General features: G+C 45.3%; 1 protein-coding gene across 1 annotated transcript; it reads left to right on the forward strand.

Moving 5' to 3' along the window:
* The first annotated feature begins 5,540 nt into the window (after positions 1–5,540).
* Positions 5,541–39,204, forward strand: MTHFD2 (methylenetetrahydrofolate dehydrogenase (NADP+ dependent) 2, methenyltetrahydrofolate cyclohydrolase). The gene is made up of 8 exons (XM_078666546.1): positions 5,541–5,708; positions 17,382–17,566; positions 28,517–28,639; positions 31,280–31,432; positions 32,120–32,227; positions 32,307–32,399; positions 33,847–33,972; positions 38,735–39,204. Exons 1-8 carry the CDS (start codon positions 5,620–5,622, stop codon positions 38,872–38,874), a joined length of 1,017 nt encoding a protein of 338 aa, XP_078522672.1. The 5' UTR covers positions 5,541–5,619; the 3' UTR covers positions 38,875–39,204.
* The last annotated feature ends 32,885 nt before the right edge of the window (positions 39,205–72,089 follow it).

Here is a 72,089-nt window from a genome sequence, read left to right on the forward strand (position 1 = left end):
CCGCATGGCTTTACCCCACAATAACTTTTACAACGCAGGGCTTTACACTGCAAAACTGTTATAACGCCATATGGGGCCATCGTAAAAGGAACTGTGCAGAGCGTCAAAACATGTACACTTTAGCAGTGCCCTGTATGCCAGGAGTGACTGAATTGGTATATGGAGATGCACCAGCTGGTCTGAGGCATCCACGAGGGGCTGCTGGTACTGAGTATTGCCAAGTTTGGGGCGTCACCCAGTAAAATTGAAGCTGTGATCTACAGGTCGAAGTGTGCACTGAGATCAGGCCCTAGACCTGGCCTCTGGACTCCGGAGCACACCATGAGGTCTTTCCTCCATCATTGGGACTGGTTCAGAAGCATCAAAAACACCCCCTTCCCCACCATGTGGGGGAAACTGAACTTACTGAGCAAAAAGAAGCCTGGAACACCCAATTGCTGCCGAAGCTGGCCGTGGAGCTCAGGAGAAAGCCTGCACCTGCTGGGTTCTGCCACATGTCTCACGTGTAGGCCAACTCAACTGAACATGACTGAAAGAGTGGAAGTGCCCGCAATCGGAGCACCCGCTGAAAAGCTGAGCGCTTCTGTGCTGCTGGAGTGGATACGAATTCATACAGGCATGTCAGGCACTGGAGAACTTGCTGCTGAAGGTGTTGTGGCACCATAGACACTTCTGACTATTTTATCAGAGTGGACTCTTGAGTAACACCTACTAGTGAGCATTTCCTTGATGCTGACACCAGGGAATGGAGAAATACGAGAGAGAGGGATTTGTCTGATAAACGCTAGCATTAACAAGTGTAAAAATGTCAAAATAATGAAGTAATACTATTATTAATTTGCTGCATTACGCCACATAAATTTCCTTTACTTGCAGTACAATTTAGTCAACCTTGATGCATAATTTGGCACTCCACTGCTGCATAATTCAGGTGGCCCTGGTTATATCAGTACACCCCAGCAGGCAGCACGCTAATGACTACGCTGTCTTAACGATTAAACTACAGGCGTACACACATTCAGTTTCACTGGCTTTGAAAGAGCTTTGTATTTTTCTTCTTCAAGGAAGGCGAACATGATCAAACATTTGATCTCACTGAAAAATAGTAACACTTTCTGTGGGGTTGCTCTTTAACTAAGGTAATTTGAAAGCTGCACTGCAGTGGCACTAAGGCTCTGGAAACTCCCTGCCAAAGGCATCTGCTGACAAAGCCTCTAGGCAGGGGAGTTGCTTTCCGGTTAAATTCTGGGTTTTAGATCGGAAGTTGGTACAGCAGCAAGGATGCCTGGTATGGCCATTCTGAATGGGAGTGTGGCCATCTACTACAAGCACAAAAGCAGAACCCCGTTTACTGTCCACATCACTTCATCTTCTATGGGTAGTGAAGAAATCTGCTGCTCAGAATAGGGTGCCCAGATCTTGAGAACCAAAAATTGGGACATTTTGGAAAAATAGAAAACTCCAAATTTTTATCAACGGAATGGCGCAGAATGACAGCTCTCTTCAACAAAGGATCACAGAAGAGGCACTAAGGAAATAAATAAGATGTAATTTCTACAACCAACATCATACCTATTAATTAAGTTGCTTACTTTTAACAGCTGCTAACTAGCACAGCTTTAGAACACCCCAAAAAAGTGCCTCTCACTGTTTTCATTTGACCCCCTCTAAAAACCGGGACATGACCCAAAATTGACGAAATATGCCTGGACAGCTGGTGAAAAACTGGGACTGTCCGGGCAAATCCAGGCCGTCTGGCGACCCTAGCTCAGAAGCAGCAAGGGGGGGGGGGGGGGCTCACCAGGCGCGCAACACCCATTGGACCCACTTTCACCTGTGGACAACTGGGAAAGCCTGATCACAACATTAATAGAAAGATTTGGCAACAAACCTCGCAGACATCAATTGTACTTGGGCAACGCTAAATTTCGGGCAGAAATAAACAAAATCGTAAATGGAGCTGCTCAGAACTCCAACGCTAACATACTCGAGGGCGACTGGATACAGCACCTAGAACACACACAATCTAATAACACGCTCGCATGGAGTCCAACCCCCCAGACACCAAACTCCAAAAATACCCAAGACGTGGATCCACAGTTCGACGTAAATTGGATAACGCCGTCACAAGTAGAAAAAGTATTAAAAAACCTAAGATCAAAAGGCGCACCTGGACCGAACGGCTTACCGAACGCCTTGTTCAAACAAGATCGTCAGTTCTGGGCGGAACATCTCACCCCACTGTATAACATTGCTTTTCAGTCTGAAAGCATTCCTCAATCATGGAGAGGCAGCATCCTCCATCCAATCTTTAAGGCAGGCTCAAGATCTGATCCATCTAATTATCGCCTCATAGCGCTCATAGATGTCGAGGCCAAAATCTATGCCTCGAATCTGTTGACGGCCTTAGAAGACTGGGTACGTACGGAAAAAATCCTCCCGATCACGCAGACAGGTTTTAGGCCCGGAACCAACACCTTATGCAACATGTTGGCGTTAAACCTTTTGGTCGACAAAGCAAGGGAGAGAACCACCAAGCTGTACACCTGTTTTGTCGACTTAAAAGCAGCGTTCGTCACAGTCCAGAGGGAGGCCTTATGGGAAAAAATGGCCTCCTGGGAAATACCCCCAAAGCTGTTGCGGGCAATTATCAACCTATACTCATCCACCTGGGTAGGAATAAAACTAGGGAACGGAGAAAGAATAACTAGAAAAATACCCACCCATGTTGGCCTCAAGCAGGGTTGCGTATTGGCACCAACGCTGTTTAACATCTTCACAGCGGACCTGGATAAAAGCATCGCGGAGACAGAAAGCGACCCACCAAAGCTAGCCCAGCATAAAATCAGGAGCTTACAGTACGCAGATGATATCGTACTGTGCAGCCAGACCCCGATGTGCCTCCAACGCTCCATCACAAAGCTCCACGATTATATCAGTGCACAGGGCCTGCAAATCAATTATAAGAAAACAAAGATTGTCTGCTTCGCCTCGCGTTCAGGGAAGAAACCTTTCAAATGGCATATTGCAGGCAACACCATAGAGCAGTCTGCCTCGTACAAATATCTGGGCATAGTGGTTGACTCCAGATGGACTCTGAAAGACCACCAATTGTACAGAAAGGCTCAGGCAAACAAATTGCGTTTTGCGTTAAATCTACTGAAAACAAAATTGAATTGCCCCTCCAACTCGCACCTGTTGAAGGTAATAGCTGCCAAGTTTCTACCATCTCTAACTTACGGGTCGGAATTGTACAGGTGTAAGGACGCAAACTTTTTGAACACGCAACAGTCAGAGCTGTTTAAACATATTTTCCATATCCTGAGATTCGTATCCCAATCGCAGATCCGACTGGAATTTGGTCTAACAAATCAGCACCAAGTCAGACAAGCGGCCATTTTAAAAACATGTTGGAAACTAAGAGCAGCTCAAGAAGACACGCTCATGGGTCTGTGTTGGACGGAGATGAATCACCAGAGAAAATCAAAAAATGACTGGAACACAGTATGCGCAAATGCCCTGTCTGAACTCAATCTGGAAAAGGCATGGAATACAAACCAAACCTTCGCGGCTTTTAAAAAAGTGACCAACGGAGCCGCAAAGCAAAGATCATGGCTATTAGATAAAGCAGCAATAGCGAACAAAAAACACGGGTGGACGGTGTTGGCTACGTATGGGAAAATGGAGCCTCAACCTTACTTAGTCAACCACATATCCACGGCTGCCCAAAAGACTCTTTTAAACCTACGGCTGGGCTCTTCCACCTTAAAAGAACATACACCAGCATGGAAGCAATCATGGCCGTCCACTGACTGCAGACTATGCGGACAAAAGGAAGAGTCATTGTTGCACATACTATGCATCTGCCCCTCTCTGAAAAATTTGAGACGTTACTTTCTCCTCCACGTATTCCGTTCTTTTAAAATTAGATCATGCCGCTCGGCTGTCATGCTAGCACTGAATAGCCAACAATTGCAGACAGCTTGTAGAGCCGCAAGATTCTGCCAAAAGTCACTGCAGCTAATACAAACTACTGAGAAACACGATACTAAAGGTCTGAAGTCGGATGCGTGAAGTGTAACGAATTGATCCACTGAACCCCCTCTCTCCTCTCATAAATACCCCAATTACATGGATATTTAGTTTGTTCCCTTTTTTTTTTAACCATTTGAGACTTTGTACTCCTTTTAAATCATGTGTTTTATGTCACAATATTGTAAAGGTTTTAATTAACTAAATACAATAAAAATTTATTTCTTCTTCTTTCTCTTTCCATTGGAATCAAAGGGCTTCAGCCCCCGTCTGTGTGGCAGCGGGGGCTCAGACAGCTCCCGGACACGCACACAGGCGCACCCGAGCACTTCACAGGCATTTAAAAGAGCATGTGCATGTTAATGAGGCGTTGTTGTCCTTCCAAGAGCCCCTGCCGCTCCACTCTGCCTATTGCTTAAAGTTTCAGCACCCCCCCGACATTTTTTCTTCGCCCCCACCCCCCTCCCCCGAAATGTGGCTCTAGTTGCGCCTCTGGGCCTCACCATCATATCCCAAGGCCAGGGTGGGGGCACCCACCATGTGTGTTTGCTGGGGCTGGCCCATTGTCACTCACTCTACATATGACAATGGTCCGCGATAATCACTGGCCGAATACCTGCAGTCCCTGTGCGACCCTGGAGACTGAAGACTGAAGGCGTAGAGTACTGGAGGAAAGCGAGGGGAGGAGGAAAGCGAGGGGAGGCGGAACAGCCCTAGGCAGCCTTAATATTTGCCAACCTAAGCATTTGGAAGAGAGTTCCTAAGAGAAAAAAACACTGAGCCCCTCGCACTTTTCGTATATATTAGTTTTTCTTACAAATTATGTTCTACAAAAACGACTAGGCCCACCCCAATCTTGTACATCTTAGACAGAAACCGCTCCTGGAAGTTATGTCAAATGCAACTGCTATCGCTAAGACTTTGGCACAGCAGCTGGCAGCGACAGACGTGACATACACTTGCTATCAGTAGGAGTTACATGAGGAACACACGACACGCTGCTAGTGACGTAAGCTATCACAGCTGTTCAAACACCGCAGCTTTACCTACTCAGTTGGAGGTTCCTCTTTTTAAGCAAGTGTTGTAGGTATTTTTTTTTGGTATTTTGCAACTTTCTCTCTCTGCCCTCCAGTAAATAGCGGCACAGCAACTTTCCGTTGCAAATCTTCCCGTTGGGCGTTCCCAAGTGTCGGGCCGCAAGGATATCTCTGAGCGACATGGCCTCCTTGCCACGACTACTTCTGTAAGACTAACAGCAGTCACGCGAAGTAAATCTGCTATCATCCAAAATACAGGACAAGCAAAGATGCTACAGGGAGTGATTCTGTGAGATACTGCGGCGGCATACGGGGCAGTCCTTATCAGGGAGTTACATAAGGCACGGCTGCAGCTGGAGGCGTCCTCAAAACCTCCGAGAGGGCGTCCCTTTCCAAATTCTGGGTCTTCCATGACACCCTGTGGGCGTGTCTTTGACGTCACGCACAAAGTTATAAGAGGCCCGCCTGCTGCAGCTCCTCCCAGTCAGATCGTAGGATCGTCTGAGCAGGTCTGCTCCCCTCCCGACGCCGTGCCTTCATCAACATCACTATGGCAACTTTCAAGACCATGGGAGCCCTGCGGAGCATCCTGCGGGCCGCGAGCGCTCACACCTGCCGGCTCCACGTCAGCGCTGCCAGGTAATCAAGACCTACTCCTAGAGCGGGCAGGGGCGCGAGCTCTTCCGGGGATCCGCGAGGGCAGGAACGTGCTGCCAGGGGGGCGGAGGGGAAAGGCACGTTGTTCACGAGGCAATCCATGGGTGACGCTAGGCAAAGGGTGCTGGGTGTGTCGAGTGTCTGGACACTACGCCAGTTGTACACGGTGCACTTTGTATGGACGAGAAGACACTTGCATTGGATATATGGGAGAGTGTGGCATGCATTATTATTGCAGACCCCAAAAGCAATGCTGCGCTGTAGCCTGATAGCCTTTAATAAACACGCTGTCTGTGGGTTGCCTTAATGGTAATGCCCCGCTGGCTGTGCTATAGACCATAATGTTACTGCCCCCGCTAAATTTTGGTTCGTGTAGTGTCCATCCATTCTCGCATAACCCTCTTCGCTCTGTCGAGAGCCCCCTGCCGGTCGCTGAGAGAAGTGCGGCTGATGAAATCGCTCTGCCTGCTTGCGTTGGGTCTCGCCCCGCCTCTCTTGCCGTCAGCTGTGAGCCTGTCAATACTGCTCCCGGCTTGTGTGCAGAGCAAAGCTGCCAGCCAGCATCGCCTGCCTAATCAGGTACTTGCCAATTATCGCAAGTCTCGAGCAAGGGATACACGACGGACAAGCGAGACATTGATTCATCTTCCACGATATATACCAATTTATGAGCACCGAATAATAACGCAAGGCGTGTCCGCGCGTTAAAGTAATGAATGATCCATCCCTTCGACACTTCGTCTTAAATGTGTCCTACTGCCAAGCCTTGCTTTCAGATTGGGGTGTAGTGGAGGCAAAAGCTAGCACAGTGATTATTCCCCGCACAGTCCGATTATGCAACAGATAATATAGTTTTTTTTATTTATAGTTTCTGTGGTGTCATTCCGTTTACAATTGGTATGGTTTGGAAATCTGTCCCGCGTTAATGTTCTTCTTCAACTGGTGACTGCTGTTTTTTTCCATGCCTGACCAGTCCACATTGTGGACAGGTAGGTTAAACGAGCAGCAAATACAGCTTTAGAAAAAGAAGTCGCACTCGAAACCTACTGTAGCATCCGATCTGTGGGGAAACGCATCAGCTGCAGATATGTTACACAAGCTCAGACTTCTAATGCTAAGATTATTAAAATTAATCGAATGCCCCCGAGTTTTCCAAAGCACTCAATGCAAGTACCAGGGTTGCCTATGCCAAGGATCCCCAGGTTCGATGCCAACTCATACCTCATTCGCCACTATACACTTCCTGTTACTTTATCCAAATCTTGAGGGTTCTGTTTTTTCCATGTTCCCATTAGTCTCTGTTTTGTTACTCTTTATTTGTCCTCCTCCTCTGCCTTTCTCTTGCTCTGTCGGTCAAAAATAATTCTATATTTCCAAATTAAGTCCTTGAAGAATTGTTTTACTTACTTTAGTTGAGAAGGGTAATCTACTTGTCTGTCAAGTAAAAGTGGCCTGCTGTGACGCGTGTGACCCTCGGCTTGCTGTTATTTTGTTTGACTGCACTGAGCATGCTGTGGCTTGTAGTCCCTCTTTTGCCTCTTGCAGGTATGGGCGCACGTGTAAAGGCATGCTGGGTGGAAGCCACTCTCTAGACATAGGGCCGACTGGCCAGTATTTCCATGGTTGATGTATGGGATTCATTGTTAGTAAGAATGGCCACTTGTGGACTCTTAAGAAACACACTAAACAGCTGTTGCTCTCCATCTCCAAGCAGATGCTCTATAGAAGCTACGCCTAGACTGAGCCGACAAATTCAACTGCTCACACAAACCCGACGAACCACTAAAAGTCGGAGCACTATCTTCGCATATACAGGAGCGGTCACCACCAATCTAAAGTGATGGGACGGACGGGGGTTAGGGTGGGCTAGAGGAATGCAAGTAAATAAAGATTTACCTGTACTAAAACTGCCTCGCCGCTACTTTCCAGTTCTCCTCTGATCACCCCTCAGGCTATGGACCTCAGCACAAGCTCCCCACCCAATCATGACTGTTTTCTAATGCTAGCATAAGAGAAGCGCCTGGATTGGCTTGAGGGGACTAGCTTGAAACTCGCTCAGGCACAGGGAGACTGTGCTTATTTTCCAACCTGGCTGTGCAACACAGCTGCGTTGGAGAAATAAGTGTGCATGTCTGTTAGGCCGGCCTAAGACGGCTAGCCAAACTGACATGCGCACTTCGAGCGCCCAGTCAGCCACTGCTCCAGTCCTCTGCTGTCAATTGGCAGCAGAGGACCTGCCCTTTTTTTCCTGGCTTAGACAAGCTGGCTGCTACGGCGCTCCATTGTGAAAAATAAAATGTGTATTAAATCATTTCATTGCCATTTTATTTTTAACGTTTAGCGCGGCACAGTTGGTGGGTGCCATGCTCACCACCCTAATGAAGAAACAGCCACTGTGCATATATCTTCACTGGTCGCAAACACAGACTAAACGGCACAACTCACCAGTGTCTCCACTAAATGGGTCTTTAGCTGAGAGCCAGGTAACATATTCTTCACAGTATGTGTGCAGTCACAAGTGCTATGCTAAGCACGTCTTAGTGCAAATCCAATGGCAGGCTGAGCTTGAAAGTGTAGACACTATTTCCAAACCCATACCAGCTTACTCACGAAGCACACTACAGACAAGCTCCATGTGCCAGCTGAGCCTGACAATATGAATTTTCTTCTGCGGCTGGGCACAGAAGTTGTTTTCTTATTACTTCAGCGCAAAGTGATGGCACAATGATTTATGCATGTATATAAGACTGAGGTTGTAAACTTATCACGCGCTACCGTGCATAAGTAATTTAATTTTTGAACACCTTTGTGTGTCTTGCTGGCTCGCTACAGAGATGACTTGTAAGTTCATAAAAGTGCAAAAAAAAGTGTGCATTTAATTTGCATTGGGGACTGACCAGTTCTACTGCTTATAAATTGTCTGCAGGCCTGTCCACTTGTCCTTGTTAAATGACTCTGCTCATTGCTTGCTGTGCGGGATGTAATTTTATTGAGGCTGGTTTTGGCATTTACGGAAACAGTATATATTGCAGCAAACTTTTCCTAATTATCCATACAAACATATACCTCTATTTAGTGCTCAGTTATTGTGTTTTTCCTGCTAATTTTGTGTTCATCCATATTGGTTATGTGAAAGTGAAGCTGATGAATGTGCACACATGGACATTAACAGGTTCCCTTGATATGAACTCTTCCAGATTTCACACTTCTCATTTAAGGTCAGCTAGATCGCCCTGGTCTAGTCCATATGATGCAGACTCATCTGCTAGTTACTACATTGGAACAGTCACACGGGAGAGGACGTTTTGGTGGCATGTAGGTTACTGAAGGGGCACTTTTCCTATTTAGAAAGCAATTGTAGTGTCTGACCCATTGTTCACCACTGCAACATTTTGATTCGTGCCCTTTGGAACATCTTGTTCAGTGCCTGTGACTTGCTAGGGACAGCACTCCCCTGATCTCCAGATGGTTCTGGCCACCCCAAGGGCTCACCTGCCATCTGTTAAGAATTGCCTTATGTCCACTTGCTTAAAACTCCTAAGCTCGTTCTTTCCTATTGCATCCTATGCAGTGGGCTTTTCCTTGCTAAGGCATGCCATATGAGCACATTCTAACCTCTGCTAAGCACCTGACTTTATAAACATAGCCTCTCATTCTGTACCCTGTCCCGGACTGAAGTTTCTAGAACATTCTCGCTGAGGCAGACACCATCTGACCAGTCAGGTACACAAGCAGGAGGTTATTGCCGCCGCAGACAAGCCCAATCCCCCTCTAGCAGCAATCCTTCTCCAGCTTAGTCTTGAATAGCCTATTGGACTGTCAGGATATGTAGTCAATGTATAGTCTCCTCGTAACCCACATGCCAGGAGCCTAGTCCTTGCAGACAACTGATCTCCAGGAGAAACCCAAACTGCTTTATTGCAGTCAGTAATTTTTTTTAAGTTTGAATTTTCTCATATGTCATTGTGAGCACATTGTTGGTTATTTTTAATCAAATTTGCCCTTTGAGACTAACAAATTGTGTAAAAATTAATCAGAATCAATTTTTGTACTTTACGTTTGACATGTTTTTACTAAAGATGGCCCAGAGTCATTTCTGCTATACCATATTCCAAAATAAGTCACTCAACCAATTTTGGGACAGATCGATTCCAATTTGAGAAAAGACTACTGTTTAAGCTGCCAATTTGTTTCAGATCCTACGGTTATTTCCTTGAGGCTATAGAATTCTGGAGGATGTACATATAGTTCACAATATGTACATTTTCCACACAACATGATTTTAAGATACTTTTTTCTTGGAAACCTTATAATGTTTTCTTCCAGCTGGTGAATGTGTTGGGGTGGTACAAATTGAGCTGGTATCAGCATTTTCTCTTGATGCACCCTCCTGTGTTGTAGGAGCAAAACATGTTTAGAAATCGTTTCAGGCAATTCTTACAATTTGAGATTTTGAAGATTGAAAATAGAAGAAACAAATGATGCCAAAGAATTGTAGTTGTAGACGTTTGACCTCATCCTTTTGTTGTAGTGTGTTAATGAAAAGCAGCTTTTTTCCCTAAGTTTAACACTAAACTCATATAATTTTAGACATCAAAGTATTGCCACCTTTTTTTTTATCCCCTCAAAAAACGCTACATTATTAGAACATTGGAATGTTGGGAACTCAATTGAAAACAATGGAGTTCTCCGGGCATCTAATGGCTGGTAGAAGCCCGGAGCTCCAGCATTCTGGTATGTGACTTAAGGTGTTTGTTTTGACTTATTAGGACATTCTGCCTTCTAGGGGCCGAATGTTATGATAGCCTTAGAGCTATCCATACTGGGCACTAAAGACCTGCTTTCTTGTTAAAGGTCTTCAGCTCGGGCATTTAACACTGGAGCAGGCCTTTAATAGCCGGTAGAGCCAGCTACGGCTATATTAGAAAACTGGAATATTGAGTGCTCCATTGAAGATAATGTAGTGGCTCCGGGCTTATAATGGCTGGCATAAGCCCGGAGCTCCAACATTCCAATGCTCGTCTTTCTGTTTCTCCCTTTTAAATTTAGAACATTCTACCCTTACTGGATGGAATGTTCTAATGGCCTTATAGCCCTTTTGCCTCGGGCTACACCTATTGTTAAAGGCCCTTAGCCATGTGAAACTCTAGTTCAGGGCCTTTAACAACCGGTATAGTACTCAGCAGTGCACTATATTAGAACTATTGGAATGTTGAGCGCTCCATTGAAGACAATTGAGTGGCTCCGGGCTGATGTTGGCTGCTATAAGCCTTCTGCTCCAATGTTTGTCTTTCTGTTTCTCCGTTTTTAATTTAGAATATTCTTCCTGTAGTTGGTGATGTTCCAAAGCCTTACAGCCTGAGGTCCTAATTACCGGTTTTGTATTTATTGCGCCTGGTAAATGACACCACTGAGTACATTATTTATCAGGTGTTATAAATAACACCAATTATGAATTTGTGGGAATAATACGCATATTTTGTTTAAAGCACCAAAATCCGCATGGTACTATAAATACAGTATTAGCTACGGAACCCTATATACTCGAGACATGGGATGTTCCGATGCTGAACTGTCGAACCATACGGAGACGGGTGGGAGCTCTGGGGTTGGGGGTAAGGGGGACGAGGGGGGGGGGTTGGTAGGGGAGGTTAGGTTGAGGATGGGGGGAGGTTGTTCCTGGATTTTTCTAGTTTTTGTATCTTCTTGGTTCAGTGCGTTTTCATCCCGACAGGTTGGACATTGCTGTTACTACCAGCATTGAACTGAGCGTCCTGCCTCCACTGAGGATTAATACTTGTCTCTGGTGTAACCACATTGCTTACTGTACTATTTCGCACGGTCTTTCCACTATAAAAAGATTTAAACCTAAAATACCAGCCGTGTAGAAGACAACCCCGGAATTTTAATATAGCCTTGTAGCCTGCTGTCTCAGGATATACCGGTTGTTAAATTCCTTCACCCTCGTTAAAGGCCCTAGTCTGCAGCTTATCCCTATAATTCTGGTTCAGTCTTTAACAACCAGTATACCCCTTGCAGCGGGCTGTAAAGTATATTCGAATTCTGGGGTTGCATTCAACACGGCTGGTATTTTAACCAATCTTCCCATTAACACGCCTAATGCTGTGGTTGCAGCGATATACCAAGCCCTCGAATGCAGGGCTCATCACCCTGACCTCTCAAAGAATGTAATGTTCTCACCTCCGTTTTTGTAAATGAATTGTTGATATCCGTAATCTAACTGCCCTTGAACTACAAATCACCCTGCTTTCTTGGCATTATGGTGGCATCTGGTACTTATTTTTGGGTTAGTCTTTTTAAAAGCTGATAAGTTTGCTGGCTTGGGGGCCTGAGTGGTGCATGTCATTCCTCTCACCCTGTTAGAGTAGGAACTAGTGGGACAAATGGCACAACTAGTTACCGCAAGATCAGATTACCAAACTCTGCCAACAGCACACTAAAGAAAGAGGCTGGCTCTTAGGTGTAATGTACTTTAATCTTCTCTGGTGCACCCACTGGGTAGAAGTTGTTTGCTTAGGGTGTCCCTTGATAAGCAGAAGTTTGGGAATTCAGTGTGTGCTTCAGTTTCATTTTTTGTTGGTCGTGGTAGAGTCTGCTTTTAAACACAGCCACACGGAATTTCCCTTTTCTCACAGTGACTGCAGTGAGGGCTAGGGTGGGGACACAGAGGAAGGGACTATATTCTGATTAATTTGAAGAGGCCATGTATGCTGGGCTGTTTGTTTCTCTTTAGTTTCTTTTTACATGCTGTACTCCTTTTTAGGTTTCGCCTGGCGTTAGCAGTGCGCATGCGTTGCACTCGCCATGCGAGGGCTTCTTGTAATCGATACAGTTTTGGAAGTGGAGTGTAGGCTCCGCCCCCCTGTTTCCATTCGCTAGCGTCATCGTGCATGTTAACCCTGGCTTCCCATTGGTTGTGAGGCTTTTTAGTCCTTCCTGGTTACCACCCTGTCCAGTTTTAGCACCGCCCACCTGGACTGGATGCTTTACTCGCGGCGTGACATTCTTTCATTACTGGGTGTAGGCACTTTTTTTGGGGAGAAAGCACAAACTAAACAAGTGTTTGCTTTCCGTGCGTGTTCCGGACGCACTTCTCTCAGCCTCTGAGACACTGCGTGAGGATCGATCAGCTGCTTGTTTCTTGTCTTAGCACAATAGCAACTTCCTGCAGAGGAGCCCTTCATTGTGTGCTCATGTTTTTTTTTTACTTTAATGAGCACTGCGCACTCTAGGCAGACCACACTCGTTTTGTACTCCGTGTTTCTCGAGAGTGACTTAGGTCATCACCCTTTCAGAAGCGATGCCAGCAGAGGCCTTGATTACACACCCGGAGCCCCAGACTGTGCAGGCTGAACCCTTGGTGGTGCAGACGGTCAGGATTCCATCTCTGTGGTGCCCCGTTACGCTGCGGAGATGCCCCGGGACAGGGCAGTACCAGGCCTTGGTGTCCTATTTGTGCACACTGACGTCTCAGGAGCCCAGAGTTCTGCCTCCTGTGCTCTGGGCTGAGTAGTTCTCAGAATCCAGTCTGTGAAAAAACTCTTTGAGGCGGTACATTAGCTAAGATCTCACGGTCTCCCACGCCGGTTGTGATGGGATGGTCTGGTGCTGCATTTCACTTTGCGATGTTGGCATTTCTTTTAATAACGTCATTATGAGTGCAGGGTTGCAAGGAGGCACGCAACGCCCATTGGGTTCAAAGGGCTGCAGCCCCCTGTTGTGTGAGGCACACATGCAGCAGAGTACTTCACAGGTCTTTAAAACACCATTTACTTGCTAATGAGGCTTTGTGGTGTTTTCATCCCTTCTTAGAGCCCCTGCATCTCCACTCTGCATATTGCTGGAAGAATGAGCTCCGCCCTGAAACTTTTAGCAGCCCCCCCCCCTGAAATTTGGTTCTAGTTGCGCCTCTGATCGCGAGTGTTCTTGAGGGTACCATCACAAGCTTTTTGCAAGCTTGCCTGCTAATGTGCTTAGAGCTTAAGACTCTTAAGGGCAGTTGTCTCTGGCAGCCAGATTCCTGAATCTCTCATGGTGAGCAGTCAGTCTTCGAGGCGCATGGACATGAAGAGTAGACCACTTATACCACAGTTCCTTTATTGTCTTTAAGAGGGCGATGCACACAGCAAGTCATCACTTATTGCTGTCAGTGTACTGAAGCAGTTTGGCTTGCTCTTGTAAAATATAAAATTATGCTCATTTCGTTAAGTAAGGTTTTTGGTGAAAACATGTTTTGCCGAGTCAAGAACTGAATTCTGTAGAAGTGAGGGTTTTTGAAGCTGTGTCTGTATGCCTCAGGTCAAAAAGGGACCCCGGGAGTAGTTTAAATGTTCAGGTTTTGTTTACCTTTAGGGAGGATGCAGATTAAATAAAAGGCAGCGTACAGCTCAGCATTATGCTTCGGTGCTCTCATTAAGTAAATGCACTGTCATGCTTACATGAATAAACTGGGCGGGAGTTACGCAAGGCCTCCCAGTGGACGAAATCCATAATTAATTGGGGTGTCCAGTCTCAACTGGGGAAACTGATTCACAATTGTTACATGTCTAAGATACATTGAGTTTTCAGCCGATTGTTTTTTGTGCAGCAGACCCAGGTAAAACTAGTGTGTTTGGACACCAGTCTTACTGACAATGCCAGAGGAATGCTGTTCAAGTTTTTGCATTTGCCACATTCGTTGTGCTCCAATTTTGAACAGAAGAGGTGACCTCATGTGGAGAGATTAAATCTCACTGCATGAACGTTTAGGCATGTGACTAAAGGACCTTCTCTAGAGGAGTGGACGTGTGAACTTTCATTCAGACATGAACAAGACAACACCAGGGAACATGCATGTTTTCTTTGGGATGTTTGCATGGTCTGGTGAAAAGGTGGTCCATCAGCTGATAGGCCTGCGTCTGAGGCCATCTGGTGGACCAGATTTTTTATTGACCAGGCAGCCGAAACTGGCTAGGCTGTCTCTCTCGGGTGCTCAACCTGAAAGGCTTGTGTAGCCTTATGACCTTGAAAGCCGGTGTCTGTTTAACAAGTAAAGGCACTTACCCCATCAGTGAACACCACATGGACCCTATTTCCACCACCTTCAACAATATCTGAGCCAATGAGTCGACACCGGTTTCCGGTAAAGCTCACGCCCTCATCATGTGTAGCATCCCTTTCTCAGTGCAGCTCACCTGCATCGCCGCCAGACTAGCCTGCTGGAACAGTAACACTGATAAGGACTGGAACTCTGCTCTCAACACCCACTGACATGAACGCAGCAACTGCCCCCCCCCCCCCCCCTTAAAAAAACAGCAGTCCAGTATTTCAACAATTGAATCACTTCCGCTAACTCTCTGCCCCCCCTCAAACACATCAATCCAGCAAGATGTAACCCCAGGCTAATTGGTACATGGAGGACCTAGGACTGATGAAACACCGCTGTAAACAACTGTAGCGCAAATGGAGAACGGGCTAGGACTACGCACAGCAGAACATGTTTCAATCTGTCCTGAAACCCTACCACCAAATGATCCAGACCACCAACTTGCTGCTCTGGCAAACCAGTACATCTTGTGTATAACAGCACTACCAGTGCACCTCTCTTAACCTGCAGGTACACTGCACACACAGGTCTATCAGTGCACCTCAGTCTTATTCACATGTCTACCATTGATATTCAGTCTTCAACACGCAGCTCTGCTCTCGTTTGAGTACGAGTCATGGAAACCTGTGTGTGCAGGACACACAGGAACCTTAGGGTTAGCAGTAGCCTCAAGGAACTCAATTTGAGCAGCAGCCTTGAATGCTTGAACTGAGCATTGGCCTTGCTGGCGACCAGAGACTGGGTAAGGAGCCCATGGGACTTGGGGGCGAGCTGGAGCTTCGAAGTTCTGCTTGTGAGTGGGAGCCTCACGCTTTAGCGTGATCAGAGCTCCAGCGGAGTTGAGCGCTTACAGACGGCTCAGAACCACATGGTGAACATAGTTCTTAATGACCTGGGGATGAGCAGGAGCTTGGACCTTCGAGTCAGCGTGAGCAAGATGTACACGGCCAACAGTTGGACTGAGGACCCGAGGAGGAGAAGGGATTTCAAGGGTACCCGACAGAACAGTAACATGGGAATCACACAGCAAATGGGAGATTCAGAGATTGGAGGCTGAGCATGGGCTAAAGGACATAAGGTTGAACAAGATTCAGGGGCCTCGGGAAGGGAACAAGATTTATAGACTAATCTAAGTGTTAGGAAACCTGTCCATGAGCTGCAGTGAATGTTTCATATCGTGACCATAATTACTGGCCCTACAAGCTTTAAAATACTTTTATTCTCATATATATTTGCCAGCGTTAGCTAAATGGTGCTGACCAATCCCATGTTTGGTGAAAAGATGCGATATGCAAAAGTGACCAACTTTCTGGTTATCCAGGCCTAATTGGGGTCCCAATCCAATCCTGGAGGGTTATAGCTTGAAATCACTTGCCACATGTTGGCCTCTCATAGGGCATCAAAGACCAATAGAGATGTAAAACAGGTGTCCTTTAGTTTGAGTGGCAACGTGACATTTGAAACGTCCTCTAAATTTAGGCCTCCCCTGCTTGTCTCAGCTGTTTTGCCTTCCTTGAATGAACTGAAACGGAAGGGTGTTTAAGAGCAAATTTAGTCCGTGGTGTGGGTGTTTCGATACAGTAGTCTCCAGGTTGTGAACTGTAACTTTAATATGACCATGAATCTGTTCGAATTATCACGCACATTTTTTTTTTGCCTGGTGGACGTTGGGGATTTAGAGCACCTTTGGCACACTTCAGGAAATTATTTTATTTAGTAACTTAAAGAATGCACGAACATTATTTTGATGACACTATTCTGAACAAATTGTCTAGTGGTAGTCGTTGGTGTTAACTGTTCAAAATAATCTTAAAGCAGTCTGCTTTTCGATTTAATGGATGTGCACGCTTTTACACGTTGGCATTGGTTAGACTCTCTTCCCTGTTGGTAAAATAGCTTCACAACACATCCTGTTGTTTCTGCACTTGTGTGGTAAGTTACATTTGTAGACGTTTCACCCACATTTAACATTTTGACCTTCTGCCTGGCCTCAGCAGCTTGTTTTAGGAAGGCCTTCACTTTTTTTTTTATATTTGCTCTTTGTTCCTAAACTTTAGTTTAATTCGGCTACTTAAGTTGTCTATCTAGACACTAGCAGGCATTGTACTAAAAGAACACTATTGTGAGAGGCTTGTATTCTCCACATCCTAGAGATCTGGAGCATCGCAAAGTATTTTCATTTGTCAAATAAAAGCGCACAGTTGATTTTATGAATTTATTCTGTAATGTCATTGTGTTAAAGTTGAATGGAGAACATCTGGACTGTACAATAATGAAGTGCGCTTTTTTTTGTTTTATTTTAGTCTTGCGTTGTTTTTTGGCTATTTTTAGTACTTTTAATTGCGTTCATCCCTTCAGTATTGTTTTTTGATGCATTTGTTAAAGGTTCCAGGGCATATTCCTGTTCTGACATTTGGTTGTTTTCATTTATGATTAACATATTTGCTGTCAAATAACTATTGCCATTTTTGGCCTTTTAGTTCTTTGTATTAATGCTTTATTGACATAACGGCGATTTAACTTGTTAATCTGTATTTCTGTTTTTACAGGAATGAGGCAGTTATCATTTCTGGACGAAAAATGGCGCGGCAGATCAGACTTGAAGCACGACATGACGTAGAACAATGGGTTGGGGCTGGCAATAAGCGGCCTCACCTGAGTGTTCTACTGGTTGGAGACAATCCTGCAAGTCACTCCTACGTACTCAACAAGACCAAAGCAGCTGCTGATGTTGGTATGTGCATAGAAGGCGGCAACTGCAGATCAGCGAAATAGACAGTTAGCTGCAGTTTTTGAACATCCAGGATATAATGGCTAGATCATTAATCACTGCTTAAACAAATATTTTGAATGTCATTTGTTTAAAACATTTGTTTGAATCTCATTTGTCAAGGTGACACCTCATGAACTATTTGCATCTAGTCTTTATGCTGCTACATTCTTATTGATTCACCCTAAAACCCACAAAGATCCCTACCTTGATTTTTTTTATCTGACAATTTTTGTGCGCATGAAATCCGTAAACATTAGACTTTTCTATCATTGTCTATCTGTTATGCAACCTCGCGTGTGTTATGCAAACCCTTCCCTTATTGTAAAAACCTGAGGCGGGTCGGGGACAATCGATATTTGCCCGGCGGTATTGCCTCTGTGACCCTCTAGTTATTTAATCAATGAAGAGGCAGGCGCTGGAGACTGGAAAGCAGGAAACAAGGTTTTTATTCTCTCCGGAGGAGAACACAACGAAACGGACAGAAGGTATCGTTCTGAGGTGCTCTAACTGCATCCCTGAGGCCTGGCCTCTTATACACAAGTTTATGACTTTATTGTACATTACACATTCATGTTAAAGCTTTGATGTATGAAAAAGACATTCCCGGAACTCCCTTTGAGCCCGTTCCCTCACACATTTACAGTCGAAGTCCCCACCCTAGTCACAACAGGTGATGAGTATCACGCAGCTGGATATTCCGCCGATTCACGGAATGTGGGGGGTTTGATCGGATCTCATGGAGTGGGGGCTTTGATCAACCCGGGGATCCTTTGATGGGGGAAGCTTTCTATTGTACGGGGAGGGGCAAGGAATGGTATCGGCAGAGCTGGGTGTCGGCCTGGGAACGGGGAAGACAAAACGGGCACACGGGGAAAAAGGGGGTTTGCATCTAAGGGCCGGAGATCATGAAAGGGAAGCAGGGAGGTGTCGCGCTGGGAACAGGATGAGGGCCTGGGGCAGAGCAGCGCCGAAGAGGGGTTTATGACTCAAGGCAGGTGCAAGCAGGGGGTGGTCAGCGTGCAGGCTTAGTGAAGGCGAAGGGCTATGTCAGGGGCCAGCGGCATGCAAAAGGGTTCGTTCTGATCGGGGCATCTTAAAAATGGCGGGCGCGCACGACAAAAGTGTGGCATCAGGGGAGGAGGCAAGATGGCGCAGATAATGTTCACCAAAACGTACTAATTTTCAACAGTCCTCCCTTTAACATATTCAAGACATCTTACTGGCTCATTTTCTACTCGGTTCTATTGTGGTGGGCATGAGAAAGAAAACGGTAGGAACCCTAGAGGAAAAGAGTTGTAAACAATACATTTTAACATTTCTAGTTTTTAGGAGGTGGGCCTATTTGATAAACTTTGATCAATTTGTCTAGCAGGAAAGTCATAGGAATGTAATACAAAAACGATTCTGTAGCGAGAGCAGCAAGCATATTTCATACTGGCAGGTTATTACATATATATCAGGTTCGGATTGGAGCATGATCAATACAATGGCGGCTGGGAGAGAAATGAGGTCTAGCAGAAACGGCGATTGGGGATGTCAAATGTTCTTTGTTGCCTTTCGTTGGCGCTGTTGAGCACCGGCGGTGGAGCTACAAGTCCAGCTCTGTTCTAAGTTCTGCGTTGCAGGGCATGACCCTTTCCTCGCGTTTCTGGTCGGAAAGGTCCTTTTCGCCCTGTGTCCTTTGAGGTGATTGTCAGAAAGTTCAGATGGAAGAAGAGCGTACGAAACAGTCCATAGGGTAGGTCAGAGGAAAAGGGGGATGGAGCAAGGCCAAATTAGGAACAAACTAGGGGAACGAGAGACTTCCAATAGGCGTGCGTGTGACCGAATTCAGAGAGCGGGGACTTGTCGACAGACACTGGACATCGAGCAGGGGCATCAGGTCGACCCTTTCTTCTCATGTTGTCGAAAACAGTGCCTCGTCCTGCAGCTCTTTTCTGTCGTGGTCTCGCCTTGGCTAATGTCGCAGGTGTTCCTCAGTCTGCAGTCAGGCCTCGTGCTCCCACATCCGGTCCTTCTCTCCTCCAACAGCAGTACCCTTAAACAAGTTTGAAAAGACAGTCTTTAGAGAATTTGCAGATGAAGATAATCAAAAAGTCTATTTCTCTCCCAGCTCCAGGCAAAGAATGAAAATGCCCGTTATATTGGTGTTCACAACTGGCATATGAATGACCGGAGACGGGCTTGTTGGATTTACTATGACTTTCCTTTACAATTATTTACTACGCAGGTATTTTGCCGGGAGACGAACATGGCTAAACATTTCCTTTCTATTGGTGCATCCTGCTTTTCAACTACTACGGGGTTCATTTTGATGATTTCTTTACCTTGGACTAGTCTGTTAACCTTGTAAAACATCATTCTGGATCCTACGTAACCTTTTACAGCCCGATTACTTAATTAGGAAGGACAGGGGTTTTATGGGAAACAACCAGGGACATAGGAAACTTGTGGTAAGGGCATAAATCGACCCATCTCTCACAACCGGAAATGAGGGGTAGTTTCATAATTCCAGTTTTTGGGCGGCTGATACAGGGGAGGTAACAGGGGTGATCATTTTTCCGGTTTTGGGTATTGCGACATTTCGGGGAGGGGAGGGTCGCGTATTCTGAGGTCCTTGTTTTATACCATAGGAGCCGTTGACCTGTAGTTCCCTTATTTCGGGCCAGATTAGGGAACCTCTGTCGCCTTACCTGTCCTTTCCCTTACGGCCCAACCTCGGTTCATTGGCTTCTAGCGGAAAAGGAGAGGTAATGACGCGGTCTCAGGGTGATTGTATTAAAGACAAGTTTTTGTGCAAATACTGACGGTATTTGAAGCCAATTAGGTGGTGTGCTAGGGGTGGCAGTCTGCCAATTTCGGGGCTAATCACTCGGAAGAGTGGGAGAAAAAAAAAAATAGAGGGAGAGAGAGAGAGAGAGAGAGAGAGAGAGAGAGAGAGAGAGAGAGAGAGAGAGAGAGAGAGAGAGAGTAACGGCAGGCTAAATAGTACACGTGCAACAGAGAGGGTGGCAGCGTATTCAAGAAAGGCTATTTAGTGCATTACGCAGTAAAGGGCATTCACGGGTCTGCGTTAGGATCTTGTAATCATGCAGTTTGAGCATTAGACAGGGTAGAGGGGACGTGCTTTGAGAAAAAGGAAAGAAGAAAGGAGGTACCATGTTGTCGCACTTCTCGCATTCTCGGTCCTTCGACCAGTTGGGTCGACGCCTCAGTCACACACACACATTTCCTCATAGTTTCGCATCATACGTGACATGGGTTCATTCGTCCAGTCTGGTTTAAGGGTGATCACTTTTTATCAGGTTGTGCTAATTTTTCGGGTTTGTTCGATACGTGAGTAGTTTGCAGGCGTGCTTAGACACCACCTTGCGGCGCTAGTCCGCTTCGTGTATTAGACATGGCAAGGCTTCGGATCATCGCCACACCTCGGCTGTAATTTCTGATGTAACCTGCAGAGGGAGGAAAAAAGGGGGTGGGGGAGACAGCGTTCGCGCACATTCAAATACATGAATTCATAAGTCCTTTACTTACCTCTTACTCGTCTTTCCTCCTCGGGGCAGGGTCCCCGGGGATATGGTTTCTGGAGTCGGGGGGGGGGGGGTAGTGTGTCCATATAGGTCGTGGGCGGGGAAACGTAAAAAAGGGAAACCAGAGGTGCTTAGTGCGAGGTATCTAGTCAAAGGATGTATCTCACTATCGGGATCCTTAAACCTCTTTCAACGCTGTGGCGTTCTAAGGTTCTTCGGTTCTTGGGTCAGCTCCGTTCCCTGGTACTTTGGAACGTTGTACTTTATAACATTTACATTATTTCATTTCACCCTCCCTTTACATTCCTTCATTTACACCGTTCGTTTTACCCATCCTTGGAAGTCAAGGTCTTCCCCCACGCGAGAGTTCATGGGTCAGTCGCGTACTTTGAAGGCGGAGTGTCGTGTTGTCGATCCGATCCGTCCTCCAGGGCTGGGCAACCATCTTCTTTTAACCTTAAAGAGAGAGCAGAGTAGGGTGCACAGAAAAGAACTTTCCCACCGATCCCACATTTTTAAAATAAAGCATGCAATACCCGTCCATAGTTTCAAAAACTTTATTTTGCAAAATCATTTCAGCATGTGGTTTATGAGGGTGCGGTCGTATTTGGCCGGTCGTGGCAATGGCTAAAGTGCGTACAGTGGGGGGTGTCGTTTGCGGCAATAAAAACATCGGAAAGTTTGACTCATTCATTTGTAAGAAACTAAAACGTCTATTAATTGGCTGGGGGCTCGGGGGCATTTATTTTCATAATTTAGAAGCATAATCATAATGGTTGTAATCAGATTTCCTATATGCATACCGTACGTGTACGTCGTAAATGAGGTTTACATCAGTTATAAAAAATATAATACATTTGTACATTTGTAATCAACATTTGTAACGGGGATCCTTTCATACTGTTCGTCGAGTGAGTTCTCCTTGTCTTTTCTAGCCAAGTGTACAAAGGATCATATAAAATCTCAGAACATCAAGTTTATATCAGTGCGAAGGAACACCACGAGGTGTTCGTAAGTTCCGATTGATACCAGCGCCATTTTGGGCGGGGCCGGCTCAGTCCGGAAGCAGCATCAGGGGGAAATGTTTCCCATTACTGGCAGTTTGGACCAGAGTCCCTTTCGGCAGTTCTAGAATTCATGCTAACAGAAGGAGTGGCAATGTCATGTTTGTTTCGTTGGCGATCAAGGCAGCCGTCCCTTACCGGAAGCCTGCAAAGGCCGAAGGTTCCGCCGGGGACCTTTGTAGGATCTTCAAGGCTGTGGAGATGCTGTCGGAGATGGGGGCTCGTGCTCCAGGGGGCAAATGTTCGAGTTATGTTGCTGGTCAAAGTTACTCTAGTGGCCGGGGCCCGCCTTCCAGCGGACCCAGACGCCATTTTGAGGCCCTACAGGGGCCACTCTCGTCGAGTTTGCAAGAGTGGGAGAGATCCTTCGGAGTGAAAGGAAGAGGCCTCTGTTTTGTGACAGCGGGACGTTCGGCTGGGGTGCAGCTGTGATGCCCCCACCTGGGGGGCGAGGGAGACTGGTTCGCATCGTCTCCTTCTCCCGGTGCACTCCAGGCCGCTCCTTTTCATCGCCCCGCATGAAGGTTTCTCCACATCCGGTGTTCCCCAAGACCTGTGCTCGGTGCTGTGGGAGTATGGCCACCATTGCACGTTCGGTGCTGCGCAAGTACTGGGGTGCCACCATGGTGTGTTCGGTGCTGTGGAAGTATTGGCACCATCGCCTGACTGGGGGTGTTCGGCGTCGGGCCGGGGGCTGGGAAACCTCCTATCGGTGGAGGTGGGAGAGGCTCGTCCGCGTCGCCTCTCCCTCCCAGCCCAACTTGGACAAATTGTTGTGGAGGTACGTGCAGGACATCCCGCCGTCCAGGGCTGCTGCGGCTGTGACGGAAGAGAAAAGGAAGAGGTGCCTCGTTCTTCTCTGGACATGTGGCGGGACTGCTTAAGTCTATCCAGGCCCGTTGCGGCTGGCCGAGGAGACATGTGGCGGAACTACCTACAACTGCCCAGGCTGCTGGCTCCTGCCTCTCCTCCGGCTCCCCCATACGTTAAGATCTCCTGACCAAGAGTTGGCGGCCGGGCCCGCCTTATATGGGTTGCCGTTGGTTGGGCGTAGCCGTAACCCTGCCCTACTTTGGAAGGTTCCAGAATGAGGGGGGGGAGGCGAATGTTCTGTTTGACTTTCATTTTCTACAGTTTACCGTTATTATTCCTTGTTTGTTGTGTTAAATTAAAAGTTCAAGTTCATTAATGGTCTACGGATTTTGTTTTACCATTTCTTTCTTTTCAGGTTGTTTTTATGCTAAGTTTCTGCTAACAGAGGTTGAGTAACACGGAAACACGTGTAGAGGGATGACGCAGATTTGTACATTACATACACAAAAACTCAGACGGGGGACAGTACAAGTACGACATACAAAGACCCAAGACGAATATAAAACAGTTATTGGTCATAATTATCTCTTTCCGTCAGTGAATTTGAAACGAGGCTGGGTTCCCGTCTTGACGTTGCCCGACCTAGGAAAACTTGAGCATGCCGCTGAAATTGTCCTGGCGAAATCTGTGCCATCGGGCATAATCAAACGTGGTGGTTCTGTCTGGTCTGTCTATGTAAGTCGGGTTCTTCTTTGTCTCGCGCTTTTTCTTGTACTGCCGGTCTGTTGTTCCTGTCGGCCCTTTGCCTTTACTCACGCTCAGTAGAGTCGGGCATTGGGCTTTCCAGTGTCCGACATACCTACAAAAAGCGCATTGGGCTGGCCCTAAGTCTGGTCGTCTTTTGCATAGTGTCGGGGGATAAGTTGTGGGTAGCGATGTCCTGGGGTTGTCCTGTCGGTATATTTCTCTACTTGGTTTGTCCTCGTCTTTTCTCTGTCGTTGCATAGCCTCTCTGCGCCACATACCGAAACTGTCGAGCATAATTGGCGTTGTCTTATTATTTCGAAGGGCTATTTCTAACGTTTCTATTTTATCAAGGTCAAAGGATCCTGCCAGTGGCCACTGTTTGTCTTGACTATCTTCGGTATACCTGTGCCACAATTTATTATAGGCTATGGTGACTAATCCATAGTTTATGAACATGTCCTTATTAGGGGTGCCTTCTAGTGGAGCTATATGGTCCACCTCTAATACACGGTCCGGGTTAAACAGGCTATTAATCAGTGGGGAGAAGACAGACATGACGGCTCGTAACGAGGGACTAAAAAGTCAGCACTGCCTATCTTATCACTAGGTGCAAAGACCGGACAGAATATTTCTATTCAACGTTGTTTGCAGGCAGTGAATACCTCATGGATCAAAAATAACAAAAAAGACCAATAAATAACAATGGGGAGAATGAGTAGGTCCGCAAAGATCTGCGTTACCTACCCTTTTCACTATCTGCAAAAAGGGTGGTCTCTTCCCTGTTTGCAGACAGGGAATCTCCAGGAAACAATAGTTTTGCGAACAACAGTTCAGTTTCAAGTAATTATTGAGTGGGGGAGAAAAAATAAGCACAGCTGCTGCCCTACCTATCCTCCACTGCTTGCAAAGAGAGAGCCCGTTGTTTCTCCGTTTGTAGACAGTGAATCTCCAAATAAAATAAAAAGAGCAATACTAGTATTTTTAAACAATCAAGCAAACAAGCAATTATTTCGCAACTTGTCGTGATTACACGACCTTACCCGGACCATGTGGACAGTTTCTTGTCTTCCGAATCCAGCGCCCGATCGTCCTCTTTTTCTCGTATTTCTCACGGCACTCCTGATGGTCCCCAGTCAGGACCGTAGATCACTCGAGAGAGGTCTGTTCGGAACTAGTGAAGTTCGGATGATCGGCTGCCAGACGAGGGTCTATTGGGCAAGAGCTCTCCCGATCGTTGCAGTCGTTCACTCTGTCGTCGGGACCTCTCCCACTGGATCCACGAGTCGCTGATGGGCCCCACGCTTGGGACGCCAATTGTAAAAACCTGAGGCGGGTCGGGGACAATCGATATTTGCCCGGCGGTATTGCCTCTGTGACCCTCTAGTTATTTAATCAATGAAGAGGCAGGCGCTGGAGACTGGAAAGCAGGAAACAAGGTTTTTATTCTCTCCGGAGGAGAACACAACGAAACGGACAGAAGGTATCGTTCTGAGGTGCTCTAACTGCATCCCTGAGGCCTGGCCTCTTATACACAAGTTTATGACTTTATTGTACATTACACATTCATGTTAAAGCTTTGATGTATGAAAAAGACATTCCCGGAACTCCCTTTGAGCCCGTTCCCACACACATTTACAGTCGAAGTCCCCACCCTAGTCACAACAGGTGATGAGTATCACGCAGCTGGATATTCCGCCGATTCACGGAATGTGGGGGGTTTGATCGGATCTCATGGAGTGGGGGCTTTGATCAACCCGGGGATCCTTTGATGGGGGAAGCTTTCTATTGTACGGGGAGGGGCAAGGAATGGTATCGGCAGAGCTGGGTGTCGGCCTGGGAACGGGGAAGACAAAACGGGCACACGGGGAAAAAGGGGGTTTGCATCTAAGGGCCGGAGATCATGAAAGGGAAGCAGGGAGGTGTCGCGCTGGGAACAGGATGAGGGCCTGGGGGAGAGCAGCGCCGAAGAGGGGTTTATGACTCAAGGCAGGTGCAAGCAGGGGGTGGTCAGCGTGCAGGCTTAGTGAAGGCGAAGGGCTATGTCAGGGGCCAGCGGCATGCAAAAGGGTTCGTTCTGATCGGGGCATCTTAAAAATGGCGGGCGCGCACGACAAAAGTGTGGCATCAGGGGAGGAGGCAAGATGGCGCAGATAATGTTCACCAAAACGTACTAATTTTCAACATTATGCTAAACACGAAAACAAGTGAGGCACTGTAGCCATATACCCAATAGAAGCTATGTTTCTGTATCATATTGGTTTCAATTTGATTTCTACTAAATCAGTTAATCTGTTCAAGTTGCTTATTTTTATGACAATAGTAAATTGACATGGCGAATCTAAAGATCAGCTTATCAAATTCACAATTTGCAGCTATAATGGTTTTTTTGCTCTCCACTAAATATCATATGTGGTTTTCAAAAGTTTGGTAACTGCAGTTAAGAGCTATACCAAAATTGCCACTGGAGGCTTTCTTGACTGTATTATGAAGCAACATTCTATTGCATGGGGATCAGGATAAACCCAAGTTTGCATTCTGTAGGCTAGTGTGATAGTGTTTTGAACAGTTGCAAACGTCATTGCATGTGAAAAGCGATTGTTGCATTCTCAATCATGGTTCATTAGGGTTCATATGCACTGAATTTCTTACTTGGACACATATTCAAACATGTCTTCTAATATAATGTTAATGTGCTACTTTGGAAGCAAGTGTTCTATAAAATACATTTGGCTGGGTCCAAACTGGGGTGGCATAGTGAGCAAAAGAACAATAAATTCAACCCAGATCTCTTGACTGGGGAGTGAGTGTTTGAAAAGGTTCAGTACTTCCTCCCTCATTATGTTGTTTGCTATGTTCACCCCAAGTGTTCGGGTATGCCCAAATGTGGATCCTCTGCTCACTGTGCAACTGGACTCAAGCTAACCTGGCTGATGAGGGGTGATACCCCAAAACCGGTCCCAGGATGCTTGTTTCTGGTCCAGGGAGTACATGGCTTGGCAGGCGGGGCTTTTCCCATGGGGAGCAGAATCAAGACTGATTTGCATGTGGCGGGGTCCAAACTGGGGTGGCATAGTGAGCAAAAAGAACAATGGATTCAACCCAGATCTCTGAATGGGTAAGGGGGGGGGGGTGAGTGTTTGAAAAATTTCAGCACTCCATCCATCTTGTAGTGTTTGTCATAAAAGACAGGCAGCTTGTATTGTGTGTGTTATTGAGATATGGCCACCCTGCCCCCCCACCCAGCGAGTGGTTCTTATGTCAATTCGAGAATATCATTTTCTTTTTGCAAAAGTGGAGAATTTTTCACTTTTCCTAAAATATTCCAGTAAAAAAAGTAAGCATGCTGGAATATTTTTGCTGAAAGATTAACTTATCCCTAAATAATCGAAGACTGTAGTTAGAATAGGAGATTGGCCATCTCAATGTCCACAAAACGCGTTCTGCCCTGAAAACGTAAACGAAGGCAAGAAACTCAATTGCCTTCATTTCAGGCAGCTGTTATTCGGAATTTTGACCGATTTTCAAACAATTGTTCCATAGGACCTTGAAGAATAAAGTGCTATGCAAGGTGTCTTCTACACCCTCTTCCTGGACCCCGTTCTTGCTGCAGGACACAAATTTACAATATGAACCACGGTTTGCCCTGCTGCTCTCTGCCAACAATAGACCGTGCTGGGGCCCTATCTTACTATTGAATTTTCATAAAGCATAAGTTGACTGCCGTCTAGCACTTCAAGACTGGCCACACTAGAGGCTTTGATGTTCAGTTTTTCTCATTTTATCATGTCACTTTAGAGAATTTTTCTGAGGATTTGCGGTCAAGGGGTTCTCAGTGTGGCGACTGAAGCCTCTTGTTGACCCAGATCAACCTCTGGGTGCACACTTCTCACAACATGCCACTCCTGCTGGTGGGGTATTCGTTCTCTGTTCCCAGTCAACCTTTAGATGCCCATAAGGATTTACTGTAGGAGGTAACTTCATTCCAAGCAGGCACAAATAAGGCCTTCCTTAAGGAGCGATGCACATTGAGTTTTTAAGGGAACCTGTCAAACTGTCTTCGTTGGACTAGAACAATGTTTTCATTCAAATCATCCATTCCTTATAGGACTTCACTAGTAGGTTGAACAAAAATTAATATAACAAGTACTACTGCTTTAAGAATCGCATCCGTTCACTACCTCGTCTGAAGCTGTAAGTGATATTTGAAACATTTCTCCCTGTAAAACAGATAGTGCATTCATTTTATTTGTAAGGGATATTAAGACTTTTAAAGTGGCTATCATGTTTTTTTCCTAGTATTTTCAGAGGGCGTGCCACGGTGTTGCAGTGTCTAATTCTGCAGTATTTCCATGTGTTAATGCGTCAGTGGTCCCCATAAAGGAGGTGTGACTTGAGACCTAATTCCAACTTTATTCAATGCATCCTCCATCAGCCAGGTTTTCTCCCTTCGTCAATCTAGTTGAATAACACTTTGTAACGCTTGAGGACCATGATTCTCAATTATGCCAATGCTACGAAGTGGCTGTAAGAAAAACAATGAAAAATACTTTTTTTGCTCATTAAAAAATGACAATATTTCCACTTGTGAATTTTATCTGAAGTAGATATGGTAATGTTGCTGGCTTGGCTTTACTGCATTTCCTTTTCTATGGATTCCCTGGGCGTTGGGCTTTTCAGAACCTTCGTTCTATATAGTACAAGAATGCACATTTGTGGAAATGATGAACCCTAAACTTGCATTATTTTTCACCACTTAGGAATCAGCAGTGAAACCATATTAAAACCTGCCTCCATCACAGAAGAGGAACTGTTGGATTTAATAAATGAGTTGAACAACGACAGCAAAGTAGATGGTCTACTGGTGCAACTTCCACTTCCAGGTAGGAATGTTTACAACATCTTTGTGTTCTGTCAAAATGTCATTGTGAAGCATTCAGCATCTAAGTCCTCATTTTATTTTAATCTTTCCTTCTAGGAAGGTATGCAGAGTCCCTTGTTAATGAATTCTGCCATTTCTAGTATTGTCGTTAGAACAATCCCTTGTCTTTCAAAGTTTGGTTTTGTGTGAGAATTTTACAATTTGTGCAAACTGTATTTGCTAGTTCATCACTCCAAGTATGGGGTAGCTAATGAATCGTGCCAATAACTAGGATTATACCTGTGCTTAGAACGCCACCTCTCTCCTCCAGCCACCGTATTGATCAATGTGGTCGAGTACAGATTGTCCGCTTGGATTTTTGTTCTCCTGTTTCATAGGTTGAGCGGCTGTAACCTATCCTGCTTTAAAGGAATTTGGAGGCAAAAAATAACCTTTTGCCACTTGTTGCTTGTAGAAGGCACAACCTCACTAGGGAGGGTATCTTGGTACTTTGAGACATGGTAGGCATTAATGTGTGATATAGATGGTACTTGGCTAATATGTAAATAGTGAGTGTCGATGCTTTCCAGAATTTTGGTGATGCCATTTTACTATGAGGAAGAATCCCAGAGGCAGCGGCCTAGACACTAACCTAAGTGACCGCCAACTGTCACTTTTAATTTAGCACAGAAGGTCAGATGATCCAGAAAGCTTTGTCGACCAGGCATAATGATTTGCATTGTTTGTTTTCAGGCAATGAAATGTAGTAGTTATGCAGTTTGGGCATGCATGCTTTTGTGTTCAGATTACCTAAACAATGGAAAGTAACTTTCTTTATGTGCTTCGCTTGCTTGATGTGTTGATCCAGCAGTATTAGGTGATGGCAGTATTTACATAATCTAATTTAGGCGTGTGGAGATGACCGCATACATGAAACAGTGTGGGAAGGACCAAGACAGGAGCTGAAGTTGTCTACAGTAAAGTGGTGATTCAAGAGCTCAGGCAAAGTGGTCCGGTTTTTGCCTATAACCTTTCACGTGTATGGTTGTTGGCCATCATTGTGCTTTAAGTCGAGAACAGTATTTCCTAGTTAATTGAATTCAGTATGAGAAAATGGTTGGTTCGCGTACAAATGAATAGCAGTAAGACTGAGTATATGCTTCCCTGTTGACTGCATCATGATGTGATCTTAAACACTTGTCTAAGCACGTGAAAATGTAGCTCTGTGTAGAGAAAGTAACCGTCCTAGCAGTTGAATGTTTTGTAATGGTGGGGGGGGGTCCTCCATCACACTTGTTTGACTTAACTCTGAAGATAAAAGAGAAAATATCTCTTGAAATGGAAACAAAGTGATCGGTTCCAGAGTTTTCACATAGATACCATCCTCCATCTTTGAATAGACGTGATCAGCCAACACAGTAGTCCTACAAGAGATTGCCTCCTTGATCACTCAGAAGTTCTGCTCTTCTGGAAGAATAGATTGCACTGATTGGGGGGGGGGTCTTGAACTGGGGGAATCTCATTTCCTTCTACCTATTAGTTTGTTACATGGAGTGTAAGTGCCATAATTGCATCGCCCAATCTATTGCTAATGTTAAAACCACATAAATTGTGGAGGACTGTGGAACTTCCTCTGTCACTGTCCATTAGAACCAGCTTGGCCAGAGGTGATGTATAGCAGCAGCACCAGGAATTATGCAGAAGATAAAGCAGCCATGAGTATCCAAAGGAAGAACCGTATTCCGGCCACCTATTTGTGCACCTGATAATTGTGGAGAAAACCCATCAGCTTCAAGGAAGCGGTTGATTCGAGGGCAAGACAAGTTGGAGAATAAATGGTGAAGCAGGCATAGACTGTTGTTGCTTGGTAAACCCACGGCCAGATAGGAAAGTATGAAAGGCCTAGGAAAGCATCTACACGAGGATGTTATCCACATAAACTACCAACACTAATGAAGAAAATGGTAAAAAAAAAACAGAATAGTTGGTAATGACAGCAGACATAAGAGGGAGTGGAAGGTCAGTTGGGAGGGCTATTAGCTGAGAGCAGCAAGAAAAGAATGGGGTGTTGCCTGGTGCTCTTATTCTTTAACCAAACAAGTTGCCTAGCAAGTTCTATTTTTGCATGCTGCCTAGAAGTGCGGGATTAAAAGGTATAGACTTAAAAAAAATCCTTTTAAAATTGAAAGGTATAAACACATAGAAGTCTCCTGTTTTGACTCTTCTTTGGGCTATACTGAATGGATGGATGCGAGTAGTAGATAGAACTATGGTTACCTTCCTATATGGTATAAGTGAGTGTGGAAAAAGTCACTCCAATAACCGAAAAGGTCATGGCACCTTGTGCATGCAGTTTCACTCTGCCATTTTCTGGAGTATAGAATTTAATTCTACAAACTGAGAAATTCAAAATAGGATGGACTTTAGATGTTGGATGATTTGGGGCAGTTTGAGAAGCCTTTGGCCCTACAGGCGGTTGTATTGTCCACCTTTCGTTGGACCCTGGTTCTTTTTGAATGGGTTGTTGTATTTTGTTGGTTCATACATTGATGGCCGTCCCCCTTCCTCCTATCTTAGCCCACCATGATTTGTTTGCCACTCCCAACAGTTTTGCATGGAAATACATTGCAAGTCACACATGTTGTATCCCTTCTCTTTTTAGACCATATTGATGAAAGAAAGATCTGCAATGCAGTGACACCCTCTAAAGATGTCGATGGCTTCCACGTAGTAAACGTGGGTCGGATGTGCTTGGACCAATATTCTATGCTACCAGCAACACCTTGGGGTGTATGGGAAATAATCAAAAGAACAGGTAAAGTATATTAAAAATCTCGCTATGCAATAGATTTTTCAAAGTAAACAGCTAGTTGAGAAACAAATAAGTTTTGTAATTGAATTATTGCCTCCTTGTTATGAACAGTACATGCTACCTTTCTTTTCACAATTATAAATCTGATACATTCTCTCATGACAGCGTTTTCTGGTGAAACAAATAAATGCTTATGGGTTGGCATGCTGTGCCATTACTCTGTGCCCGTCCTCATAATGCTTCTGCAAACTGCTGAACTCCCAGGGGTAATACAGAATTTTTGTTTGACCATTCCAACTCTTCAGACTTCAGTTACCGCCGAGTTTGACCTCAATTTTCCAATGCCTGACCACAAGAGCTCCTTTTGATAATGTGCTAATATAGAAGTCCCTAAGTAGACCGAATTGTTTTTTTCTACTAAGATATTCCCCCTCCCATCTCTGACTTGCTTGTTGATTACACTTCACCCACTTGCTCCTATTTGTGAACATCTGATTATTTTGGTCCTATAGGTATTTCTTTATTTTTCCATACGTTTTCATCAAATATTGTTATAGAATAATTTTTTTGCCCAGACATATTCCAGTTATTTGCTTTGGATTCTGTGTAAGTACTGTTAGAGTAATTGTCTCATTTCAGCTGCTGACCCCTTCAGCTAAAGTCTTTATGCAATTTTTTTCCACATTTTAGGAATACCCACCATGGGGAAAAATGTAGTTGTGGCCGGCAGATCCAAGAATGTTGGCATGCCCATTGCAATGTTGCTGCATACAGATGGCGGGCATGAACGTCCAGGAGGTTTGTAATATATGTATTGTTGATGAACAGCAGGTGCGTCCATTTTTAACATGCCACTTAAGTATTTTTTATTTTGTAGGTGATGCAACAGTAACTATCTCACACCGCTATACTCCCAAGGAACAGCTCACACAACTCACGAAGAATGCGGACATTGTAGTAGCAGCGGCAGGTATGAGATTATTGCTTATAATAGCATCTCAATTAATTGTGTAGTAATGGTAAATTATGTAGAGAATTGATGTTTGAATATTACATTTCCAATAAAGGATGTTTTCTAGAGTTTCTACTATATCAAATCTCTAAACAAAAGCAGCTTTCTTATGGTATTGCTATTTCATTAGGCAGCAGTACCAGTTTCTGTCACATGGGCAGTGAAGCTCACATTACCCCATGCCTAATTGTTAACCTGAAATCTTTTCTTAGCTTGGAGGGACTGCTGACTCTCTGCACTTTCGGTTTTTCTGTACAGTAGCAGTTGTCAACTCAGCATGTCTCCACCTCTGAGCGGATGAACAGGCAGCCCTTGGCTCTTAACAGTTGCTGCTGGGCGCTGGGATTGGCCCGCCTAACACTAGATTGAGAGCACTTGTTGATTCATCTGGGTCTGCTTTGTGCATACTTTATCCAGCTCACACTGCTCCTTAGCTGATTTACCAGCCTACTGTCTATGGCCCTTCTTTCTTTGAGCTTGCTGGCACATTTCTGTCTTTCCAGTTACTCAGAGCAAGACTCGCTGCATGTTAACACAATCGGTCTTTAAGGTGTCTGAATCTTTCAAAAGACTTAGACCCTCATTTGGAGATTGGTAAATGTGGAACCAAATGGCCGGTTAAAAAGTCTACGGTTCCCTTCTCTCTTTTAGAGACTGGAAACGTAATCTTGCTCTGAGGTCGTAAATGTTCACCAGAGCCCATCTGGCACAGTGCAGCCAGTTTTAAAGCATCAGAAAGCTTGCTACCACATTTGTGGTATGCCTTCCAATCCTCTTTTCCTATGCACACTTTCTATGTAACCCATAGTGGTTTCAAACTGTTAGGCTATTGGGAACATGGAGTATCAACGGGAGAATATTTTTTGTCTTAGACCATGCATTTCAGACAGCTTTAGTATACCTGAACCCACTTAGCTTGTGCTGATTGATTTATCCTCTAGATTATGAAATCCTGGCATTGTTTCCTTAGTTTTTGTGGACATAAGCTCCTTCTTTATTATGCTAGTTGTGCCTTTTGATATCTCAGAATTAATTTTGGGGCGTTGTTGCCTTCGTGGAGATTCTGCAAAACTGTGAGATGGATACGGGGTCTGGTCATGGAAACCCCCTTTCCCAAGGCTGACGTTTTAAAGGCATCCTGTTTAACTAAAGCATTCACTTTATTTCTATGACCATCTTCAAATGTGAGCAGTCCTCAGTGTAGTGAGAGAATTGACTTGGAGTTTATTACTAGGACAAGTAGATTTTTTTTTGTTTACATTTCCAACACCAGAGATGTACACATTTCGTTGTTAATGCTTTCTGATGCCTTGTTCTTAGAAAGTTGAATGTGATGTGGAACTTCTTTGAAAATAAGCCACTTATAAAATGCTTCTATGTTGTAACAATAATTTTCTTTTTATAGGTATCCCAAATCTCATCACTGCTGAAATGATTAAGGAAGGCGCTGTAGTCATTGATGTTGGGATTAATCGTGTGCAGGATCCGATCACTGGAAAACCAAAGTTGGTTGGGGATGTAGACTTTGAAGGTAAATTTTGTCATGGGAGCACTGTGAAAGGCAGTTTTTTTTGCTGCCCATATATTGCCAGATAAGCATTCAACAAAGACGCTTGCAATGTCTCAAAGTATATTATTCCCCTGATTTGTGTAGTGCCCTGGCAATGCAGCAAGAGGTCCTGAACAACTTTAATCTCAATATGATAATTTTTACAAGAGTGGAGCATATGCTGGACCCCAGGCTCTGCACCCTATATGCTTGTTTTCTCCCTGCACGCAAGATACATTTGTCTACAACTAAGAAATAGATTGGTAGGAATTGGGTTATCAGCACGTTTGCCTGGATAAAGTTACCAGTGCCAGCAGTAAGTCCTCAGGGTAACTTACTGTTTCTTTCAGTTCTCCTGCGACCAGATTCTTGGAAAGATTTTGAAACATTTTAATTCAAGAGCTGTCTGAGAAGTACTGCATTTGACTACCACAATGATCTTTGTCAAATAGTGTTTGTATACCTAACATTGTTTACAACAAGCATGTTGCCACCTTCAAAATACTGGTCTGTGTGCCAGAGTAGATGACTGTGTCTGGGACTCTGAAATGCTTTAAATTCCAAGCCATCTTTGACACTTGAACTAAGGATTCAGATTACATTTCTTTGGATCCTTGAAAATGTAGAAATAATTGCTAACGCTAGTGTGCATGGGTAACTGGATCACCTTCATTATGTAACTTAAAAGGGTGGCAAGAGCTTTTGCCAGACACAAAATTACTTTTTAATTTGGTCAAAACCTTAAGTTCTGAAGGAAATTGATTCCCTCTCAGGATATTTGTTTGTGCTGAGCACCCCTTATGAAGTGGGGAGCAAAGTCAACCGAGGGTCTCGCTGCTGATGCCAACACGGCTTCACTTGGTGGCTTCACTTGGTTACTGCTTATTTTTCAGTTGACAAGGTCAGGATGACTTTTGGAATGCTCAGTTTAATCATCACGGTGTGGTGTAAATAGAGGGTTTGGGGCTGTTTAGGAGCCAGCGTCCTACTTGTAGAGTTTTAAAAGGAGAGCACCAATTTGTCCCTCTTCAAGGGTTAAACACCAATGGTATAAATTAGCAGGGCCAAAGAAATACTAATGCCTGTCAACTGCAGAGGCCATTGTAATTTCTAATAGTCTGGTTGCTTCTGTCAATAATGACACCGTTTAGGTGAGATGCTGGGTTGGGTCTCAAGACTATATGTCTGTACATTGACTGAAAGAGTGGCCATGAGAGGGAGAAGATTGATTAGTAAGTTTGTGTTTTTTGAGGTGATCAAGAGGACAAACTTTTAAGCTAGTAGTCCAGGTAGAACTAGATGTAAATCTGCCGTCGCTTTGGAGAAAGCTCAAGGGGCAAGGTTGCATGCAACTGGTTATGGATCTGATGCCCACACCAAGAATTGTTTTTGAGGGTTCTCATGGAATTGCTATGTTTTGTGTTGTATACCTCCAAGTTTTAGCCTTAGCTGTTTTTTGCTAGCAGTAGAAATCTGTGGACTTCAACTCTGCTAACCAGCGTTAAAGTGCTTGTTCTCCTCCTTTCTACATGATGACATTGGTATATGTCTAATTGACATATTTAACTTGCCTATATGTCCTTAGTATATGGCACAAAGTGTACCCAGGGCCACTTTAAAGTAGAATTTCAATAGTGAACTGCAGAACTTATTGTGCCATCAACTACACTCACAGTGTAAAACATGGCTTGTGGTCTGAATGGTAGTAGTGGGAACACTGCAATAAACACTGCCAAAATAAACGTTTGACAGATCAAAACCCCCCTTTTAAATAACAAGTCACCCCTAGGAAGGGGTTATCATCTTTAAAGCAGTTGTGCGTGGTATTGAAAAGTTCGGCATGTAGATATTAAATGTTAACATGTCCTTACAGTAACTAACCCCCCCAAAACTATTTTTCACTGTCTGGCTTAGCTGCCCCATGTAGAAAACCAGGGTAAAGATTACGATCCAAATGCAGTATCTTAGGAATGGGACCAGATAGAAAATGAAAATACTTTTTTTTAATAGGTTTTTAAAATTCAATTCAATGGTTAAGTGAGATTTGTGAGATTTAATAAATATTAAAGGAAATGACTTTTCAGAAAGTTAATTTTCCCTGCTCTGAGAGGTTCTGGAACGTTTTAGAAGCGTACTCCAGTTGTGGATTGAGACTGAAAGGGTCCAGTCAGAAGGTAAAATCTTTGCCCAGGATGAACCTTATTGGTGCATCAGAAATGCACTTAATCGTGGCCAGCCTCAAATTGAGCCTAGGTCCCAGTCTACCCCAACAATTAACTATAATTGGCAATTTGTGCCTATTGGTGCTAGTCCTACTTAAAACTCTAAAAGTTTGTATCTTCCCTTATTGTCTTTTTGCAATTTTGGAGTTTTGTTTATTAAATCTTACTTTAGTTTTCTAATTCGGTTTTGGATTGTTATTGCTTTGCATTTTGACTTCATTACTGTTTTAGTACTGCATACATACTTTACACATTGCCCTAAGTTTAGCCTGTCTCCTCTATGCCATATCTCCCCAATGGTTGAGCTCAGATTATTTTAGTGACTTTAAGGGTTCATCCTAACGAGGGTTGTAATTCATGTTCCTTCACATTCTTTTTTTGCTCTGTCTGCAGCATTGTAAAGTCTCTGTGCACTGTAGCCAAAGTTGTTTGCCAAGAAACTGAGCAATCATGCAACACTTACCTAGGATTCCAGTATAGGCCAAACAAGCTTATGCTCATGTGTTTTAGTAGCATTTGTTACTCTAAGTATTTTTGTAAACCTGCATTGTGCGTTACACCTTCTCTTATGCAGCTTTTCCCTGGCTTTCATTCTGCATGAGTGGTCAAGCTGGAGGAGCTAGGAAATTCATAGGGAGGACTAAGCCAGATCTGACCCATTATATAATCCCACATGAAAGCATACCGCAACTGGTATGCAAAAAATATGACCAAGACTTTATCTAATTAAAAATAGGTTATTTCTCAAACACTTGCATTTTAATTGATTTGTAGTACAATAGATAGCAGCACTTCAAAATGAGGATGGCAGACTTTGACACCAATAAGAATTTACACCAAACTATGAAAATACACCGAGGATACAGCATCATACTGTAACGCCAAAAGCCATTTTTCAAACGGAAACCTCACTCTAGAAACGTGAGACACTGTAATCACACCAGGTTCCGGAGACAAAACTTTCTTTTAAATTCTCACGTTAAGGGTGGAATAGGTGGGCCAAGTACAGCAGAAACCGTCCCTATAGCATCAACCGTCTGCTCGTAAGCATGAATAATGTCCAGAGCACAGACTTGTAAGGAAACATCACTGCTGCTGTAGTCGTGTAGCTACCTCTGCTATCTCCAAAGCTAATGCAGCAACTTGGGACCTTCTGCAGCCCCAGTAGCACGGAAGAGGAATGCTAAACTGCTGCTCCCCTCTTCCATGTGATCTGCTCCGCCACTCGAGTTTCCTTGCCGCTGCCCCCCCAGGCTAATACAAAGGCCAAATTACAGGTATTTTTTGCGCTGCTCGCGTTTCAAAAGCAGCAGCTGCAAAAAGTATCTTGCATCACACGTGAATTGTGCGCGCCTGACAATCACTACTACGTGCTCCGGGGAATTCATGGTGCACGGGCACGCTCACACTTTACTAGTAACGCTGGTAGTGATTATTCCTTGTGCTGGGTAGTCACCCGCCCCAAATCAAATTTCTTCCAGCTTCTACAAGGGCGTAAGAAACTTTGTTCTTGCATTTGAAAGAGCACAACCCATCCCCACTGAGGTAGTTGAGAATGATTCAAGGGGAGTCTATAATTGTGTGATATCCATTTCTCGTGTTCACGTGCTCTTTTGATGGAGAAGGCGGTTTTCCATTCTGCCTAGGTAATTATAGCCCCAGCGTCAGTAGTTCTTGGAATCACTCTGTGCAGTTCAATATTTTTCTATGTATTTATTTATATACTGCTGAGTAATTGCTGTCTTTATTCATGGGGACTCCAGAATGCTCAGAATATTCCAGGAATAACTTTTATGTAATGCAGGAATATATCAGCAGTCCTGTTCTGAAGTGACGCACAATCTATGCGTTTGTGTAATCATAATAGCTTCTGTGACCTAATTACTGGTAAACACTGATCTTGCATAACCTTTATACATTTTTGTGAGCGGGAAAGTTACCAGGTACTTCGCGACATTTTATGTTTTTAAAAAAACGCTTTTCCAAATGGGATGCTGGAAAATGTGTTAAATTCTCCACAAACTGACCCTGCAATACGTCACATTAAAAAAAAGATTCTGTGGAGCCATAGCAAGTGTGGATTCACTTCGCCCTGATTGTATTATGATACCCCCACATGAGTCAGTTTTGAAAAACCCTTTGTAAAATTCACAGTAACAGAACTAAAACATGAAGAACCTACATGGAGGGTAGGCATCGGTGGCATTAAAGAAAAGTAATGAGCTCTATTCGGTCGTTAACCTCCCTGGAGCTCTAAATATGTCTACTGCCTCTCGTGAACTTGTGGTCTGTGATTGTATTGGCATGTGCTATTTTAAGAATGTTTTGACTATTTATGGAGATTACAACAACACTTAACGAAGGTGTGTTGGTTGGTTTGTGTTTTAAAATATCATGGATGTTTCCATGAGACTGTCTTCTCCAAGCCAGTTTTTTTGTATATTAAATAGTGAAAGTAAGAAAATATCTAGTGTAACTGTCTCTTTACAGCCCACTTTTGATTTCAAATTATTCTTTTATAGGTGTGAAGAAAAAAGCTGGTTATATCACTCCAGTTCCCGGCGGCGTTGGACCCATGACAGTGGCTATGCTAATGAAGAACACAGTTATTGCTGCTAAGAAAATGCTAAAACCAACAGAGTTGCATGCTGTGGCACTATAACAACTCTTGACTAAGACTGTGCGACATTCCAAATCCACTCCCAACAGGCCGATAGAAATGCAATATTTTTTTATTTATTGACATTTATTTAAGGATGAATATGGAAATACTTTTATTCCACTGGTGCTTCGACGTCATGAAAAACCCATTGGTTCTCTAATCACAGATGCAAAAGGGAAAGTGGCACTAAGCTGGTGTTGCCAGTTCAAAAGTTGAAAGCTTTTCGCTGTTTGTAAGGGCTAAGGCTATTCATTCTGTGAAGCAGACAACTCTTAAGTGCTGTTACATGCTTTCCATTTGTAAATTGTGAATAAAGTTCTACTTTGGTCACGCTTGACTTTTTTTGTGTTAAATTAATAGTATACTAGACATTGGGATCAGAAACCAAGCATTCTGGCGTCCACCAGATGGCGCTGAGATCTTGTAAACATTATTGCTTGAAATCTTTTATTTCTACATTTGTTGCCTGTGATATGTGCATGTTTCCCACCATAGTGCTTAGTGGACCCATCACTCAAATGATGCTCAGTAGTTCGAGGCAAATGCTAAAGTGTCGCCCCAATGTGCACTTGAACGAAGCTTGCATGATTATGATCTATATGCATAGGGAAAAACATGTAATGCAAATGTCCATTATTAGGCTTCATTTCTCACAATGCTTAAGGGAATACCAAAAAGTAGGTTATTTGAGAAGTGCAAACTTCACCAATCATTGCTGTACAATGGCATCTAGACAACTTCCCCACTAAATGCTTTTCATTTACAACCAGACCATTTTCAAACAATTTTAGGTACACATTGATTAGCTTTGCTATCTTTGTTAAATATTCCGCAGAAATGAAAAATGTCTTTGCAGTGTGCTCAAGCTGTTGTCTTGTCCTCTTCTAGTTGTCTTTTATAGCTCTTCACATATATCTCCCACCAGCTAATAACCATGTGCCAAATGTTTTTTTTAAAGCTAATATAAAGGCAATAGGTATATATTGAGAAAACCTATTATCCTTTTAACAATTTGCGAATTAGTGAATATTTCAATGCTTGCTTGAGGGATGATTTTAAAAGGCGGGAGAAGAGGATTAAAGGCCAGACTATCTATACCGGAAGCAATTTTAGTTAATTCCGCATTGTGTAGCAAGGGAGTATTGCTTGAAAAAACTGCGGTCACTAGGAATGTGGACATTAAATGGTCGCTTCCCAAATTATAGGCCTGCTTGGCTGCTTGCTTTTGGCTGAAACTACTTTTATTGGTTGACACCTCATAGTTTTCATTTTGTTTGGGGTGAAATGTTTAATGCCTCCTTGAATAGATAGTGACTATTCTCCAAAACATATTGAATCAAATGTACTTAATTTTATCTTACCAGCTCCAAAGGAAGTTGTAGATAAATTAATTGTAAACAAATGTAAAATTAAATTACTGTTTGAGATGCTAGATACACAACAGAACGTATTAATTTCTAATATTGCATTAACCCAAACGGTGGGAACTACGGTAGTTTTGCCTGAGGTTGTTTTGTGTCTGTGTCCTCCTTAATGGAGGAAAATATACATTGTAGAACTATTTGATACTGCAATTCTGCTAGGACTTCTCGTAGGTTTTTTTGATGTAGTAGGTGAACCGCCTCCCCACACACGAATGAAAATCTCGAAAAATACAATAATGATCGAAGACTTTATAATCATTTACTTTGAATAAAAGGTAGGCAAAGAAATATCATGGCTATACATAAGGAAGGCAATTCCCGCCAGGGACGATTGGGGATTCTGATTGGTAGTTGAATTAGGAGCATCCTACATCCATCACTTCTCAGGCAGTTAGATCTTGGAAGTAGCACGTAGCACAAGGTGTAGCAGGAGAGACTGCTTTCATTGTTAAAAAAACACCATGGACTACTGTGCCACTTTATTTTTTTGCAGCTTGCAAATTGTTTGAGGCTTATACCCTGTGGCTCCTCTCCCAGACTACTTGAACTTCTCTCTCTCCATGACGTGTTTCTTCACCTCTCCTCTCAGGATGTCCAGTCGGGGATTCCAGTTGAATTGACGAGGTGTTATGGGTGAATTCCTGTGGCTACGTCTGTTTAAGGAGGTTTGGGGCAGATAGGGGATACATTTTCTCACTCCTGCATCTTTACCTGACCCACAAACCCCGCTTACCGGAGTTGAAGGCAATCCAAATAAATACGTTCCGTCTCTTCAAATGTCTCCTCACCCACTCCAAAGGTTTTGGGTAGCCATTCTCCTGGGTGCACCTCTCAGTCCATTTAACACTTCTGATTGCACCATGCCCATCCCTCTATCCTGTTCCTGAACTGACCTCTCAGGGCTTATACTAAGTAACCCTGGGCGTAGTTTGCGTAGTAGCTCTACGCGAAGTGCACTGTGCAAAATGCTGGTCGCACTGACTGCACAGTGCCGGATGCTTGTCCGCACTCTGCAATCCATGCAAATGTCATCTTGCACAGTGCAAGCAGTCGTTTTCTGCCGCTGAAGTCGATTTCGACTCGAGCGGCAGCTTTCCCAATGCGGACTGGTAGTTTCTCATCGCGAGCGGTCACGAGCATATGCGACCACTCGCAATGAGAAACCTGACCTCCCCGCGTTGAGAATCTCGCTGGGAGGTTTATTGTCCATGCTCGCAATCGACAACTTGATGTTGCTGATTGCGAATGAGGAAAAAGTCTCGCCAGGATGTCAATTTGCTAGCTCACAGTCGCCAACTTGATGTTGAGGACCGCGAGCCAGCAAAAAATGACCTCTCCACTACGTGTGTGTGCACTGTGCTACGTGCAATTCGCGTAATGTGAAGTAGCGCAAACTTCGCAAACTGCGCTAGCGTAGTACTTCGCCCAGGGTTAATACTAAGACTGATTGTATAATCACTGCACCTCTGTTGCTTTGGGGTGTAATCAATCTGATGTTTACTGGTGGCTTAACCATGCCTGCAGAGTTTGTGCATATGTCATTCTTGAGTGGCCCTTTGTATGCCCTCTGCTACCTAAACATTTGCAGAGTTGGCAGTCTGTCGCTCCTGGACAAACCCGGTGATAGTATTTTACTTGTGGATTTATTTATTTTATTTATTTATTCAAAGTTTTATATAGCGCGAACAAGATCCTTACAGATATCAAAGCGCTTCAGAGACGGGTAGGGGCAGCAGGAATGAACAGAGATAATGGGAGCAATATAATAGTCACTAACATAGTAGGATAATAATAACGTACAGAAAAACTCTGATCCCCATCTGTGGTGACTGTTGCTTTATGATAGACAGGCCTAGTGATGTTTGCTCAACTGCATCAAGCAGGAATTTGGATTGAGCCAGTGTAACCGCTGTGATCCTTCTTGATGTGTCAGCTGCCTTCGAAACTGTGTCCCTCGCAGTACTGATAGACTGTGTGGGACAGGGATCAGAGGGAAGGCAGTACTGATAGACCGAGTGGGACAGGGATCAGAAGGAAGGGAAGGTATCGTGCTGCACCTCTTCCTTTCAAGTGTATTGCACCCTGACAGTTTCCGTGACAGTTTATCAGAAACCTACTAAACCATTGGTTTGCAGTGGTCCCTCAAGGTTCCTTTCTAAATCTTAGTTTAGTCAATCCTCCTGACCCCTTAAGCCAAGCTCGTCGTTTCTTTTAAAATTACCAGTGTTTTAAGAACTTTATAATAGTTGGTTGTGACTGATCTGGTTCTTGACAACTTTTGCAGATGCATCACTTCTGTTCCCGAGTGAGTCATGATCAGTTGTCTAAAATTAAACTGACCAAGCGGAGATTTTGATATTTAGTGAAAACAACCTACTACATACCCTAGTTAGTTGGCCTTCTTGGTTGGTGAGGTCAATGTCCCTGTTGCAAATACACACATCTGGCAGTGTATTATGACATTTGTTAAAAGCCAGGTGTCTATGGTGGCATCTTTCTGTAAACATTTGAAACCTTCTTCCTATGCCCACTCACTCTAAGATCCTTCAGTCTGTGCACTCACAATAACATCTTTCTGTCTATTCTTGCCTAGATTAGGACAGTGCTCTGTATTTGGGCTACCTTCAAATACAGTACGTTATCTTCAATTGTTCTAAAATGCACCTGCTCGCCTGTTGCTAAACTTCCCCAAGAACCGCTATTTCTGGCTGCATTGGCTATTTCAGACATGCAGTCTTTAAAGGTCTCGGTTTTAAAGCTTTACAGAAAGATGTTACTACTATACTCCAATTTTCACCATGGGCACTCCCACGCCACATTCTGCTACTGCTCCTGGGGATTAGTAAGGCAGACCTTTTAGGAAGTGGCCAACATAGTGAATTCACTGGACCTCTGTTCTGTGCAGTCAACAATGAACATAGTTTTCTTGAAAATTCTCTAGATTGGACTTTCCACTTTCTGATTGGGGGGGGGGGGGTGGTAGCACTTTCTCTGTATTTTGGTCTACGGTACAATAGTGCCAGGACATCTTAACAGGTAATCACACACTTTGGAAATACAAAGAATACAATCCTCCAGGATTTCGCAACTTTGGTTGCTTGATTTTTCAGTCTGAAACCTCTATTTGTGCCATTTTTTGCAGTAGGCAGAAAATGTACCTGAGGGAAAATGCTGCAGGACCTGTGTGGATACTGCTAGCGACTCTGCCGCCTTTTGGGTGGGGGCAGATGAATCATGGGAGACACAGTTGACTGGGAGGGGTGAGGTGGAGGAAGAGTAGTCTCGGGACTGTAAGGCGTGAGTGGGGGCAGAGGAGGAGACGTGAGGGATGACAGGAGAAAGAGGGCAGCTGTGGGAGAAGAGTGACAAAGTGCAGTGGAGGGTGTGGACAAAAGTTTAGGTCCAGGGACCTGCAGATACTGCTGGGGGCTAACTGCACAGGAATGGGTGCTATGCGCAAGGCAGGCGTCAGGGAGGCAAAACTTCTGCTCCGTGTAGGAGTGTGCTCACCCTCCTTTTATTGGCTCAGTGGCATCGCAAAGCCAATAAAAAGGGTTATCCTGTTTCAAACCTCCAATGTTTGCAGGCACTTTTGTAAAAATAATTTTTTATATGGTAGGGTTGGTTGTGTGCACCAAGGCATAGGCCTGTCTCACTGATTGCAGTCTTGTTGGACCAGGAGGGGCACCTGAAGTGCCACCCTCATAGTGGTTGTAAGGAGTTAAACAGCACAAGTACATTGGTGGCAGCATACTGTGCAGGGATCAGTAGGAGTAAACAGGTTCTTTGCATCCTTTGTCACTGGAGTGACACCTGCAGGGTCACTCACTTTTAAAGTTCTGCTGCTGTATGCTTAACACACCGTTGGTATACATTGGTTTGGTGTGAAATGCTGCGCAGCACAGAAGTGGTGTATCTGCACAGGGCATATGTGTGCTTAAAATACAATACAGGAATGCAGTACTGAGCAGTGCGTGCACAATGAATGCATGGGCTGGATGCATATGTGCCTGTAAGTAGTACAGTAGCAGAAGAATGTAGTGCTGTGCAGTATGTGCATGATAAATCTACGTGCTGGGTGTATGTGTACCTGTGAAAGGTACAATAGATGAAGGGTGCAGTGTGTATATGACAAATGCATGCACTGGGTGTATGTGTCTCTGTGAGTAGTACAGTTCCTAAAAGATCTGGTTCTGGGTAGTGCGTTCATGTTAAATGCATGTGCTGGTTATATGTGTGCCTACGAGTGATACAATACATGTTGGATACAGTACTGTGTAGTGCGTGTATGCTTTATACATGTACTGGGTGTATGTGTGCATGTGGATGGTACAATACGTGGAGGGCCACAGTTTTTATTTAGTGAGACCCAGACCTATATGGTGAAGCATGAAGAGGAGGTAGAAAGCTTCTTCTAGACAGATTTGTGTATTGCTGAATTTCTGTAAGCTGAGTGGGGCACACACTGGGGAGGGGAGAGTGAGACTTTCCCAGTACACTTCAAAGGTGCTCTTTTGAGTCAGTGAGCAGTCCCAAGGGATGGGCCTGGGCACATCTCCGCAAAGAGATGGGGCTGATAAAAGAATCGTAAAGAGTAGGGCGTATGTCCGAGGGGATCACAGGGTGATCCAAGGACTGCAACCGGTTCTGCACCTCTTCCAGGGAAGTGAGGACACTGTGGGAGCACTTGCGCACCATCACCCACCAAGGGACCCAACATAGGATTGTGTAAACCAACACCCACCGGGAGACAAACACTTATTTTTCAGGAGGAGTCACAGAAAGCCTCCGATAGCGTCAGGTGCGTGACTGTAAGTAAGACTGCAGCCACCTGGGCTGCATGCAACTGACTTACACGAACTGGGCTGCTGCGAGTGCCTGGGGTACACTCAGGAACTCTGAACTCTTCACACCTGCTGGTGTGGGTAAAACTGGTTTTGTGCCTGTCGGCCTCAGGGGAACATTCTGCTAATTTAGCACAATAGCGCTAGAACACTATTGACTTTGTTAGTCAGTTAAGATTTGGACTATTAATGTGGCATACACTGGATATTACCAATGCTAAATCGGGAAAAACTATAATTGCGAATATTAGGAGTGAGTTAGACACTGCATCACCCCAGAAACATTAGAGCCTCGACCTCCGAGGAGGACTGTGTAATTATTGTGGATGTTGTATTTTTTGTTTGTGTGTGTAGTGATAGAAATAAAATACTTATCTATTTTCAGAAAAGTGGGTACCTGGCTGGGCAATGAGTTATTGCTGCTGCTGTGCACTTTTTGAGTTGGGAGCCTGTGCTCAGTCTCCTTTATCAAACCCCCCTACCCCCAATGGAGCCTTGGACTGCTCGGACCACGCTATCCTGTTAGGCGCAGTTGCCTCTTTTTTGTGCCCCGTGGCCTCTTAAAGGGGTTCGGAGAGGGAGCCAGTAGAGCTTCTTCAAGTGTGATGTGTGTGGCGTAGGAGTTTGAGAGTGATTTCGGTCTTAAAGTTCTGAATGGTCTGCAGCCTTCTTGTGAGTTTTTTGTTGAGCCCGGCTTAGGTGTTCCCGTAGTCTAGCCTGTTTTTGACAAGGGCCTGCGTGACCGTTTTCTGGATGCTGATTGAGAGTCTTTTGAAAATCTTTCTCAGCATCTTCAGGGTATGGAAGCATGAGGCAGTGACAGCATTCACATGGGCAGTCATGTTAAGTTTGCGGTCAATGACCAACTCAAGGTTCTTGGTTTGGGTGGGTGCCAGTTTTAGCTTTGTTGGCCATCAGGTGGAGTCCCACACTGAAGTGCTGTTCCTGAAGATTACAATTTTGGTCTTATTGGTGTTCAGCTTCGGAGAGATGGTCTTCATTCAGTGGGAAATTTCAGTCTTGCAGGCATTGAACTTGATCTGGCTACTGGAAGTCTTGACAATGAGGGAGAAAATGAGTTGCTTACTGTCCGAGTCATGAGAACGGATGATTCTGACTACACGAATAATGTATGCCTTGAAGAGGGTTGGGCTCAGGGAGGATCCATGGACCATTCCGCGGATGAGATCGGAAGGTCCTAGGTGTATTGTGCCAGGCTGACCTTCTGGGTCCTTTCAGCCAGGAAGGAGCATATCCATTGGCGCGCATGTTCTTGGATTCTGGTATTGTCAGGGGCGTAACCGTAGCGCCTATGATGCAGGGAGGTCCCCAGGTTCTAGGGGGCCCCCTCCAGCCCTGTGCACAGGTGGCATTGGGAGGTCCGAACTGTCTGGAGTCGGAAGCCCCTACCATGAATGTTTTGTTGCATCACTGGATATTGTGTAGGCGTTGGATGAAGATGGGATAGGAGATCATGTCAAATGTTGAAGAGGGGCCCAGTAGGTTGAGGGCTTCTGTGTCTCCTTCATCCAGAGTCATGCTGATGTAATCTGTGGCAGTGATGAGGACAGTTTCCATGCTGTGGTTGGGTCTGAAACCAGACTGAGTGGTGTTGAGAAGTTGGTGATTATTGAGGTACTCTGTAAGGCATCTGTTGAGGATTTTTTCTAAGACCTTGGCTGGGAATGGTAGCGGGGAGATTGGTCTATAGTTGGCAAGCGTTGATGGGTCTGTGGATGCTTTCCTCAGCAGAGGGAGGATGTTACATGGTTCCAAATGTTTGTGCAGGTCCTGGAAGAGGGGCAGGCATTCAAATGGGAGCAAGCATCGTGCTGAAGGGTTGCAGTACCCTGGAGTATGCCTGGTGGGGTAAAGGGTCTAGTGGGGTCCCTGAGTGGATGGACTTCATTGTTCAGATGTTTCAACGGGAGTGTCAGCAGGCCACGTAGTTAGCATTGGTTCTTTGAATAAGACTGGGAGGCATTTTACAAGGTCTGTTGGGTCTGGTTGCAGGTTGACGTTGCTGTAAATGGCAGTGATTTAGTTGCTTAAGAATTGAGACAAATTGTTGCAGAGGTCCTCAAATGAGTTTTTGAGTTGGAGGCAGCTGCTGGTGAGATAAAATCCTTCACAGTGATGATTTATTTGCTTCTCTTGAGGCTGCCATCTATGCAGTCCACCAGAGCAGAGCATTTGGTAGTCTGGATTTTTTGTTGGTTGCGTCTCTGGGTGGATTTGAACATGCTCTTGTCTGCATTGATCTGTCTCATTCTCCATTTGCACTCCAGTTGCTTGTGGTGGCATTTCATCAGTCTGACTGGTCTGGAGTCTACAGCTTGTTGTTTTGTTTTGTTTGAGGGGGGGCAGGGAGTTGGTGCAGGAGGCCATCCAATTGTTGAAATTCTTGATGGCTTTAGTGAGGCTGTTGTGTTCACGTTGGTGGGTTCCAGTGTCAGCAGGCTTGTCTGGCAGTGGTGCATATGTGGTGGACTGGGATGGGGATGCTGAATTTGATGAGGGGGTGGTTTCTCCAGGAGACTGTTATGGGCTCACCGGCTCAGATGCAGTCAAAGGTGGTGAAAATAAGGTCCAGGAAGTGTCTGGTGATATGGGTAGGTCCCTTTACTCATTGGGTGAGGCCCAGGGTTCCAAGGTCTTCAATGGGTACTTTTGAGTTGGGGTTGGTATGGTCTTCCCCTGTCTCCAGCCCTTGTAAATACAACCTGTGACCTGAGCACTTAAAGTAGACCCTGGTGTGACCCCCTCCGACTTCAGTCCTTGTAAAAAATACCCCTCCTGTGAACCCATAATAGAGGACCTCTAGTGCGACCCCTTGTGTGTTGTGGGAAGGCAGTAGCATGGGGATCGGTGGCTGGCATTGAGGGCATGGAGGTTCTCAGCAGGATAGCGGCAGAGTGGGTAGTGCAGAGTTCCTTGCGCTGGGGATGATCCAGGCTTAGACAGGCACAGATGAGCTTGCCTTTGGTGTGCCAACGCATCATCCGCCATTAAGCAGGTCCTGGAAGGGGATGTCACTTCCTCTGCAGATGGACGATGGGGAAATCCAATGGTCATTTCCTGTGTAGATGGATGATCAAAATGAAACCTCTTGCTAAAGGTGTTAATATTCCCTGAGGTTTCAAGAATCCTGGGAACTTTCCAGACACTGTAGAACCCCTTGACATAAAAAACATTTTGATAATCTACACTATATGCCTAGTCATGGTCTAGAGGATTGTATGATTTGCAAATCATTTTTTGAAAAGGGCTTGAAGGGAGGCTTTTATTTTGAGGTCTGGCAATAGAGCGTTTAAGCTGTTGGATGATGTAATAACTTTAATAGTACAAAGAGCTTTGGGTCAGCCTCTGTCTTCCATGTGCTCTTCATAGAATGCCATTGCTTGGATGACTACCCTTCAAGGCCATGACAGTTTGTAGATTATTCTATCTTATTTATCTTTCCATTGAGCTGTTGTGATGGGACTAGAGTATTTTGTTGGATTAAAGCAAGTGTGTGTGTTTTCATGTATGGACATAAGTGGCTTTGTTTTTCTTCAGAAAGTGCTTGACCTTTGGATACCATAACTTGATACTGAGAGGCTGTTAATTACTAATCACCCTTGCAGATTCATTTGTTTTACTTTGTTGTCATAATATGTTGTTGAATATACAGCTTTTTGGTCACAAACGGCATATGCACAGATAGTTTTTTTTTTTTATAGATTCTGCAAAAAATACTCACTGCCCCTCTCAAAAGTATCTATTGTGTTGCATTTTGCTGTGTATGCCTTTTAGGGGCACCACTTTAATTACCAACTGACTCTGTTTCCTGACTCTTGTTTGGGATACATCTTATTTCTGTTAGTACAGTCTTTTCAAGAAAGAGGCCCCATTCCTCTCGTCTATATTGTTGCATGCCAGTCGATATGTGGATTTCCTTTATAGTACATTTGGGGGCAACATGTGCAGCTAGCCCGCTATCAGTAGTGGCTTGCACAGGTAAGAGTGGCGGGATGGGGGCTGGAGGTGGTGGAAGTTAACACACGACGTGTTAATTATTATTAAATAAATAAAACCACTTACCTTGCGCTCACCTAATCGGCGACTCAGTGAGCGCAAGGTAAGTCGTTTTATTTATTCAATATTACTTAACCCGTCGTTTGTCAACTACCGCCACCTCCCACCCCGCCCCACTGCTCTTACCAGTGTGAGCGGCTACACAGTTACTGAACACTAATAAAACCCCAGACCTTTTGCTTTTTTCCATTGCTTGTTCTTGACTGAAAATGTCCTTCTGTCTTCAGCAGAGTCCACCAGTAGTGCCACCCAGTGATTTGTGTTGGAAACCACCTTCAGGGCTCAATGCGATGCTAATCATACGTTAGGGTTGTTAGTCAAGTCAAGTCAAATAATTTATATAGCGCGCTACATACCCAGAGGGTCTCAAGGCGCTTGAGGAAGGGTGGGGAATTACTTGTCGAATATCCAAGTTTTAAGTTGCTTTCTGAATGCTAGGTGGTTCTGAGTGAGGCGAAGGTGAATGGGGAGTGAGTTCCAGGTTTTAGCTGCCAGGTAGGAGAAGGATCTACCTCCCATGGTGGTTTTGTTGATGCGCGGTATGGCAGCAAGGGCTTGGTTGGTGGAGCGTAGCTGGCGGGAGGGGGTGTAGAATGAAAGTCGTGTGTTGAGGCATTCGGGTCCGAGTTCGTAAAGTGCTTTGTGTGCGTGGGTTAAGAGGCGGAATGTTATTCTCTTATTGACGGGGAGCCAGTTTGTTGGATCCTTGTTTTAAATTATGATCACATGCCCGCCTTTGGTGAAGGTCAGGGTCTTTGCTACCATCTATCTAGAATCTGACAACATTGCCAACATGCCTCTCACCATTGTATCTATATACATGGTTATAGGCTGTTCCAAATAAACTCTGGGGGCAAGAGAATAGCGTTCACAACTTGATCACAAGTTTCACCTCCTGCATAGGTATATAATGCAAAACTCAAAGTCTACTGAAAGGTTTCTTTAAGGGATGATCTAATATATGTAAACTTAAGTTACTAAAGCATACAATAAAAGTATCTTGTCTGAAAACCCTTTCGGTAGAGGATCCCTATTGCTGTAATACAAGACTGGAAACCACCAGACTGCCATTGTGAGGAGAGCTCTATATTATATGGTGTGAACTCACCGTGTAAGAAAGTCTAAGACCTGTATCAGGTACAGTCGGGTTTGTTTGTAAAACCATAGCTAATTCCTAAGGAGCTGAGGCTCAGAGCAATCCGGCTTTCTCAAAGGAATAAGTGTAAAGCAATTCGATGTATCAAAACGGTTGAATGAAAAGAAAAAGCAACACACTAACATAACAATACAACACCAATTTATAAAAATAGGGTGTATTTTTATCTTTAAATAGACCTCAATGACAAAAATCCACTTGTCACCAGAGATCTAAATAAAAATAAATTTTAAAAAATCACAGCTTTTCACTTAGCACAATTAATCATTGTAGTCTACTGTGACTTGCGGTTTAAGGTTAGCCACAATATGTCACTTGCAAATGGCTATAAGGGTGACTCTTTAGGCAGCAAACTCCATAAGGTAGCCAGTCACAAGGACCAATACGGTCGAGTTGTACAGTTACCTCAAATTAAAGCAGACTTCAGTCCAGTTCCAGGGTCTATGGATGAACTGCCATAGGAATCAATGAAGTGGTCCTGCAAGGGATGCTGAAGATTCTCAAGGATGCTGAGGATACGAAGTCAGTGTTAGGGGTCTTCCTGGGCTACTCTTTCAGTCCCGGAACACGGTGGGTCAAATTTGGCTTCAGGGGTCAAGGTCTCTCGAAGTCCAGCCAAAAACCAGTTATAACTTTTAATCAACCAGATGCTGGTGTAACTTCTCTGTCTGACAATTAGCAAATTGTGGAACCCTTCATAAATGTCTACTTTATTACCTTCATCCAGCCATCCACTGCCTTAACTGAAGCATCAGTGAAGTCTAGCCATTTCTATAGTGCCTGATTCTTTGTTCGTCCTCCTCTGGGGTCAAAACACTCAACAAATGCTGCCCACGTGTGAGCAAGACTCTGCCATTTCACCATCCAGGGTCTGAGGCCCATCTCTCCCTACCTCTGGACCTATATACAAAAGCAAGGTTTCCCATCATTGGGTACCCATTTTTCTCATCCTGAGAGCCCTCTCATAGGATGGCAGCACTTACCTTTGTCATTCTTCTCAACATATTTGGCTCTTTACCTTTGGGCAATCTTCCATCCTGGGCACACCTGTCAGATACCTCATTCACTTCACTGCCACCATCATCTTTGGGCCTCACAGCGAGTTAGACTCCAGTTCTAGTTAAAAAGTTACCTCTGTTAAAGCATTCTCCAGTCAAATTCCAGCTCAATGGGTGAACTGCCTTAGGAATCAATTGAGTGGTCCTGGTGCATGGGATGCAGGATTCTAAAGATGCTCAAGGATGCCGAGTCGGTGTCGGGGTCTTCCTGGAGCCACCCTTCAGTCCTGGAACACAGTGGGGTGACTTTGGCCACAGGGTTTCAAGCTCCTCTGTTGGGATGGAAACATCCTTTGCATGGTGATGGATGTGCACCCCTGCCATTAGTGCCCAACAGTACTGATGTCTGATTCCCTAATGCTGATTTTAGTTTTCTTGGCCGAATGCGGACCATGAGTGTACACCATGACACAGGTCTATCTCAGGAATTGTGACCTTTTGGACCAGCAAGGGTGCCCAAAGAGCCACCCTCATAGTGGTGAAAGGCTACTGTCTTTGTCAGGAGTTAAGCAGCATGAGTGTGATGGTGGGTGGATGCCTTATAGTGATCAATAGGAATGAACAGGTCCTTTTTTTGTTAAGCCTGGGCAGCGCATGTGCACGAGCAATCCTGTATTGGAGTATGGACTTTAAGCCCCATCCACTCTCCGTCCACATTTGTCATTGGCTTGTGTCATTGTCCTTCATAAATGCTGGCTTCTGATTCATAAATAGGCTTGTTAGCCCCGCCTTAGTACCACCTTGTCTGCATTTGTAACCTCCCATGGCGACTAGCCCTTTAACTTCGGCTATTACACAGTACGTGTTATTTAGTCTGTAAGCACTACCTTCTTTAATGAGTTTATCTTGCTGCAGGCACGACATGCGTTATGCGTTCCTGCAACATTCAATTTAGCACGCCATGTGCGCTTTCACTTTGACAATGCCTTTCGCTAATTTTACATCCTGCTCCACACAAAACACTAGGGACGCCGGCTTCAACAATGGCGGCCACTTTTTTGTTTTATTTGCAGCACGCCATCCTCGATTTGAAGCATGGCCAGCCTATGCTCCCGGTTGATATTAGCAATGTGATGTAGATTGAAGGCATGACTGAGATGCAGTTGTGCAAGATGTAAAACAGGAGAGAGGGTCTTGTGGTTATGGCATTGTGTGTGTGAAGAGGATGTGAATTGGAAGGACTGAAACCGGTAGGCTGTTGGTGTGCCTCCTTCATGTGCACCAGCAATCCTTTATTTGCACCAGTTACTACTTTGCCTGCTTCCAGACCCCTGGGATGCCAGAGCTTTGGTTGCCCCGGCACCTTTAGTCGATGGTCTGTACTCCCCTGTTCTGTTTCAGACTAGTGCTGCTGGGGAGTCCTCTTCATTTCACTCCTCGGTGCTGCTGTGTGGAGGGTAGCACAGGACACAGCTGAGCAAGAGAGAGGCACTCTCACTTTAATAATGGCAGCTTGTTGTCTTCAACTTGTATTAATCACTCAGACCGAAAGCTGTGCATGGTTCAGTTCCTCATGCCACCTGGTCCCGCCCTCCAAACCTTCCCAGCTCTGTCACTTCTTTGCAGTCTGGCTGCTGTGCTGACGTTCCTTTGTCCCCACGCCCTCTGCATAGCTATTTATGTACCTTTCCAACTTTATGGAAGGACACGTCCTGGCTGCAGTCGGTTTCCTAGTCCGGGCGAGGCTTCTTCAAGGAACGCTTCTCCATCTCAGACTCGCCCTGTACTACAGCTTGTAGTGAAGGCAGGGCCTTACTGGTACACATTGCTATGTTAGCATAGGCTTATTAGAAGTTTAAACGCCATTTTACCTTTTTGCTGCTTTTGCACACAACACTGCATACAACTATTGTTGTAAGTTAGGCTGCGTGGATTTCTTCACATGAGAATGGCTTGTTTTCAACGTCCCTAGACTTACATCTCGACCTTAGTCTGCACAGTGAGTGCCGAGGCCTCCAAGGTTATCATAACAATGTTAGCTGTTTTTCGGGCTGATCGGCTCACGCTTAGACACAACATACACGCAGCTGCTGCTAACTGAAATTCTGGCGCCTTTAATATTGCACTGCAGGCATGATCTAGGCACTTGGAGAAAATCAGTTTCCAGAGCGAGAGAGCTTTTGCACCCCTGCCATGAGTGCCCAACAGTACTGATGTCTGATTCCCTAATGCTGATTTTAGTTTTCTTGGCCGAATGCGGACCATGAGTGTACACCATGACACAGGTCTATCTCAGGAATTGTGACCTTTTGGACCAGCAAGGGTGCCCAAAGAGCCACCCTCATAGTGGTGAAAGGCTACTGTCTTTGTCAGGAGCTAAGCAGCATGAGTGTGATGGTGGGTGGATGCCTTATAGTGATCAATAGGAATGAACAGGTCCTTTTTTTGTTAAGCCTGGGCAGCGCATGTGCACAAGCAATGCTGTATTGGAGTATGGACTTTAAGCCCCATCTACTCTCCGTCCACATTTGTCATTAGCTTGTGTCATTGTCCTTCATAAATGCTAGCTTCTGATTCATAAATAGGCTTGTTAGCCCCGCCTTAGTACCACTGTGTCTGCATTTGTAACCTCCCATGGCGACTAGCCCTTTAACTTCGGCTATTACACAGTACGTGTTATTTAGTTTGTAAGCACTACTTTCTTTAATGAGTTTATCTTGCTGCAGGCACGACATGCGTTCCTGCAACATTCAATTTAGCACGCCATGTGCGCTTTCACTATGACAATGCCTTTCGCTAATTTTACATCCTGCTCCACACAAAACACTAGGGACGCCGGCTTCAACAATGGCGGCCACTTTTTTGTTTTATTTGCAGCGCGCCATCCTAGATTTGAAGCATGGCCAGCCTATGCTCCCGGTTGATATTAGCAATGTGATGTAGATTGAAGGCATGACTGAGATGCAGTTGTGCAAGATGTAAAACAGGAGAGAGGGTCTTGTGGTTATGGCATTGTGTGTGTGAAGAGGATGTGAATTGGAAGGACTGAAACCGGTAGGCTGTTGGTGTGCCTCCTTCATGTGCACCAACAATCCTTTATTTGCACCAGTTACTACTTTGCCTGCTTCCAGACCCCTGGGATGCCAGAGCTTTGGTTGCCCTGGCACCTTTAGTCGATGGTCTGTACTCCCCTGTTCTGTTTCAGACTAGTGCTGCTGGGGAGTCCTCTTCATTTCACTCCTCGGTGCTGCTGTGTGGAGGGTAGCACAGGACACAGCTGAGCAAGAGAGAGGCACTCTCACTTTAATAATGGCAGCTTGTTGTCTTCAACTTGTATTAATCACTCAGACCGAAAGCTGCGCATGGTTCAGTTCTCCATGCCACCTGGTCCCGCCCTCCAAACCTTCCCAGCTCTGTTACTTCCTTGCAGTCTGGCTGCTGTGCTGAAGTTCCTTTGTCCCCACGCCCTCTGCATAGCTATTTATGTACCTTTCCAACTTTATGGAAGGACATGTCCTGGCTGCAGTCGGTTTCCTAGTCCGGGCGAGGCTTCTTCAAGGAACGCTTCTCCATCTCAGACTCGCCCTGTACTACAGCTTGTAGTGAAGGCAGGGCCTTACTGGTACACATTGCTATGTTAGAATAGGCTTATTAGAAGTTTAAACGCCATTTTACCTTTTTGCTGCTTTTGCACACAACACTGCATACAACTATTGTTGTAAGTTAGGCTGCGTGAATGTCTTCACATGAGAATGGCTTGTTTTCAACGTCCCGAGACTTACTTCTCGACCTTAGTCTGCACAGTGAGTGCCGAGGCCTCCAAGGTTATCATAACAATGTTAGCTGTTTTTCGGGCTGATCGGCTCACGCTTAGACACAACATACACGCAGCTGCTGCTAACTGAAATTCTGGTGCCTTTAATATTGCACTGCAGGCATGATCTAGGCACTTGGAGAAAATCAGTTTCCAGAGCGAGAGAGCTTTTGCAAATCCCGATGTGATTCACCTCTGCTGATCTTGGAGGTATGGGTTTAATCATTCAAGCCTAAGAGACCTTCTATATTATATAAAACATAGTTCCTAGCTAGGGAGTGTGGTATATAAGGCACTATAGGACCTGTTTCTATTATCATTATAATATGATTTCTCCCTTTGTGTTTTATGGAATAGTAACAATGCTGATCGTATTATTTTTAATCATATGCCTGCTTATGTTAGCAAAAATACTGCATCTTAGAGCACATCATTAAAATAAACATTTTAAACTTTTCCGTGTCTCTATTTACTCAAGGGAGCACCCAGTATAAGTCCAAACAATGGAACCTGACCCTCACCAGCAGGGGTTTATTCCTGTTCTATGCCTTCCTGACCTATTTGGATTACTCTGTCCCAACTGTCAGGGCCCACAAAGCTAACCTATGAGGGACCCTTCTCCTCAAATGTGGACACCATCTGTGCAGCACCTACCTGTAGCTTACTCACAGGTGGGTCCCAGCAGGTAGACAGTACCACCACGGCTAACATAGCGGTGTGACCCACTCCACCCCTGGGGTGTGACTTCTGTCCCCAGGTGCCTGGCACCCTTTGTCCACTCGGCCTCCAGCAAGATCAGGTATGGCATACTGAAACTGGCCCACCAGCCCAATGTCTGTACCCTGCAGCTGGACAGGAGACTGGGGTGTGCTCTCCCACACCCTCTCCTCCTCCCCATGGCTCGGCACCCACCCACCCGAGGCAGTACCCCCAGACTCTAGAATTGTCAGGGCACCTGTGGCAGGTGTCCCACACAGTTCTCCTATCAGTTCAAGGGTGTTATCCTGCAACTGGTACACCAGCGTAGGGTCTGTACCCATAGGCTGGACAGAGGTCAGGGGTGAGGCTGCCCTCTCCCTGCTCCTCCAGGGGCTCTGCTCCCTTCCACCTGGAGCAATACCCCCAGAAGACAACCAAGTAGGGGTATTGCTAGCATTCACCCCTACCTCCAAGTCAGCGGGACACCCTGAACCTGGTCCTCCAACCCAGGGTCGGTACCCTTAGGCTGGACCTGTGCCTGGCAACCCAGGACATGTGGGGGAGGACACCAACCCCTCCCCCAAAGGGAAACACACTCCTCAATAGATGTGCAAGAGTCTGCCTGGCGTAGGCCTCCAACCCCCTGTCCATCTGACAGAGCATGAAGACCACCAGGCCAGAAGTGGCCTCACCAGGGTCAGTCCTGGTGTGCTCTGACCTCAGAGCTGCCAACCCCTGACCCACTGGTGCTTCCAGTGGGGATGGCGTCTCCCCTTCACCCTTTTCTCTGGAGAAATGCACCCTCCCAACTGGAGCAGTGCTGCCAGACACCAGAGCTGGAGGGATGCTGGTTACAGCAGTCTTCCCCAAGCTCAACTGACACCTTGGTATTCCCCTCACACCACCAGGAATATGATCCCCTGTGCCAATTCCCCAATCCACCCCAGGGACACTGCGCAACACTGGATTAACCTCACAATCCTGAACTTCCTGGTGCATGTCAACCCCCTTCTTGAAGCAGGGCACCTAATTTGTGTGTGTATCTATCTGACCCTCAGTATTGGACCTAACACTTTTGCTGCCACCATCTGGGCTCCACCTATCCCTCCTGGCTTCCCAGTCCAGCTCTATTACTTTAAGCTCATAAGCTAAGATAATTTCCCTTTCCATCAGCTCCATTTTTCTTTTCACCTGCTCCAACTCGAGCCCCCTGGCTTTCCTCATATCGTCCAGCTCTTCTGGAGATGGACCTAGAGAGGGACTACCGCTGCTTGACCCCGAGAGTACCTCTCCTCCTAACAGCTCCTGAGCCCTCAACACATCTTCCCTTTGAATTGACTCCCTAGTCTCCACACGTGGATCCTCAGGATGCCCACTGGCATTCCTGGCTGCTACCCAGGCCCTCAGCGCCTTTCGTAGCCCCTCCTTTTTGGTGAGACATCTCAATGGGACTTTGAGGTTTTTGCACCTGCCTTCAGTTCCTTCACGGTGTAGGATTCCAACCTATCCTCCTCAAAAACCAATTCTAGGAATGTAACTGATGATGCTCTTGAATGAGACATGATGCAGAAGGAAGTTCAAGTTCAAAAATGGGGAGAGACAAAAATAGATCAAAAAGGAAAAACCAAGTATGTGGTACGTAATGGTGTGCGATATGGTAGTAGTGCACACCGATCACTGTAAGTCAAGTGCAAACACAAGTCCTATCCTCACCGCTGGCGACCAATGTTTGAAATGGGGGTCTCTAGCTGACAAGGGTTTGCACCTTTGTCCAAGTAGTGACACTTCCTTCTAGTCCGCATAAGGGAGTTACACTCCTAAAATAACCCCTGCTCTCACCCCCTTGGTAGCTTGGCATGAGCAGTCAGGCTTATCTTAGAGGCAGTGTGTAAAGCATTTGCACATAAACAACAGTAATACAGTGAAACACTACAAAAGGACACCACATCAGTTTTAGAAAAATATCCAATATTTTATATACTTATAACAATACCAAAATTATAAAAATCCACAATACAGTACTTAAAAAGGTTTAAGTACCTGAAAAACACAGTTTGTATGAGTCAGTAGCTCCTTCTGGGGCTACCGCGATGCTGAAAACCAACAGAGTCTAACAGTGCCAGCTGACCACGTTGGTACAGGCCAGTGAAAGCGTGAACAGACTCTGTAACCGTACCTTTCTAGTTGCGGCTGACACGGTGCGAGCCGGTCGTAGCAACAGTCGCGGTTCGTTGCAAAATGGAAGCGGTGCAGGGTGCATTGTCCTCTCAATGTGGTGCAGGCAGCGGCTCGGTGACAATCGTCCTGTCGGCATCATTGAGACCAAGGCTTATGGTGCAAGGCGAGACGGTGCTCGATGCGGGGTTGGCAGGTTGTGGTGCAGGCGACTGAGACTGCGGGAGCAGGAACTGGCATCATTTGTCCCAGGCTGCTGTGTGGAAGGTGGCAGTGCGTCGTGAAACTTACGAGCGGTGCTCCCAGCCATGATGCTGTCATGGGTGTCAAAGTCAGCATCAGCGATGGCGCCGGTGAGACCAGGATGGCAAAGTGAGGTGGTGCGGAGTGCGGTGCCCACAGGTCATGGTGCAAGCAACTGCTCTGTGGCGTCGTAGTCTGTCATCATCGGCAGTGAGACCAGGGTTGCGGTGCGAGGTGCCGTCTGCAATGCCATCAGGACACATAGCCAGTGATGGAGGGTTGCGTTTCCCTTCTCTGTGGCAGCTGAAACAGTGGTTCAAGAAGTGGTACCTAGAGGTTGGTGAAGTCTTTCCTGACCCTGAGACTTCAGAACAGGAGGCAATCCTATTTCAGGTCCTTGGAGATACTCAATAGAGAAGTTGCAGAAAGTTCAGTCCAGTCGTTTCACTGCCCAAGACAGAAGCAGCCACTGAAGGCCAACACAGCAAAGCACTCAGCAAGGTGGTAGTTCCTCCTCACTGCTGCTCTAGCTCTTCTTCTTGGCAGTCTTCTTGGTCCGAAAGAGTTTTTAAGTTTATACCCCAAATTCCTTTGTTCTCTCAGGCAGAGAGTGTCTGTGCTTAGTCCAAACCAGTTTGGTCCTCTCTAGCCCAGCTTCCCAGCGGGAGGTAAAGACAGCGTTGTCTACAGCAGATGAGGTCCATTTAGGTGCAAGGTAATCTCCTCCCACTACTCTTACTGCAGACTGGGCCTATTCACAGAGCTGGTGCAAGGCATGGGCAGTGTGGGCAGCTGCCCATGGACGCGCACTCAGCCTACCAGCATGGGGCCTCGCACATTTGCAACACCCCACCAGTCCTCATGTACCCCTGCCGATCAAATTGAAAGAAAGGTGTCTCTTTACAATTGGGCCCATGGGAGTGGGCCCTCTCCCTGGGCCTCTAAGGGATGATGTGGAAAGGCCTAGGGGAGGGGGACACCTCTTGGGCTGCCCATTCAGAGACTCTGCAGGAAGACCATTATCAGCACTTTAGCCCACACAGGTTTAACACTCAGACCCCAAGCAATTCTCACACCTTCAGTCCGAAATGGGCTGTAAAAGGTGTGCTTCTAGGTAGCTGAGAGGAGGAGCTAAGGCCTAGGAGGAGTCTACACAAAGCAGCTTCCCCAAGCCCAGAAAGTTTCACTTATGTAAATTTCAGGGGCCTTGCACCATCCCTAGAGCCGGCCCTGCCTATTCAGTTGCTAGTGAAAACTTCTCCCACTGCTCTGAATGCAGCCCAGGTCGATTCAGCCCAGCCCTGACTCAGACAGCTAATACACATCCTAGTAGAGGCACACAGGATGGCTAAGCATGAAAATACCTACTTTCTAAAAGTGGTATTTTCAAAACCAGAATGTAAAAATCACCTTTACTAAAAGATGCACTTTTAGATTCTGAGTTCCGACATACTAACTTTATTTTCCTATCTGGTCCCAATGGGAAGTTATATTTATAAGATGTTTTACATTAACTCCCATGCTTTCCTAAGAGCCAGATAGCTTTTCAATAATGAAAAATGAAATTGGCAGTTTTTCACTATCAGGACATGCCACACACATCAGGTCATGTCCTACATTTCACATACACTTCACCTTGCCCACAGGAGTACCTTGGGCCTACCTTAGGGGTGACAAGCATTTAAGAAAACGGAAGATTCGGGCCCGGCAAATGGGTGCAGTTGCCAAGCTGACCTGGCAGTACTAGACTACACACAGACACTGCAATGGCAGGTCTGAGTTACCTTTTCAGGGACAATCAGTGCTGCAGGCCCATTAGTAGTATTTGATTTACAGGCCCTGGCACACTCAGTGCATTTTACTAGGGGGCTTACCAGTAAATCAAATATGTCAATCATGGAAACACCAATTTATAATACAAATTTCACAGAGAGCATATGCACTTAAGCACTGAACAGCAGTGCTAAAGTGCCCAGAGTCCCAAAACCAACAAAAGCAGGGCCAGAAAAAATAGGAGGAAGAAAGAAAAAGTTTGGGGACAACGCAAAAAGGGCAATTTCGAACCAATACATATGAGGTACTCGTGTTCAAAATGTTGAAAACTTTATTTTGTTAAAAAATTCTAGACTGCATTACTAAGCTGATGTAATTTGAATTGATAAAACATGCTTTCGTTTGTGTTGTGTACCGTAATTGTTAATGATATACTAATTGAGCGCTGTGCTTTGTGTGTGTGTATGTGTGTGCAGCAGTAGAGGGATACTGCAACCTCCGCCTCCACCTGGAAAAAAAGGTGCACTTTTTAACACAACACAACATTATGCTGCGGCACAAGGTGGTGACGCAGAACCCAAGGTGGTGACGCAGAACCCATTTGCTCTCAAGGAGCCATGGCACCTACATCGTTACACTTCCTATTATACATTAATACATAATTGCACTTCAAGCCTCATAACTACAATCCACATATATCCACTATGCTCCACAACACATAATTACACTTAACAAAATTCAAGTCCGCAATATGCCCCAATATTTACACTCCACATAATTCCACACCATTCTACACAATGCAACACCACACAATTCAACACCACATAATTCAATACCACATAATTCAATAGCACACAACGGAATTACACTCCACAGCACATAATCACACTCCATAGAAATTGACTCCATACCATACAGCAACACTCCACATAAATACTCTCCACACCATGCCACATAAATCCGCTCAACACAATTTCACACAATGCCACACAATACAATTCAACTCCGCACTATTCCACTCCATGCCACAAAATTCTACTCAACACATAATTCCACTACACACCACATACATCCAATCCACACCACATCATGCCTCATAATTCTACAGCACGCCATATAATTCCACTGACTGCTTGCCACTTCCCTACACACAATACCACATCAGCCCACTACACTTAATATCACATAATTACTATCCACATGATTCCATTGCACAAGCATACACTCAACCAACATTTCTCATATTGGTTCACTTCGCGTCTTTCAGCACAGTTTATTTACCATAACTTTTCAAAAGATCCAAATCCCAAATACTTCTTTTTGTGCCTTGTGCATACACAAACGCAGCCTCTTAATGCTTCTACAACTTTCTCTCCCCTTCATTCTCTCTCACGACTTTCTACTACTCTACCTAGTCTTCCTTCACCACTTCATACACAAACTACCTATCCCTCTCAATCTTACTTTGTCTATTTTATACAGTTCCCACCCCAATGTATTCACTATCACACATAATTCCATTACATAAATACACCATACACGACACAATTCCACCAAACACAATTTCACAGCTAACAATTCCAATTTAAACAACATACTTCCACTTTAAACAACCTACACCCACTCCACACAAAAGTAAAAAGTAAAATACAATATAATTTACAATGCCAATAGCTCAAAATCTCGCAAATGTGAGACCTATTGCATTGCAAGTTGAAGCTCCTCTCTGACAGAATTGCTCTGGGGGCACTTCGGCATTCTTTTGGTTGTACAGCCAGAGAGACTTCGCTACTGTGTTCCCCAGGCAGTGTGAGCCACAGCCCAGGGTAGGGGAGAGGTAACTGGTTTACATAGATATCACTCCTCTCTGCCCGCCTGACTTGTTTACTTTGTATCTTTTTCCCCTCTTGTGAGATTCCATCCCGCTCAGATGCTGCTCTAATGTGAGGTGAAGGAACTGCTCATGTTTGCACTTTCTCCAATGATGTGTCGAGGCTACAACCCTGGAAGAGGTCAGCTTTAAAAAAACAAGTACGTGAGCATTGTTTTTAAACTTTCTGTTCATTTGTGAAAATGATACTTCCATTTCTTGTGCTTGAAACACAAATACCAAAGTGCAGGTACTGGTTAATAACTGAGGAGTGAAATGCCCCAGACTTACTTTCATTGCACTTGCACCAGTATTGTATCCTCCTGCTGTTAATTAAATAGTTTTGGTTTGGTTCCTATTTTAATTCTTTATTTGTTACGTGTGTGTCAGATGCCTATAAAATAAACACTGCAAGAAGTTGCAAAAGCGTTACCTGACTGGTTTAATACAGGGAGTGATGGAAAGAATGTTGTGTACAGCAGCACTAAATGCAGGCAGTTCCATTATTCAGAGGCTGCAGGAGTTAGAGGCGGCTATAACAAAATAAGCATTTGTGCAATAGGTCTCGCATTTGTGTGAGTTTAAGCTATTTATTTATCTGTTTTCAAACCCAACACATAGATCAAAGGTTTGCCATTTACAATGCAAATAGCTCACACTCTCAAAATGCGAGACCTATTGCATTGCAAATGCTTGTTATATGTGTCACTTGAGGGAAGCCTTTAGGCTCACTCTTTTGAAATTCCGCTGCTATTTGTTTAACTCACCCTTTGCCTACATTGGTTTGGTATGTAGTGTTGTACAGTGCTTGTGTGGTGTACATGTGCCTGTGAATTGTACAATACAGGGATAATAAACTGCTGGGCAGTGCGTGTGTATTATATGCATGCGCTGGATGCATTTGTGTCTGTGAATGGTGCAATACATAAAGGATATAGTGCTGTGCAGCATGTGTGTGCTACATGCATCTTCTGGGTGTATGTATGCTTGTGAATGGTACAGTACATGGAAGGCTCTGGGTTCTATTATGGAAGACCCAGGGCTGACTGGAGGAACAATGAGGAGAGATAAATCCCCCAGACAGATTTTTGTATTGCTGCATTCCCGTAAGCTGGGTGGGACACACAGGAGGAAGGGGGAGCCATGCTCTTTAAAACCTGTCAAGGGTGGTCTTTGATTCAGAGAGAGGTCACTGGGAGCATCTCAGGAAGGGGATGGAGTCGATTAAAGAATTTTAAAGTGTAGGGCTGAGACCCTGGAGTAACCTTTTGATACACATATCAGTGTGGCTGACATCCAGGTGTGAACCTCTAGTCAGTCCCATCACCTGTTTTTTGGGCTATCCGATTTGGAGCTGCTCCTGCTCTGACAGACTGGTTTCTGAGGGAAGTGAGAACAGAGGAGAGGGCAATTCATAAGAAAGAAGACCCCCACTATAAACTTGAAAGTCTCAGACAATAAATCCGATTTGGTGTCTGCAAAATGAGCTATAAGAAGGGGAGCTTGAGACCTCAAAAACTGTGAACTACCATGCAGCCACGTGGGCTGTGCCAGGAGGAGAAGCTCTGCAAGACTTCTGCATGTGACCAGGAATAGGGGGCCAATGTCTGCTAGTCTCATTGCTGGATGGGGGAGTATCACTGAGGGAATACTAGATCACCGGACCATGGAGTCTTGAGCACCAGCGCCTTCCGACTTTCCAAGGCCAGTGTGCCCTGCAAGGGAGAGGACAGTATTGTAAGGAGAAAGGTCCAGTGTGGGTATCCTGCTGAGTGGATCCCTGCAGCATAATTTGAGGAGACAGCTGCTGTACCCATCGTATCGTTCGTGGGCAGGAAAAAGTCAGCGACCCACTGTAGGAAAGTAGGATCTGCTTCTTATGGTTACCCCAACGTTTTGCTAAATGTGACACTGTTTTTGACTAGTGTGACTGGGGTCCTGATTAGCAGGACCCCAGTGTATCTGCATTCTCCCTAAACTGTTATGTACTTGGTTACACTGGGGTACCCTTGTCAGTACTTAGTATACAGTACCTATGTACCCAGGGCATAGGTACCCGAGAGGCATCACATGGGCTGAAGTATGTATTATGCCACCCATGAGAGGTCATGCAAAATGGAACTACAGTCCTACCATTGCACAATGTGTACGATTGTGCATGCACCCCTTACTTTAGATATAGGTTCTCTATATCTACAGGGTAACTGCACTTAAAACCTATAAGTCACCCCTATAGCAGACCTTACCAATCCTGAAGGCAATGTGCTTGATTCTGAGTGAGAGGGTGTCCACCATGAGCTGGACACCCCTGCAGCCTATGGAGTCCATTCTCCTGGGTTGTCAGTGATACAGCCATATACGACATATAGAGTGGCATTATGCGTGCACGTACTGACTAACTCTAAAGTGGCTGAATAAAACCCTATCATGTTTGGTATCAAACATTGTGGAATCATACCCCCACACCAGTAAATGGCGTGGGAGCTATGATTCCACTCCTCAGAAGTGAGCTTTGTGGGGTCCCTGGTGTTCCCGGTACCAGCCTTCTAGTCCTGGGCAGCACAAAATGGTTGCTGCCGACCAGAGACACATTTCTGCCCTCCTGCTGCTGAGCCAACCTCGAGCAGGGGAAGGCAGAACAATAGGCAACCCCTGACAGGGAGTTGAGACCACCTCCCAGACAGGATTTAGTGTATTAGAGCTGGGTGGGTGCACTTGCCAGTGACCGAAAGTCTGCATGAGGGGCACATTTGGTATCCCTGTGCATAGTCCAATTTAAACCAGCCCTGGGAGCCGTTGGCTCCTGCTCTGGTGTCAAACAGAACAAAGGACATGGGAGTTACCTCCCCACTGTCCAGACCCTCTCCTGGGAGGGTCCCCTGAATCTGTCCAACCCTCTCCTGTGGTTACAAACTGGCTTACCTGGCTGTAGGACCCTAGATTCGAAATGGACAGGATTCTGAGCCAGAAACCGCTGACCTTCGACCGTCTGGACACTCTGAACTTTGCTGGACTTCGTTTGGGCCCGACTTCGTCTCCCTCTCAGTCCAAAGCATCGTCTGTGCCCGTGTACCATACAGGCTCCATGCAGGACCTCTGGGGCATCAAGGACAATCAGAGATATCTCCCTTGGGGTAAAGGAGTCACTCCCGTACATCTGCAGGCATCACATCACAACTGACCAGTCTGCTGCTCCTGCGGACTCCAAAAGCTCAAGCAACACAGGAGGTGGCTCCCTACATCCCTCGAGGATTGAGATGCCCTCTCACCAAGTTTGAGGTCAGAATCCATTGTGGGTGGTGCAATTCCTGTACCCCTGTGCACCACGTTCATTCGAAAGTGCATATGCTTGTTGGTGTTACCCAAGCAAGTGCATTGGGCTCCGAGTAGCTCCAACCTCTGGCACCATTTCCTACCAAGAACTCTAGCCTCCTCACACTAAATGCTTTGTGGGATGCTGTTTGGTGAAATCGCTCAAGGTCCTCTCACGACTCCTGTGCCTCTGGCCTGTGGGTCCACTTGAGGGTCAACGTTGCTTTTCTTGGGCTCCCCTGGTTGCTCCAGGCCTGCCCTCACTCCCCTTGCTTTGGTCAGTCTCCTGGACCTTTCTGGTCTGAACTGTAACCTTCTTTGACCTTCTTCATTGGTTGCCATTACCAAGGCTTGTTGGTGCTCCCGCCGGACACCGACCCATTCGCCATCGACATTCTTCATGGAACAGCTAGTTTCCAGCTCTTGGCCATCCTCGACATCTCCTGGACCCCATGGCTGCAGAGTACAAGAACCCCCCTCAACACACCTGAAGCATCTGACATTGGTGGGCATTCGTCTACGGAGCCCCTGGTCACTCCTGAGTGTCCCAGACTCTGTCCCCTCTGCTTTCAGGTACTCTTCGGCCAGAATCCACCTTTGGATTCCAACGGACACTTTTGTTCCTTCCAGCAGTGGCTCTTGTTCGAAGTCCTCCTTTGAGATCCACAGCGGTTTCCAGCGCCACTTTAGACGTATGCACTCTGCTCCCTGGGATAGGTAACTCTGGTACTACAGTATCCACTGGTGGGGTGGCTCTCTAACCTCCTAAATTCCACAGGGTTTCTTCGAAGTCCACTGGGAAGGGTCCTTAAACTTTAAAACTTCAACCACAACTTCCTCATAGAATTGTATGGAGCACGCAGTCATGTTCCCACATATGCCAGAGGAGGGCCCATGTGAAGTGAGCTGTGACAGTTGCTGCACTGAATGGGTCATCGCCTGTGTGCTGCCCCAAGTCAGTGACTCCGTATGCCATGCGAGGCAGCCATGAAAATTGCTTTAGTGACCATCGGGCTGTAGCTGTGTGTGGTATCAAATTGGTGTGCCCATGTGCCAGGTGGGGCAGCCTTGGAGATTGCTGTTGTACCGATGGGGCTGTAGCCCATGTGTGGTATCAAGTTGGCAACCCCATATGCCAGGTGGGGCGACTGTGAAGTTTACTGTTTTGCCTCTCAGTCATAACCCATGTGCTGAAGAAGAACGGTTACTCCGTATGCCTAGGGGGCCACTGGGACAAAGCAAGAATCGTGGTCTGGTTGAGACTGTTGACGGAGAAAGGAGGCCTCTGTGGTGACCTGAGAGGGCCCAAACCGTGCCGGAGGACCTGCACCAGGAAAGAACCAGAGGAACTTACAAAGCATCGGAGGAGCATCAAACACTCTCTGGCTGCTGCCCCTACAGGACCACATGTGAGGAACTCGAGGACACCAAACTGCAGCCATCATGGGCAGCGGTTCAATGACTTACCAAAAGCAGCCACTGCAGCTTCAGCACCTCTGAAGGAGAGACACTCAGAGATTTCTGCCACTCGGATCCTGATGACACGGCTTAGACATATTTTCAGGCCAGACGGCATCAGGGGAACTTGCTGGTCAGATAGCGCTGTGGCGATGGAAAAGGTTTGACATTAATCGAGAGTCAGAGTGGGATTGCTGAGACCCAGACTACAATGAGGTTTAACCTGAATGATACCTCTAGTGAAAGAGCAATAACCAGTACTGCTACCTAAAAGGGAGTGGGACTCTGGGACCTGCCTATGGAACACTAGATTCAGAAAAGGGGGTGGTGATGAACAGAGTGTCTGAATTAAGCAGACCACTCTTACCCAGTCCAAAGATCAGGGCTTGATCCATCACCGTTTTTTAGCTCACTGCACCATCCCAGCTCAGAACCTGGCTACATGCAAATTAGTCTGTTCCTGTCCCAGTGCATGATGGGAACAGGGCAAACCAAACTACCAAGCCAATTCTTATACTGGGAAGGAAACAAGCTACCGGGGACCGGTTTCTGGTATTTCAGCCTCGTCGGCCCGGCTTGCTTGAATCCTGATGGTGCAATGAGCAAGGGACTCACATCTGAGTATACCCTTCCACGCTTATGGTGGACAAAATGATTCAGAAAAGGGGGTGGTGATGAACAGAGTGTCTGAATTAAGCAGACCACTCTTACCCAGTCCAAAGATCAGGGCTTGATCCATCACCGTTTTTTAGCTCACTGCACCATCCCAGCTCAGAACCTGGCTACATGCAAATTAGTCTGTTCCTGTCCCAGTGCATGATGGAAACAGGGCAAACCAAACTACCAAGCCAATTCTTATACTGGGAAGGAAACAAGCTACCGGGGACCGGTTTCTGGCATTTCAGCCTCGTCGGCCCGGCTTGCTTGAATCCTGATGGTGCAATGAGCAAGGGACTCACATCTGAGTATACCCTTCCACGCTTATGGTGGACAAAATGATTCAGAAAAGAGGGTGGTGATGAACAGAGTGTCTGAATTAAGCAGACCACTCTTACCCAGTCCAAAGATCAGGGCTTGATCCATCACCGTTTTTTAGCTCACTGCACCATCCCAGCTCAGAACCTGGCTACATGCAAATTAGTCTGTCCCTGGCCCAGTGCATCATGGGAACAGGGCAGACCAAACTACCAAGCCAATTCTTCACCAGAAAGGATACAAGCTTCCGGGGACCGGTTTCAATGTACTTACTTTAAGGTGTGTGTGTTACCAACCACTTAGAGCTGATGAACTGCATACCTTTGGCATCTCTTGCTTGGAATGTGAGATGTTCAATTTCATCATTAGTATGAAGATTATGGAAACATGTACCAGGTCTTGGCCACTGGGTGCTGCCATCAGGATCCTTTCTACCAGTGAGGTACTCACCATTGGATGTTCTTACATGGACTTCCGCATCACAGCCTTACAGAGGTGCAAATAATGTCAGATTAAGAGACTTCTTTTCTTTTTGTACTGGTCAGGTTGTTTCAGCCAGATACAGTTGTCATGGGTCAGTGAAAGGTGTTAACTGTATCACAGAGCCCCTTTGCGGAGCAACCACCCCCTCCTCCCACTCTGAAGACTGTTGCACCATCAAGTCGAATCCAACTCCTGGTTTGGTTGCAAATTTCATTTTCACTTTAAGATGAAGCAAACCACTCATCCGCACTTGATGCTGTAGTCACATTGCAATGAGATTTCAAGCTAAAACTTTCCTAGGTGTGGTACAGGTGATCAAGACCCTCATTTAAGATAGGGCAGGCCACTATCTGCCAGTGGAGCAGAGGTAATGGCCTGCACTGCCCAGGTAGTCTACCACCGGATGTATTGAGAAATCTCTGCTTGGCAGAGATGTCTATGCCTTTGGAGGATCCTCACCAGGGTGGCTCCTCTTAAGACATTCAATGTTTGAGGACAGTCACCATGATTCATGTGGCTGCTCTGCAAACATTTTTGTTTAACAAAAATAAACTCCCGAAGTGGGAGAATCTTGTTGTAAAACCAAAAGATTCAGACATCCTAGGAGGGTTCTCCCAGAGTGTAGGTGTCATTTTAATTATTTTTTTCTCTTTTGGACCACCAGACGTTTGTCTGTGGTCCTGAAGGGAAAGAAAAGTGTAGCGGAGGTGGTGGCTATGGATAGATAGGTCGCATGGGATGTGTTAGAAGGTAGTGTCCTGCATCAGTACTTGATCGACCTAAAAACGCAATGATACAAGCCGTGAGGCGTAAACCAACATCTGTAGCCTGGGGATTTTTGCTACATTCTTGGGCCTTAAAATACAATTTTTCTATTCAAAATGGATGTGTGAGTGATAAATTATCGGTGAAAATCCTCCCTTAGGTTATGGCAACGTTCCCTGGGAAAAGGCACTCAGTTAAAGTCATTATGGAATGCTTAGGTGCTACAAACACACTCCTGGAAAGGGGGAAATTGATAACAAATTAGCCAAATAAAGTCCTCTCTCACACATTGTGCCAAGGATACCATTTGGAGTGATGACCTATAGTACTTGAGGAACAGGAGATATGTGGCCCTTTTTATTATACTAGGATGGCTCTGTTCTCTTCTTGTAATTACTAGTGGATTGCATATTTTTTCCAAGGGAAAGGAATAAAATCTTACAAACTATATTTATAAAATATGGGATTTGGTTGAGGGAAATGGGTTGAAATCTGGTGTGCGGTATTATATATCAGGATGTAGCCATTGCTATTGTCCAATATCCACGCAAAATTGTTTCATCTTATGCCATGACTTATCGGGGGTATTGTGATAATTATCGAACTAATTGAGATCATGTAGCCCAAATTAGGCGAACACCGTGGGTTTGATATTTAGCAGAGAATGGACATAAAGTATCACTGACTAAGTTACAGTTTTGCAAAACAGAAGTTTTGTATTTGGGACACCACATTGAGAAGGGAGTGAGGAAAGTGTGACAGGAAAGAATCTCAGCGATTCTCAATAAGAATCCTCCAAAGACCTAGAAAGAAGTCAGAATGTTTTTAGGAATGCTGGGCTATTGTAGACAGTGGATTCCAAATTTCTCTTTGACAGCGAAACCTCTTCTAAGGTTGACCCACAAAAATTACTCTGATCCGGAACCCTGGGATGGTATTTGTACGACAGCTTACACTGTGCTGTGAGAATGCCTCACCAGAATTGGGAATGCCTGATTACAATAAATTCCTTGTGTTGTTTCACAGTGAAAGAGAAGGCTTCAAACTGAGGGAAGAATCTCAAAACACTGGTGTCTAGAGATACGATTTCGAAAGACAGCATTAGCTGAAAAATAATATGGACTTACTGTGAAAATGGAACTACAACTACAAAGACGCTGTGGGGTAATGGCGCTGTTACATGCAGGCAGTGCGTTCCTACCCTCTTTCACTAACTGCTATAAATGTCCACATCACAATAGTGACCCCTCACTACAATAAGGAGCCAGGCTGTGGATATATGAAGTCTTGATCACTCTGCCTAAATAAAATTTAAAACACGAATGATGGGAGTCCTGAGTAGGGAATAGTGAAATGTAAAAGCATAGGAGTGGTGGGGTAGGTCCTAGATCAGTAGTGCTCAAACACGTTTTAGAGTAAGGGTGCTGTAATTAATGTTACATCACTGAGGTCATAGGGACTGTGAAAAATCCAAGTGCCATAGATATAAAACAGTGTAGCAAATGTGCTACACTTATTCAGTAGGAGATTGGTAAGGGTGTGGTATGTAGCTTGTTGTGCACATTTTGCAACACTAGTGCAGTAGAGCACTGTCAGTACAGACACCAAATTTTGCGCTGAAATGGGCTCTAAATTTTAATAGACATACAGTTTTACTGGTAAACCTATGTAGCGCAACAACGATAATGATTGGAAATCACATTTCAGTAAATAATTATCATTTGCGCATCACCAAGTAAAGTGCCATAATTTATTTTAATCCTAGTAAAATCTTTGTCTAGATCATACTTCAGAATTACAAAAAAGCAATTGATTTGCGGATTACTAATTGCGGGTAAAATTTGAATATATGTGTATAGTTCATTTCTCAATATTTAAATGTTGTGTGCTACACAAAAACTAACATTCTACAGCTATTCACCTATATCACTTTTACAAAATCCTCTCACTTTGCAGGCCGAGAAATAAAAATACACTATAGTTTCCGAATAAGCAGCAATTTGTCAGAATATACATTCTCATATTTGACTGTTGTCTTTGAACACGAAGCAAATGTGACAAGATAAACATACATTTAACCCCTTCGCTGGGGGGGTTATTTTCCCGCTGTGCTGGGGGGAGGAGGGCGCGCACAGCGCCCGCATGCTCATAACGAGCTGAGCTCGTCATGAGGCACGGCGCTCCTGTGCTCATGACGAGCTCAGCTCGTCACAGGTGCATTACCTGCCGTGGAACGCTCAGCACAGCAGGGGAATTATCCCCGCATGCGAGCGTTCCACGGCTCATGACGAGCTGAGCTCGTCATGAGCACCGGAGCGCCATGGCTCATGACGAGCTCAGCTCATCATGAGCATGGAAGAGGTTAAAGCATCTTTATTACTCATTTAACTTCTGAAATCCAGCATAAATTATTTCTGGTGGTGATGCAGCACCTGTACTTCCAATGCCTATGCCCTAGATTTTAGAGCTAGCGCGCTGGGAGTTGAGCTACCCAGCCTGAGAACTCAGACACTTGAAGTCAGAATCAGTGCATACTCAGGCATATGAAATAGATGAGACACAGTGCGAAGCAGGGTCGGACTGGAACTAAAAAGTAGCCAGGAAAACAATTCAAAGGATGCCCCATAAGCTAACCAGATAGCTAAACAAGTGGCCCACATTTAAAATTCAGGCAAATTTTGAACTTTTAAAGACAAGCTGTATTGGTATTTTTGAAGGCATGGGGGACTGCATGTATTTGTGCTTGTTGCAGTCAATGTTTGTGGGAAGTCGACAGTAAAAGCCAGCCCTTCTTGCCTTAAAACAGGCCGACAAACTGCTAAAAAAGCCCTCACACTGATTTATCAGACCAGCCCATCAGGCCCTGCCTGATTGCCCTATTGGCCAGTCTGACCCTGGATGTCAGAGCAATAAACACGCCTGTCAGAAAAGTGCATACCCAAGCATTGGAAATAGATGACCCACACGGTGCCTGTCAGAGCAGTGCACACACCTCACATCAGCAAGGACTGGGGTGAGGAAGATGATAAGGAGCTAAATTATCAATTTTCCTGTACTACAATGCTAGCGTACTCCGATGGGCGTATTGTGTTGTACTTGGCTAATTATCAGGGGTGGCTTCTCCGCTAAGGCGGTGGAGCATCGCTCTA

The sequence above is a fragment of the Lissotriton helveticus genome, chromosome 11 (assembly GCF_964261635.1).
Source record: "Lissotriton helveticus chromosome 11, aLisHel1.1, whole genome shotgun sequence".
NCBI lineage: Eukaryota > Metazoa > Chordata > Amphibia > Caudata > Salamandridae > Lissotriton > Lissotriton helveticus.

What these genes read in the sequence shown, in the direction of transcription:
- MTHFD2 (XM_078666546.1), top strand. Translation starts at nt 5,620, where the DNA reads ATGGCAACTTTCAAGACCATGGGAGCCCTGCGGAGCATCCTGCGGGCC. An exon ending in GGTGCAACTTCCACTTCCAG is followed by an intron (nt 28,640 to 31,279) that starts GTAGGAATGTTT and finishes TTCTCTTTTTAG; the next exon opens with ACCATATTGATGAAAGAAAG. An exon ending in CATTGTAGTAGCAGCGGCAG is followed by an intron (nt 32,400 to 33,846) that starts GTATGAGATTAT and finishes TTCTTTTTATAG; the next exon opens with GTATCCCAAATCTCATCACT.